At 35.8% G+C, this 72,089-nt stretch overlaps 5 protein-coding genes and 1 pseudogene across 9 annotated transcripts in view; 3 read left to right on the top strand and 3 right to left on the bottom strand.

The window, feature by feature from the left end:
- Positions 1-17,390: 17,390 nt before the first annotated feature.
- LOC143561170 (dehydration-responsive element-binding protein 3 pseudogene) lies at positions 17,391-18,211 on the bottom strand (annotated as a pseudogene).
- Positions 18,212-42,376: 24,165 nt separating this feature from the next.
- Positions 42,377-42,841, top strand: LOC143561187 (uncharacterized). The gene has a single exon (XM_077049312.1). It carries the CDS (start codon positions 42,377-42,379, stop codon positions 42,839-42,841), a length of 465 nt encoding a protein of 154 aa, XP_076905427.1.
- A 2,053-nt stretch (positions 42,842-44,894) lies between these two features.
- Positions 44,895-56,192, top strand: LOC143561182 (putative lactoylglutathione lyase, chloroplastic). Its single transcript, XM_077049307.1, has 9 exons — positions 44,895-45,096; positions 46,920-47,124; positions 47,204-47,328; positions 47,488-47,552; positions 48,326-48,538; positions 48,860-48,907; positions 50,111-50,218; positions 55,616-55,756; positions 55,904-56,192. The coding sequence occupies exons 1-9, from the start codon at positions 44,958-44,960 to the stop codon at positions 55,943-55,945; spliced, it is 1,086 nt and encodes a 361-aa protein (XP_076905422.1). The 5' UTR covers positions 44,895-44,957; the 3' UTR covers positions 55,946-56,192.
- A 1,484-nt stretch (positions 56,193-57,676) lies between these two features.
- LOC143561186 (putative RNA methyltransferase At5g51130) lies at positions 57,677-61,539 on the top strand. Its single transcript, XM_077049311.1, has 7 exons — positions 57,677-57,824; positions 59,226-59,340; positions 59,442-59,489; positions 60,108-60,351; positions 60,460-60,547; positions 61,344-61,409; positions 61,528-61,539. Exons 1-7 carry the CDS (start codon positions 57,759-57,761, stop codon positions 61,537-61,539), a joined length of 639 nt encoding a protein of 212 aa, XP_076905426.1. The 5' UTR covers positions 57,677-57,758.
- Positions 61,540-62,075: 536 nt separating this feature from the next.
- Positions 62,076-64,346, bottom strand: LOC143561169 (putative aldehyde oxidase Art an 7). Its single transcript, XM_077049296.1, has 3 exons — positions 63,607-64,346; positions 63,355-63,518; positions 62,076-63,261 (listed from the first exon to the last, which is right to left on the bottom strand). The coding sequence occupies exons 1-3, from the start codon at positions 64,102-64,104 to the stop codon at positions 62,076-62,078; spliced, it is 1,848 nt and encodes a 615-aa protein (XP_076905411.1). The 5' UTR covers positions 64,105-64,346.
- A 2,942-nt stretch (positions 64,347-67,288) lies between these two features.
- Positions 67,289-72,089, bottom strand: part of LOC143561180 (NADPH:adrenodoxin oxidoreductase, mitochondrial-like) — a 5,922-nt gene continuing 1,121 nt past the window's right edge. Inside the window, exons 2-13 of one of the 5 annotated variants that reach the window (XM_077049302.1) lie at positions 71,409-71,513; positions 71,061-71,180; positions 70,929-70,982; positions 70,597-70,713; positions 69,792-69,901; positions 69,619-69,692; positions 69,467-69,528; positions 69,183-69,381; positions 69,028-69,091; positions 68,710-68,777; positions 68,365-68,504; positions 67,289-67,556 (exon numbers count right to left, since the gene is read on the bottom strand). In XM_077049302.1, the coding sequence (XP_076905417.1) occupies positions 67,332-67,556; positions 68,365-68,504; positions 68,710-68,777; positions 69,028-69,091; positions 69,183-69,381; positions 69,467-69,528; positions 69,619-69,692; positions 69,792-69,901; positions 70,597-70,713; positions 70,929-70,982; positions 71,061-71,180; positions 71,409-71,513 (1,338 nt within the window). In that variant the 3' untranslated portion in view covers positions 67,289-67,331. Of the gene's footprint in view, positions 67,557-68,364; positions 68,505-68,709; positions 68,778-69,027; positions 69,092-69,182; positions 69,382-69,466; positions 69,529-69,618; positions 69,693-69,791; positions 69,902-70,596; positions 70,714-70,928; positions 70,983-71,060; positions 71,195-71,408; positions 72,077-72,089 lie in introns of those variants that run through there. The other 4 variants (XM_077049303.1, XM_077049305.1, XM_077049304.1 and 1 more) reach the window with 4 other exon arrangements.

The raw sequence follows: 72,089 nt of genomic DNA, 5'->3' as shown, positions 1-72,089 counted from the left end.
AACGTTGGATGCACATTACTGAGCGCGGGCGGCAGGTCTAGTCTGTAGGCAACTTTTCCTACACGCGCGAGAATCTTAAATGGTCCAACATATCGAGGAGCAAGCTTACCTTTCTTCCCAAAGTGGACAACACCTTTCCAAGGCGACACTTTGAGGAGAACAAGATCACCAACTTGAAATTCGAGAGGCTTCCGCCTACGATCTGCGTAACTCTTCTGTCGGCTTCTGGCAGTCAGCAGATGATCACGGATCTTGGCGATTTTATCGGTTGTCTCTTGAACAAGTTCGGGTCCTGTGATTTGAGTTTCACCCACTTCGCTCCAACAAATCGGGGAGCGGCACTTACGACCGTAAAGTGCTTCAAATGGGGCCATACCGATACTGGAATGATAGCTGTTATTATAAGAGAACTCGATCAAAGGCAGGTGCGAATCCCAATTACCTCCAAAATCAAGAACACTAGATCGGAGCATATCCTCAAGAGTTTGAATAGTTCGCTCGGACTGACCGTCAGTCTGAGGATGATATGCCGTACTCATGTCCAAGCGAGTTCCTAGCGCAGATTGGAGAGATTTCCAAAAGCGAGATATAAAACGGCCATCGCGATCGGATATGATGCTCAAAGGAGTACCATGGCGGCAGACAATTTCCTTGACATAAAGCTGCGCGAGTTGCTCAACACGGTAGTTTTCACGAATGGGCAGAAAGTGAGCAGACTTAGTCAAACGATCCACTATTACCCAAATGCTATCATGTTTGCTTGCTGTCAAAGGTAACTTGGTAATAAAGTCCATCGCTACACATTCCCATTTCCACGTAGGAATTTCTGGTTGTTCGAGCAAACCAGATGGGCGTTGGTGTTCAGCTTTTACTTTAGAACAAGTCAGACATTTAGCTACGAACACAGCAATATCCTTTTTCATACCGGGCCACCAATAAGTAATGCGCAAATCCTTGTACATCTTATCAGCGCCAGGATGAATAGAATACCGAGATTTATGCGCTTCACTCAGGATATCAGCGCAAAGATTCTCATCAAAGGGAATCCAGATGCGATTAAGATAGCAGAGAATTCCACTCAGATTAGGCACAAAATGCGCTTCCGCTCCACACGCTAACTCGGCGCGAAGGTTACCATTACTGATGGATGCGCGCTGCGCGTCACGAATACGCGATTCAAGGTTGCTTTGAATCGGCGCGAAGTGAAGCTGCGTGCGCGGCAAGATACAGTTAAGCTGGCAGGGTTTTCGGCTGAGCGCATCGGCTACCACATTAGCCTTACCAGGATGATACCGGATCTCACAATCGTAATCGCTGATGAGTTCGTTCCATCGGCGTTGTCTCAAGTTAAGTTCCTTTTGATCAAAAATATGCTGAAGACTTTTATGGTCAGTGTAAAGGATACACTTAGTACCATAAAGGTAGTGTCTCCAGATCTTTAAGGCAAAAACAACTGCACCAAGTTCGAGATCGTGAGTTGTATAATTCTTTTCATGAACCTTGAGTTGCCTTGATGCGTAAGCGATAACCTTGCCTCGTTGCATAAGAACACAACCGAGACCTTGGTTGGATGCATCGCAATACACGACAAAATCTTCATTACCCTCAGGTAGCGCAAGAACAGGAGCTTCACACAACAATTGCTTGAGCGTTAGAAAGGCTTCTTCTTGCTTCGAGCCCCAAATATACGGTTTACCTTTGTGCGTTAGAGCTGTTAAAGGCAAAGCGATCTTCGAGAAGTTCGAAATGAAGCGCCGGTAATAACCAGCTAAGCCCAGAAAGGAACGGATCTCAGAAGGAGAGGATGGCGTAATCCAGTTCTTGATTGCTTCAATTTTGGATGGGTCGACATGAATACCCATCTTGTTAACAACATGGCCAAGAAACTGTACTTCATCCGACCAAAATTCACACTTGGAGAGCTTAGCATAGAGTTGCTCGGTTCGAAGCATTTGCAACACCAACCGAAGATGTTGCTCATGCTCGGCCTTGGTCTTAGAATACACCAGAACATCATCGATAAACACAATCACGAATTTATCCAAGAAAGGCCTACACACCCGATTCATTAGATCCATGAAAACAGCGGGTGCGTTGGTTAAACCGAAGGACATGACCAAGAATTCAAAATGGCCATAACGAGTTCGAAAAGCAGTCTTCGGAACATCTTCATCGCGGATGCGCAACTGGTGATAGCCAGAGCGGAGATCAATCTTCGAGAAACAGGAGGCACCTTGGAGTTGATCAAAGAGGTCGTCAATACGCGGTAAGGGATACCGGTTTTTAATGGTGAGTTTGTTCAACTCGCGGTAATCAATACACATGCGAAACGATCCATCTTTCTTTTTAACGAACAACACCGGAGCACCCCAGGGCGAAGAGCTAGGGCGAATGAATCCTTTAGCTGTCAACTCTTGAAGTTGGCTTGCCAATTCTTGCATCTCAGCGGGCGCAAGACGGTAAGGAGATTTGGCTACGGGGGAAGCACCAGGGACAAGATCAATACGGAACTCGACTTCACGAGCGGGAGGGATACCAGGAAGATCATCAGGAAAAACTTCAGGGAAATCACGCACAACAGGGATATCGCGAAGCTTCTTCTTTTCTTCAGCAGGTTTGACCACATGGGCTAAGAATGCAACACACTTCTTCCGCATAAGCCTTTGGGCTTCGGCGCAAGACATAAGCTTAAGACCGCGGGAGGGTTTTTCGCCGTAGATGTGAAGATCACCGTTTTCTCGAGGAATGCGAATCAACTTCTTGGCGCAAATAACTTCGGCGCGATTCTTCGAAAGCCAGTCCATACCAATAATAACATCAAAGCTTCCAAGAGGCATGGGGATGAGATCGATTAGAAAATCGTTTTCGTTAAGGTTAAGCGTGCAATCTTTAATCACTGAGTTTATTAAAATAATTTCACCATTAGCCAATTCAACTGAAAAATTTTCTTTTAAATCGCTGCGCGGTCGCGCAAGCTTCTGCTCGAAGGCGCGAGAGATAAAATTTCGATCGGCGCCAGTATCAAAAAGTACAGAAGCATAAAATCCGTTAAGCAAAAATGTACCATTAACTACGTCATTATTCGCTTGCGCTTGGTGCGCGGTTATGTTAAAAGCTCGTCCACGCGTTACTTGGTTTGAAATCTGGTTCACCGGATTCGCTTGCGTAATCTGAACTTGTAGTCTTGGGCACGCGTTCCGGAAATGACTGGGATCACCGCAGTTAAAGCACGATCTGGGTCGTGGGTTTTGGTAGGTTGGTTGTGGATTCTGCGGGTAGACTGGTGGTGTTGGCGCAATTGGATTGGCGGGAAGGACTCTACAGTTTTCTGCAAGGTGACCAGCGCGGCCACATCGGGTACAAAGTCGACATGGAACTTGAGGTGGGTGGTGGAGTCTACAGGTTGGGCAAAAGGGATGGTTTCCTATGTAAGGTTTCTTAGTTGGCGGGGCAGGGAGTGCTGGATTGGTTAAGGCATAGTTGTGGACTACAGGAGGTGTTGGGTAGGCTGACAGAGGGTTAGGCGCGTAAACTGGGGGTTGGTAGATAGGTTGCTGGACAATGGGCGGGTTGGTAAGCGCATAGGCTTTGCGCCTGCGCTTGAGGTTGTTACGGTTTGAGGGTTCTGGCTTGGTTTCTGTTGGTTCAGGGGCAGTCTTGGTGGGTTTGGTCTTCTCAGATCCCCGCAGGAACAGGGTTCCTGCTCTGACATGGTTGTCGCTGAGCACAGCGGCCAACTCGATGGCGTCAGAGAGGGTAACTGGGTTTCTAGCCCATACAGAATCTTGAATTTCCATGGGGAGACCCCCAAGGAATTTCTCTATGGCTCGGCGGGAAGGGGTAACAAGGTGAGGGACAAGCAGGCTTAGTTCATGGAAACGCGTCGCGTACTCGCGCGCTTCACCACTGTACTGCTTAAGATTCCAAAATTCCTCCTCCAGGCGCTTAACTTCGTTGGGAGGGCAGAATTCTCGCGTAAGAATTTCCTTGAATTCCTCCCATGTCATGCTAGAAGCAGCCTCTGCGCCACGCGCATGAGCTACTCCATTCCACCATGTAAGCGCTATGGATTCCAGGACACTGGAAGCATATAGGGTTCGTCTGTCTGAGGGGCATTGGGTGTGGAGGAAAGTGTTTTCTATTTTCTCAAGCCACTGGAGCATCACGGTGGCTCCTTCAAGACCTGTGAACTTTGGAGGGTTACCCGCGTTAAAGGACTTAATGTTGTAACCAGAGGTGTTGGTATTGTTTTGGCTCAAAGCTTGGGCTATTGCGGCGGCCATTTCCTGGGAACGTTGCTGTCTACGCATGCGCGAGGCTTCTCTTCTCTGAAATCGGCGAGATAGCGGAGGCATTCTATAAAAATTTTAATTTTAGTTAATATCTTGGTTTTAGCACAAAGTATAACCTCGAAAAGCTTGGTTTCACGGAGTTAGATACTATCAAAAGTTAAAGTAAAATAAATTACCCTAAATGCAGACTTAATAAAGGTAGCAAATTCGAATCAAGAATCGACAATTCATGTATCACCATGACTTTCCGAATTCCCAATTTAAAATATACGAGCAAACGAGTATTGGAGATTGACGATTCATGTATCACCATGACTTTTCAATCTTCAATATAAAACATACAAGAAAATGAGTATTGGAGGTTGACAATTCATGTATCACCATGACTTTTCAAGTCTCCAACCTCAGAACATAATCGTAAATGGAAATTGAAAATCAACTATTCATGTATCACCAACAAACGAATATGCAAGAAAAATCAATAAAAATCGAAATTCAGCAAAAGTCGAAATATTGCGAAATAAATCATAAAATCATATACTGCGCAAGCGCGAGCATATTCATAAACAACGAGTAATTAACAATGAGCGCGCAAACATGAGATTTCTCTCATGCGCGAGAAGGGACTCTTAGGTATTCTAGGCCGTTACGTCTAACCACCTATCTTAAAGTCAACGAGCTCTGATACCAATCTGTAACACCCCGACCAAAGGCGGATTATACATCGGGGCGCCACATATTGTTTCATTACTCGTGACACTATTGGGTGTCAATATTTAATAAATACATTCATTCACGCATGCGCAAGGTAAACAAGATAACATAAATAAACCAACATAAATCAATATATTATAAATTATAATATTCGAACAGCAATAACTTGTCTTGATACATTTTAATCTAGGTCCAAAAGTAAAAACGTCCTACGTGTCCACAAGCTTCAGAACAGCTACAGCAAACTTGAACATGTGTTAAAATAAACGTCAAACACTTGCGTGTTGGTGAGAAATCAAGTTTAATAGTTAATACATAGATAACAATAAATCTGCGCGCAACATGTGTATGTCTGGTTTTCAACAAGGGTGTAATCCGATCGGGACCAACTCTAAGATTCATAGACTGCCAGTGCTCACAATTGAGCTCACAAACAAGACAAACTGTGCATGTGCAAACAAAAGAGAAAATCATAAACGATAGTTCTCCCGTGTTCATCTAATGGTACCATGAGAACTGCGGAATAGACCGACAAGACGGTTAATGATCCACACATACAAATAAACAGCCAAGTCTACGTCCTTAACACATGGGATACTGCGCGACTAAAGTTCATAAACAAGTTTAAAACTCTAAGTTTGTATGAACACATGAACATCCCAAAACATTAAAAATAAAAAGGGATTAGGTACGAGATTACTCACTTGATAAACGATGCGGTGTAAGATAAAGCAAGAACCAACTTTAAACAAGCACGAGTTAACCTATAATTAAAGATTATTGTTTTAACGATCTGTTTTAAGTCTTGATTATAAGTTAGCATAATTAATAAGTAAATTATTATATATAATATATATATTACCGGAAAGCAGGGCAGAATAGAAAGGAAGACGGAGGCAGAGAGGAAGGCGGCAGAGAGAGCAAGGAGAACAGGAGAGATTAAGTGTTTGTGTGTGATGTGTTAGGAAAAATAATATTATTATTTATAGAGAAACCCTAGGAGACATGAATCCAGAAAAAGGGGAAAAGATCTTTAACAGGATCAAGCAAAAGATATCAAAAAGCATAAGAATCCAAAAGCAAAAGATATCAAAAGATATGGCAGCTGCAGGGGGCAAGATAAAGCTGCCAGGGAACAGTAAAAAGCATGGGCGGGTCAGATAAAGGTACTGGTCAAGCATGGAAAAAGCAGATCTCAAAAGATAATGTCAGTCACTTTTTCTGTCAACCAATGGGGTTGGTGCGCATGCTGCGCCGAAAGTAACTTTTCAGACATAAAGCAGATTAGGTCAACGGCTCAAAAGATAAGACATCACAAAAGCAAACGGCTAGATTAAACAGAAGAAAACTCAAAGGGTTTAGCGCAAGAAGGCTCGAGCGCGAAGGCAGACACAGAAGGTCAAGAGAGCGCGAGCGCGAAGGCAGACAGAACTAACCTTAACGCGTCGCGGAAAGAACTACATTTCTAAGCGCGCCGCGGGAAGAATCACATTTCTTAGCGCGCCGCGGGAGGAACTAAAATTCCTAGCGCGCCGCGGGAAGAACTATAATTCTTCGCGCGTCGAGGGATGAACTACGATTCTTAGCGCGCTGCGAGAAGAACTACAAATCCTTAGCGCGTCGCGGGAAGAACTACCGTTCTTAGCGCGCTGCGAGAAGAATTACAATTCTTAGCGCGCTGCGAGAAGAGTTCGTCTCGCGTATCGCTGAAACAGGTGGTCTTCACGCAGGATTCCTTGTAAGGGGTCTGGCGCGTGGAACTGCGCAGACAACCTTAGGCGGGAAGGAACAAAGGACAAGCAAAGAGTTAGAAGAAAAAGAGGGAAACAAGGCTTAAGGGCGGGACGGCGTCAAGAGGGAAAAGAAGGCGGAAAGAGAGAAGGAGAGGGACGGGACGGCGGAAAGAAAGAGAGAGAAAGAGGCGGGAAGGAAAATATATTATTATTATTAAAAGTAAAATATAAGTATAAATAAATACTAAATCATAAAAGAAAGAGATCGGGTCAGAGAAACGGGTACCTGGGTCGGGTCGGATCGGGGCAGATGTCACAATACACAGTTGGTCGATACTAGTTTTCAACACGAGGATGTTGAAGGTGATCAAATGGTTGATCATACACACGTAGCTCGCAGATCTAGTAGGATTAGTTGACCTCCCAAGAAATATGGATTTCTCGTGGATGATTGCTACTTGGTCGATTCGGATGAACCGATCTCCTACAAAGATGCTATGTCACAACCTGATTGTGACAAGTGGCTTGAAGCCATGAGCGCCGAGATGCAATCCATGCAGGATAACCAAGTTTGGGAATTGGTTGATCGTCCACTTAACTCCAAACTGGTTAGATGTAAGTGGGTCTTCAAGAAGAAGACCGATATGCATGGAAATTTAGATACTTACAAAGCACGACTTGTAGCAAAAGGTTTCACGCAAACTCAAGGGATTGATTATGATGAAACCTTCTCGCCGGTCGCGATGCTTATGTCGATCAGGATATTATTTGCCATTGCAGCTCATTTTGATTATGAGATATGGCAGATGGATGTCAAGACCGCTTTTCTTAATGGATATCTTGAGGAAGATGTCCATATGGTTCAGCCTGAAGGTTTTGTCGATCCATCTAATCCTGACAAAGTATGTAAGTTAAAGAAATCAATCTACAGGTTGAAACAAGCATCACGGATGTGGAATCATCGTTTTAATGAAGAAATCAAAGCGTTTGGTTTCGTCCAAAACGGTGATGAGGCGTGTGTGTATAAATGGGCTAGTGGGAGTATAGTCATGTTCCTTATTTTGTATGTCGATGATATACTTTTATTTGGAAATGATATACCAAGTATGGAAAGCGTTAAAGCGTGGTTAAGTAGTCGTTTCTCAATTAAGGATCTTGGAGAAGCGACATATATCTTGGGAATAAAGGTCTATAGGGATAGACAAAGGAAATTGATCGGACTCAATCAAAGTGCATACATTGATAAAATCCTGAAAAGGTTCAGGATGGAAAACTCTAAGAAAGGTTTGGTACCTATTCCTAGAGGAACCGTGTTAAGCTCATCCCAAAGTCCTAGCTCTAAGGAAGAGCAGGATAGGATGAAGCATGTTCCTTATGCTTCGGCAATAGGATCTATTATGTATGCAATGATGTGCACTAGACCGGACGTCTCGTATGCTTTAAGCATAACGAGTATATACCAGCACAACCCAGGTGACAGTCATTGGATGGCTGTCAAGAATATATTAAAATACCTTAGAAGGACTAAGGATATGTTTTTAATATATGGGTCTGGTGAGGAGGAACTCGTCGTAAAGGGTTACGTGGATGCGAGTTTCCAAACTGACCGAGATGATTCTCGGTCACAGTCGGGATATGTCTTCATTTTGAATGGAGGCGCTGTCTCTTGGAAGAGTTCGAAGCAGGATGTTGTCGCGTTATCCACTACAGAATCTGAGTACATCGCCGCTTCAATGGCAGCCCAAGAGGCTGCATGGATGAAAAAGTTCATCATGGATCTAGGGATTATCTCTACCATTCAGGAGCCCCTAGAGATATTCTGTGACAATGAGGGTGCTATTGCACAGATCAAGGAGCCTCGTGCTCATCAGAAAACGAGGCACATTGAGCGCAGATTCAACTACATAAGGGATGAAGTTGAAAAGAGAAAGATATGTATTCATAAAGTTCATACCGATCAAAATATTGCGGACCCACTCACGAAGCTCCTCGATAGGCCAAAGCATGAGGGTCATGTTTGTGCATTAGGACTTCGGTATTCTAGTGAGTGGATTTAATCTGTATTTAGTGTTTGTATAAGAACGAATGTAATGGGTATCTCATGAAAATTAATTATGTTTTAATTTTTCAATGAGTTATGTTCTATATTTGCATGTTTAATCCATGAATGACTTATGTTGTTCTAAAAGTCCGTAGTCGATCATGCTTGTGGGAACAAGGATGAAGGTAAGACTATTATGAACCCGGATTGGTTGATATTCATGTGATGAATATAGGGCATAGGTTTGCCACCAAGGTTCATAGATATTTGTGGGATACAAATATTGGACATGATCCGCTCTCAAGGATCACTGCATGGAGTTAGTGCAACTGATCATAAGTAATCCTTGAGTAAAGGCGAGTATCATTGTGTCCTTTGACCTGAGATGCATATTGGATCTGATTTTTCATCAAATCTGATAACTTGACTCTCTTCTTTGTTATTTCGGTAACACGATGACGTGTAAGAAAGAGCTCAGATATCATATGAGATGTCAACGAGGATGTATGCAGTCAAGATGGGATTTGTTCCTCTTATGTGTTGAGAGTTTAGATGTCTAAGGCCTGTTAAGTTAAATCATTGAGAGAATGATCACTCTGTGTCTCTTCGATTTGACAGGACATCTAGCAACAAAGGGATATAATGATAAGACTTACCTATATCATATCAAGTATGGACTTGAAGGGGATGATGTTATTGAATGGCACTTAGTCAAACACACTAGGGGTGGTGACCTGTTGTTAGGCGGTATTCACCATTAGCATTAACTTCTTATGAGTCACGTGCAAGTGGGAGATTGTTGGAATACCGTATGCCCGAGACACATAATTAGGTTAATGTGGCTAGTTGTGTTTGATCCAAGTAGGGTCATACCCAATAACGAGTTAGACACACACCAATAATGTATTTGTTAAGATAAGATCTATGAGACAAATACAGAACACGATACATTCAGAAAATCGGGTTTCTGAATACCTACTTGAAAGTGTTAAATAAATTAATTGGTTAATTTATTTATTCAAATAATTATTATTGGAATGATTATTTAACTATGTGTTCTTTTATAAAATGGTTTATGAAAGATGGGGTGTTTATATATTTTATAAAGTATAAAATAAATAAATAAAAAAATATATATATATATATTTTTTGGGGCCGGTTTTGGGTGGGCCCCACACCCCAAAGTTTTGGTCAAGTTTTGTCATGGATTTGGTGGAGGTTGAGTGTTTGTTACTTGACTTGAAAACCTAACACCATGATAGGATTTGATTGAAAAAGGTATTGATATCAAGACTTTCAAGTAACAAAAAAACACACAACTCTTTCTTTTTCTTTGTTTTGGTTTTTCGGCCAAGAACAAGAAGAAGAGTCTCGGTTTCTCGTGTTCAAGCTTCCTAACATAGGTCGGTGTGTGTTGGAGGCTCGGGGTATATTCCGTTTGAGGATTTTCCCTTTGAAAGTCTAGCATCAACATCATCATCTTCTTCAACATCAACTACACTCTTAAAAGGTTAAGAATGTAAGTGTTTATAGTTTTGATAGTTTAGTTTTTCCGTATCGTTTGATCCTTGCTTCGGGTTTCTAATAAATAGATTATTGGTAATCTTATGACATGAATAAACTAGGTTGTTCATGAACACATTTCCTATAAACTTGTAATATATACATATATAAACACATGGATACATATGTTTAGTTTGTTTATATCACGCTTCCGCCTTAATTGTGACTAGTTAAATGGTTAACTAAGTTTAAAATATCCATAGAAACCCAACAGAGACCCATCGCGATACGCGATGGGATCCCTTGAAGACCCATAGCGTATCGCTATGGGGTTAAAAATAGAGTTGACTTTCTGGTCCATCGTGATACGGGATGGACCATTGAAGACCCCATCGTGTATCGCGATGGGGTGTGCAGACAGGATTTTTGGTTTATATCGTATTTTTCATCTTGGAAAACCCTAACTCCGTTTTGAGGAACCATAGGTGATTCCAGCAGCTCCAAGAGGCGATTTCCACTATCCTAGCCCGTGTCAAGACCATATCTATGATCTATATCATCCGTATTGAAGATTCGATGATGTCGCGGCTCGGCTAATCTCCTAGAACCGCACCCGGGATGTATAGTTTGTAACCATTTACAGTTTTTCTCATGTGATTAAGAATATTTATGTTTCGATTATTGAAGATTAATATATGATTATTGATGTTTAGTATTTTTGTGTGTTCGGTCGGTTTAGGTTTACGTTGGTCTGAACGATCTGTTACCAGTTGCTAGATAATTAGTCATATAACTGTTTGTTTAGATTGAATACGATAAAACGTACAATTACCATTAACTGAGTCACACTGGCAAGGACTGTTTGATAACCGGTGTCGTGTGTAAAGTAATTGTTGGCGTCTAAGGTTCTGTCTGGTTGATCAGTTTTTAGTTAATCGTTAATAATCAATTTGTTAGGTTGCATGAGATATTGTTTGGTTGCTTACTTGAATTCCCGGGTGTGGTTTGCTTTGTTAACTGCTTAATACTCGTTTACTTGTTTGTTGCTTAGTTCTCTTAATTTAAATTATTGCTTGTGTGATCAGCACTAAAACCGTTTACTTCATAATATTAAACCAGTTACACGAATTACATTAACCACATACTCCTTGTGATACGATACCATACTTGCTATAACTATTTAGAATAATTAGGTTTTTGATTGACTCAAACGACGGTCATCATGACACGTGACAGCAGGCCAGGACACGTGGCAGACGTGTCAGGCCACGTGGCGATGAAGGCAGAAAGGAGCCCATCGCGTACCGCAATGAGACTCCAAGGGGCAGAGCCAAATCAGCTAGGCATCAAGATATGCGATGAAGGCAGAAAGGAGCCCATCGCATACCGCAATGAGACTCCAAATCAGCTATAAATAGGGAGGGGATCGGCTCATTTCACACACACCTCCCATACTCTCTCTCTAGAATTACACTCTCTCTCTACATCGTTTTGCGTGCCGAGTATCGTTTGGCGTGCCGAACCTCGTAATCTGTGCCAAATACCGACGTTTCCTCGAAGTGCGTGCCACCCATATAACCCGATATTCTGTCTCAAAGTATGTGCACGACCCGGCGACCGAACTTTGCCTCGATTTACATGCCAAGGAAGATTGATCAAGAAAGTCTCGATAGACGTGCATAGAGTAGAAGTGCTGCCCGTATAAACTTAGGAATATCTAACTCCGAATACCCGTGCGAGGTAAGGGGTTCTGCCTAAGTTATTATTTTATTATTATGAATGGCTTAGACCATAGTCGGAGTTATAGCCGAACCTTGATTTATGATTAAGAATAATATAACTTTTCTTAAGCAAAGGTTATAGTTAAAATAGTATTTCTTTATTGTTAAGAAATAAAATATTCAAAGAATATAGTTTGATTAATGTTTCTTCTTGAAGAAGAAACTCAGTATAGACTTTCTTCCTGAAGAAGAAACGTAGCCTATAATTGGTAAATAAAGAAAGGGACTAAAGGTCCAAATGTTTTGAATAAACATATGTTTTCATCAAGGTTAAAGCTATATAAAATGGACTAAAAGTCTGAAGCTAGATCGTTGATCTAGTTATTTATACAAAGGTTATTCTCGTACTATAGGTCCGAGGTAACAAAGCAAGAAGAAGGAATCAGAAAACAGGAATTAGTATCAGAAACTGATTATAAATAGAAAAGGTGAATACACCCCCAAACCTTTTATAATGAGTCTGAATGTTTACAAAGGATTTACGAATCCTTAAAACTTTGTGTACAATAATAAGAAACGGACACTCTGATTAAGAGTATACATGTGTCTGGATCCAAACATACATGGTGACTCGGAGTTTCCCGAGGCCATGCATATCATCAACATGCCTCTAAAAGTCTACGGGACTGTTCAGAGAAATGATATTGTGTATATAATTAATTGTACATGGTACTTAGGGTAATTTGATCCCAATTTAGTTGAGTGCCTAATGAGTAGTCACAAATGTATTATTGTTGGTTTCTCAAAGGTATTATTGTTGACGTATTTTCCCACATATGTCACAGGGAAACAAGAAAGGTTAGAACAGAAAAGCAAGAAGGAATAGAAGATTAGAGTTATAGTCATTAGATGCTATCTGATGGCTCAGATATTTTATTTGAAAATATTATAAAAGGAGTTATGTTTTATGAAGAAGTGTATTTAAATTATCAAACGGGTATTATAGCCCGAGAGTTTAATAAGTTTTCAAAGTAAAAATATTTTATTAAAGACTTCCGCTAAAATAAAACCCGCAACTCTGATGTATTTACAAAACAGGTACCAACTTGTGGTCACACGCCTAGACCCTAAAATGGGGTGTGACATTGGGTCATGTGGTGGTTTAGGCATGAAGTTGTGTTTCACACCAACAAGAAAATGATAGCAAACGGTTCTAGTTCGATTCTATTTCTATTTTTCTTATTTATGGTTTGGGAATGGGAATAGTAAAAATATACTTTTACTTGGGTGGAGTGATCAAAAACCCCACTCTTTATTACGTAATTGTTCTTTTTACCCATATAATTTGTGGTTAGTCGGGGGTTCTATATGATATACCGCTAGAAAGTATACACGTCTACCCAGAAAAAACAAGGAAGAAATCACATGTTGCAATATGAATCATTGGTATGTTTCGCATGAAAAATCACATTTTACGTAATTGTTCTTTTTACCCATATAATCTGTGGTTAGTCAGGGTTCTATATATTATACCGCTAGAAAGAATACACGTCTACCCATAAAAACAAGGAAAAAAATCACGTGCTGCTATATGAATCATTGGTATGTTTCGTATGAAAATCACATTTTATCTTACCGTATTAATTAGAACTGATTTTGAGTGTGGTGGAACATGGGAATGAATGAGGGCTGTCAATTCAGACACATCATTCGAAAATTTTGCCACGTAATATGTTGTTGGTCTTTAATGACATGTGCATGTAGGGTTCTTATATTTCACATCCAATAAAATTTTAGTACACAAAAATAGCCTTTCAAAGCAATATACCAACGTGTTAATTTTTGATCGTGGTGAAGGCTATGTTGGATGTGTGGGCACACAAGGTTAGACCGAATAAGAAACGGTGTGTTTCGGGGGAGATTAGGGTTAACTAACATATCTGACAAGATAAGAGAGTGGAGATTGAGATGGTTTGAACATGTGAAAAGAAGATAGACGACGAATCTTGTTAGATCCGTAGAAAACAGTACCATACAGAGGAGGAGGGGTAGATCGAGGCCGACTTAAATTGATTTTGAATGAGAGGATTAGACATGATTTGCAAGACCTAAACATCTCCGAGGACATGGTTTAGAATATGAATTCTTGGAGACGTAGAATTAAAGTTAAGGATTTTTAGGGAGAAAAAAATACCTAAGGGCTTCACTTTACCTTATTTTTGGTCACACACCATTATGTTATTTTCTTTTCATATATTAAATATTTTTAGGTATTTATGTATTAGTATTATTACTTTTACTACGTGCTATTATTAATTATAATACTGTTAAACTTTGATTTCCTCTTATATTCTCTCATACGTATGTTTTTTAGAGCAGATAGTCTCTCTAGATGCCACCTCTCTATCTCATTGGATAGAGGTACGGTGTGCCTACATCTCACCCTCCTCATGCCCTACTTATATCTTTGTTATAGGTGAGATTCCACCAGGTATAATTGATTGATTGGTTGATCAGTGGTGAAGCTTAGACGAAAACGCGATGAGGTGGATGAATGGGGGGGTATATTTTTTGGACGAAAATAGTTAAATTTGTACGACATATAAAAATTTTCGAATGAAAATACGTAAATTTACAATAATGAGTAAAAAAAAGGAATGAGTAAAAAAAGGAGAGGGGGCGACGCATACCTAACCTTTGCACCTTGATCAACTGACACAACATATTAGCTAGATTTCTAAGATCATATTAATTAGGTTATGAAATTAAACAAATGAGCATAAATGACACAATCCAGCAAAACAAAAAGAATATGTAAAAATTTAAACCAAACAATTACCAACTGTACCATAAACCCGAAAAGAACAACATAGAAGAGCGGATACCAAAGATAATTCATTGAAAATCGTATTTGTCACACCCTCTGATTTCTGGCGAAGTATCATGGATTCTATTGTTAGTGAAAGTCATTCTTTGTGTAATGAAAATATCGTGATTCATTATTTTCCTCATATGATGGTAACGTTTTACACGAAAATATGTTGTTGGGTTCGTATTTTATAACATATTCAAAGATTTAGCAACCAAATAACATATCATACCTTTAAACAAACACGTACCAACATGGCCAAAAGAAAAGATTGTTTTTTGACGATTTATAACAATTATATAACACATACTTTTGGAACCATGATAGGAGGGTAATCAACGTGGCTTTTCAAATGAACCTGTACACAATCTTGATTTTGTTTTTATATATTAGAATTAGGTGGTCATAATTAAAAAAAGCATGTGCATATTGTATGCAAAAATGTTTATAATTTAATTAGTATCAAATGAAATGCAACAATGATCATGCATATTAAAGCAAAATCGTTAATACATTAGTGTAATCGTCAAAACACACAAATGTAGAGTTTGCAATAATGATTACAACGAAATATCATTGGTATAATATGTGGTATATGAAACAATAATTACGTCAAAGAACTTTTTAGAGTTGATCTATCTAAAAGAGATGAAAATGACGACGTTGGCGTTCCATTAAATTTGGTGGTGGCGGTGGTTGTAGGCCACCGATGTCGAATGCGTGAGTGGCTGGAGATTGGTTATTGATGAAGAATGATTGTTGGTTGGCGGACTTGAGATTGAGGAAGAGGGTAACTTTGGGGAAGAGAGGCGAGTGGTCGGGAATGGAGGAGGGTTCGCAACAATTTTTTTTTCTTCATATAAAAGTATATTGATTTTTTTAATATTAGCTTAAAAGACAAACTGACGTCCAATTCAAAAACAATGCGTGTTATATGGACTCATGGACCATCGTGTAATTAACTCTAAATTTTAGTATTACATTTACATTTTATCGTAATAAACTCTTATTTATTATTATTCTAACATAACTAGTAACCTATCTTGGTTTTTTTCTTGTTTTAAACCCTAACTATGCATTGCGACTTGTCTTTTTTAAAAAACAAAAATAAAAATCAATTTGAAAATTCAAATAAATTGAGAATATCTATAAAAGTTATATCATACAAAGTAGACTCGTTATAGTGTTACACATTTTGAACTCTCTCTTTATATGAACTTTAATATGCTTTACTAAGTTAATATAATGATAATATTCCTTAAGAATATTGCTTCCAAAAAAAAATGAAACCCATAAAGCATGACTTTTAAGCTGCTTTAATCATTTATATAATTCTTAAATTCTTTTTCAAAGTATCGCAATTTAAATCATGAACCAAAGATTTATATTTAGTAGAATAGGCTTTGTGATTTAAAAGGGGATAACGGCGCGGCTTGTTGCTTGCTTACCCATTATCCAGATGTAGTTCGGTTTGTGTTATTTATATATAAAAGGATCAATATTTTCTCTAAAAAAAAAATCATGAAGCTCTAATGACCACATATTTAAATTGACGTGACTACTTTGTTACATTATTTTAGACATATATGGGATTGTCATTTTCCATTTAGTTAATTCATTAATTGTTCTATTAAATGTTTTGTGCCCCCAAATAGTAATGGTGACAAACTTATAACACGTTGCTTAATTAAATGATATTGCACACCCAAAGGTTACTTATACTTTATTATTATATATTCATTAACAAAGATAGCGAAATTAAAATAAGACAGTAAACATGTCACGGTAAACCACACAAAATATACTCTTTTTATATAATTTTTTTAACTGTCATTTGAATCATTGACTCACCCAATTCTATATATTCAAACTTAAGATGAAAACCCACCATAAGTGAGTAAAGAATGTATTATCGGAACCGGTAGTGAGAGAACATTAGTAAGAAATATATATAATTTCTTTTTCAACCTTGATTAGCTCTCTCTAGGTAATTAGATCTCTCTCCTTTTTTTGCAGGGCTGGTAAATTAAATGAGTGACTCTTATGTGAATAGTTGGGAATGTGGTAGAATGGTGAAAAAAGTTATCCATGGATTAAAAAGAAATAATCATATTAAATAATTTAGTTCTATTTATTGAAGTGTTAAAATATATATAATACAAAATGATTTCACCTATCCACATTTAATGAAACTAATTCAATAATTAGTTAATAATAATACCAAGTTTAGCAATTGTTTAACAATCTTGTATTAAATTAATAAGATGTCTGGCTGATTAACATAAAATTTTTGAATTATACAATGCATGTATATTTGAAACTTTACAATTAAAAGACTCAAATCAATTATTAAAAGATGTTATTTTAATGAGCCAAACGCATTTTATCTTTGACCGATTCAAAATTAATCTCTTAATGAAACTGTTAAAAGGCTACCAAATATCTCGAGAAGAAAAATCACATAGCTTGAATTTACATGAGTAATATCCAACTAATATTATATATCCAACTGCTTTAACCCTTCCAAAATATTGAAATAAATATGTTCCAATAATGTACAAGGGCCACAACCAAATTTCTTTATAAAAAATCTAGAACATACAAATACTTATTCATTAACTCTTTCTTTCAATAATGTCGCCATGAATACGCGTCGGAAAAAAATGTGTCACTCTCTCCGGCGAAACAACCACCGTCAATATCCACCGTCCACGGCGTCGACAACGAGTAACAATCCCACCCTGAATCCACAAACACGTAATCGTTTCTCGACTCAGCCGAGTCATAACTTGCTCCTAAACTCGGTAATTCCAATATCTCGTCCAACGCCTCATCCGAAGTGAATGTTAACGTGGACGAAGATGATGACGTGGAGGGTGTGTGTTGGTTATTAGGGTTAAGGTGATTCATAGCAGCAGCTTTAGTAGCTGCTGCTTGAATGTCACGTGGGGAGCACGTGTCAGGACGTGGCAGCACACTTGCCAGTTCTGGGAAGTTAAGGATTGCTGAGGATCCTTTTATGGCAAGTGCTGCCACGTCATGTGCACGTGCTGCCATTTCTGGGTCAGCAAATGTACCCAACCAAATTCGAGACTTCTTTTTCGGTTCTCGGATCTCGGATACCCATTTACCCCATGACCGCATTCGAACGCCTCTATAAACCGGATGCTTAGTGTTGTTTTTGTTGTCTTGGTCTCTCCTTCGTTTGCCCGTTTTCGTATTCGGGTCGTTGGATAACATGTTTGAGTCTTGAAATGGATAGTCCGACCCGAATGAGAAAGAAGTTTAGAGAGAGAGAGAGAAGTGAACTAGAGGAGTTTACAAGTGGAGGCTAAATGCACCCACAAATGTTGGTGTGAATCCCATATATATATACACGTATATATATATAAATTAATATAGTGAGAGAAAAATCTAGAGAGAGAAAAATAAGGAAATTTCATACCATCTACGAAGGGACAGGATATGTGACATTTATTATTTTATATATTTAATTAGGGTATGCACCAAAATGATAAAGACAATGGATACAATAGGGGGGTGCCACTACCATATAGGTTAAAAGCTATAAAAGTTATAAAATTCCACCATATTTGATATCATGTTAATAAAATATAGGGTTATGTTTCATATACATGTTTATTAAGGGTTTAGGATATCTCTTGTCAAAGCTTTTTAGACATGCTAAGAACAAAGAGCGTCGTTAGCCTTATCGTAGAAAAGAATCTCCTGCGATCAGACTCCGACATGAGAGTAAGATATTGAATTGAGAGGCGATAATAGGAGAGATGATTAAGTGTTATAAAGTATATAGAGAGTGAGAGATACAGATCAAAATGGATCGGGCGATGTTACCAAATAGGTGGGACACCTTTTATATGCAAGCCAAGAGCTTCACCGGGTTAGCCTGGCTTCTATATGTGGTAAAGCGTCATCTCCACGCCTTAACTTTTGTAGGTGAGTTATCTCACTTTTAGTGAAAGGTGTAGTCTGCTTTTTATGAGTATGCACATGCGAGTCCCCACACTTGTCATATATAGTTAACGTCTTGTCATATATAGTTAACGTCATAGACTTACTCTTGTAGCAATATGCTACTAAGCTTGTGAGCTCATAAGCCGTCGTGATGAAGCTTCTAGCCTATCAGCTTCTTTACTCGGTAGCTAATGCTTGTAACTTTTTAGCTTTTAAGCTCTTTGTGCATTTTTGTGGTTATGAGTGTATAAGGGTACCATGTCGTCATACACCATGTATATATATGCTTTGTAAACACATTGCAAGTTTATATCCGTCTTGTTAATCGTATTGATGAATGAGGTTTGCTTGAATACACATGTATGTGTAGTTTTAATATTGGAAAAACTATTAAACTGCTAATTAATGTGTAACAAAAAAGTATGTAGGTAGTTGTGTAATTTTTATTTAGAGAGCATCTCCAAAGCTGTTATTTACAAACTTCCGTCTCAGCATTTTACATCAGATTGAAAACTTTTTTTTCAAATACGTTTAATTTCTTCAACAATAAAAACTACACACACTGCTAGAAAATACACCTTTAATTACGCGTAAATATGACATGTAAAAGTGTGAGTCATAAAAACAATGTCATCTTTTATAAAATTTAAAGCAAAAATTACACAGATTTTTGTGTCATTGTTTTAACGCCATAAAGAAAGAGAGAAAAAAGCCCGGATAATACACATATTTTGTGTTTCATCTTTGGATGTCGTGTTATAACTTTTAAACAATGCGCGATCTGCCAATAAGACCTAGGGCAAAGTTTCAGTAGATTTCTTCTTTAGATCCATCCCGAGTCGTAGAAAAAACAAAGGCGATTCCTTCAATCAGATCGATTATCAATCGTCTTCAAGTGAATTATCGATTTCTTCGTCATGGAAGGTAATTAGTTCGTCAACTTTTTCAACTGAATCATCAATTTCTTACATATCTATATCCCCTAGATTGTTCGCTGAAGTGTTAGTTGCTCTAGATTTTGCTAATTTGTTGAGATTACTGTTAGGGTTAAAAGTCGTTGTAAGATCGTCGAAAATTGAAACCCTAGGTTTTTCGATCTACTGTTAATTGCCATATATATTGCTAATTTGTTAATCGTATTTAAAGTTGATTTGATTTTTAACTTTTTTTTTTTGTAGATATCACTTTCAGTTAATTTTAACCTAATTTGCTTCTATAAATCTATTATAATAGTAGTGATAGCAACCATTTTGTTGCTTCAAGGTCACTATGATCTGAAAACAATCTGTTATATATAGTTTTGTGATTTTTCATCCCTTATTTTGCTATAATGTGTTACATATAGTTTTGTGATGATTTATTATGTTGACAAATGAATATTTATGTAGACGTTTGGCAGTAGCATGTGCATGTGAAGATCGCTGATTACATATGGTGATGGCAAAGTTTCAAAAGCTTGTGAGACATTTGCTTACCGTCATATTTAATTAGAATTTCTGGATAACAGATGGATCTAAGCTAGTGGGATTGAACATGCCAGTCCCTTCTAGCATTACACTTTTGTGAGTAGTATCTTAAATATCACATTAGTTAATTTGCTTAAAATTATGATTAGTTGTGGTAATTGATAATTAGTGACTTGTAAGGAGCAGACTCAGTTTGTCCGCCTTTTGGTAACACATCTTTTAAAACACTGTGAGTACTTGAATTTTTCATAATAATGAAGTATTGCCACTTTATTCTTTTTATTTATTTTAAATTTTATACTGTTAGGATCTTAAAGCGTATAGGGACCATAAGAATAAGGCTTCTAGGCCTGGACTTCAGCCCCCTACAACCGACTTAGCACACTGCACACCACAGTTCCGTTGTTTTACCAGTTGAAAAATGACCATGAGATGATCATTTTGTTATGTTATTTTTCATGTAAGGACACTCTAAACCTGCATTTTGATCTATGTGTTGAAGCATATGATACATTCGTTACTTAATGTTAGTTTATTTTCTTGAAATCAGACATTTATTTGTCATCCATTAGAAAATAAGATTTTCTTGATGAGGATAGTGTTAACAAATGTTATGTTTGGCACTCAATAAAGACTTCATTTTCAAGCCTTGTTAAATACATGACAAGGTACTTTTATATTTCTCTTAATATCATTTCATCTCTAAACAAACTGTTCTTATTTTTGGAGTTTATAAATTCACCGCAACACAAGTTTTTGCTGCTTAGCAATACCTATTTGTTCATTACTAATAAGATTCATAGTCAAGGTGGAAACAGACGCATTGTATGGTGTTTATCACCAAATAGAATTTCAAGTCAAATAATTCAAGTATTTAACTACCGATTTTCCATTATATATCATTTGAAATCTTTTGACTGGTATGTAAATTTACTTTTTATCTGCAGTTGCTTGTAAGGGAAGAAGCTTTTGCTCAGTTTATGTGACCTTGTTGTCGCTGAACTTGAGATCCAGGTTAGCTTCACAATTGTCACTTTAATTATACGTTTTCTTTTCATGCTCAAATTTATTTTTTAAACTTTTTTCTTCAAGCGTTGTTAAATATTGCAAAAGAAATGCTTGTTATGGCATTCTTGCTGGTTCAAGAAAAATAAATGGGGAACACATCTGATCTCTTCTTTTACAGGTAATTATTACGGCGTTTTAACTACCAATGTGGATAATCTGTTAATGTTTGGTAGTATTAGTACATATCTACTTTCTTTTGGATGAATGTTGGCACATTCTATATCATGTTGCAGATAACTTTCTGTTACCAAGGATGTAATAAAAATATATGATTTTGGATTTGCACGAGAAATCGTCCATTACCACCTTACACCGAGTATGTTTCAACATGTTGGTGAGTTATCAATCATCCTTTTTAATAAATTTTACATGAAAACAACTTGTTACCATGTTATCTTTGTGCTAGTTAGTGAAATATATTTTGTTATCAGAATTAATAAGAATTATCTTTCTGCTAGTTACTTGGTGAAACAACTTGTTACCATAATTAATAAGACAGATGCATCGATGTTGATATTGATGAAATTTGTAAAGAACTATCGACTTTTGTGGCAAACTTCATATTCCGGTGAAATTTTGTATTGACATTGATGTTGTTAATTTTGAGATGTTTGTAATTTGTATTTTATGAAATATTGTATGACATGTATTATAATGTTCAATGTATTTGTTTTATTATATATTTTGAGATGTTAATTGTCATTTAATTTTAAAATTAGTAATTCATCAAAAAAACTTATTATAAAACACCTAAAAACATGACACGCAAATGCTTGTCAAAAATTGCATGTAAAAGACTTGTCATAAATGCGTGTCTAAAACAGATGACACACCAATGCATGTCAACTTTTCTTTATGACATGATCTTCCTTGACACGATTTTACGTGTGATATACCCCTTTAATGACGCGCAATACGCGTCATTAAAGGTATATTTTCTAGTAGTGACAAACCCAATTGAAAGTATTAAAACCATATGTATACAATGTGTGTGGATTAAAATTATGTGTTTGTGGCGGCAAACTTCCAAGCAGGACGGCGACTCCACAATGCTGGAGGTCCGGTTGCGCACCTAGTGTACGTCCGCCTTGCTCCCCCTGGTTACGGACTTTGGGTTGGAGCTGCTCTTATACAAATGAAGAGATTAGATCACTATTTTAATTTTATCTGTTTATAAGATTTATTAATTGCTTTCCATATACTAGTTCTAATGCATGTGTTACTCTACATATTTACCTGTCATCAACATAAAGTAAACAAACTCCAAACTCTTTTATCTATTTAAACAACTTGTATGTGTGATCTTATATATATGAGTATATGATATGATGAGTTGTATATGTTGATTAGATTTTATTTTAATTTAATATCCTGACCAATATCTTGGATGTGTAAGCTGTTTTTACTGATTTTGTGACCTCTGTTAATTAATTTTTATGTGAAACCGTCTTAAGACCATAAACTACTAACGGAAGATAGTTAAGATTTATTTTTTCCGAAAGGAGAACTTTATTAAGAACGCCCAAACAGACCATTAAAAACTAAGAGCTTTAATATCTTCCAAAATCTTCCTTGGGTTTGCATACACATTTGAGAAACGAGTCTCGTTCCAGGTCTTCCAAATGCACCAACACACGATAACCAAAATGCCATGAATGATTTCCTTTGAAACTTCCTTCGAGGCATGTAATTATAGGTGAAAATTATCTACGGCCGTGAAAGCAAAAATAGGATTGAGCTTGCATCAAATGCTAACAAAATGCCAAATAACCGACGAAACTGAACAAGAGAAGATATGGTTCAAGGTCTCCCTAGCATTAGTGCAAATTAAGAGGGCGCGAAAGAGAACTTGATTGAATGTTTCTAATTACAGCTAGAGCTGTCAGAGTAGGAATTCTATCCATCTCCGCCCTCCAACCGAAGAAATTACATTTACTAGGAACCTAGTTGCACCATTTGAACTATTAGAATTAATTTGGATGAAAGTTTAAGGATTAATCTCCAAAACTATTTCATGATATATATAAATCACACTAGGTTATAATTAGATTATATTTGGGTTAATATTGGAGAAAGTCACTTATATTGTGATGCTAAACATAGTTTTCTCTAAGTAAAGTCAATAATCTGAAATCTTAAATTAAGTTGCACATCTATACAATGAATCTCCATCTAGTTGTGCATACGGTCTATCCGATTAAAGGTTGTACGTGGATGGCTCGACTATCTACAGTTACATGCTATAGCCGCATCCTTTGGTCAATCCAGTCAACGGATCTAAACGAAAAGTGTATTCACGGGTTGATACGAACAAGATAAGCTTTGTTTTATACCAATATACCGTGTTTTATCACACTTTGTATCCCATATTATAAGATTTTCGATAATTATTCGATCACACCTTTAGAATCAATTAAAGGATTTCAGAAACGATTACGATGTTGCAATCAATCTAATAAATAATATTATCTAACTTAATATACATATAATCCTTTATTTTTAAACACTTTATAAATGTGAGATCTTAACAATAATTTGTCTAATTAATAATTCACTCATGATTCATGGAGGATATATCATAATCACTCATGATACTTGTTAAATATATGTTTGTTTGTGATTCTTCAGGAATATGCGTCGAAGCTTCTTGCTTCGGTCGGTACATAATAAGGTTTAGACATTCATTTCATTCTTTAGAGCCTATATATCTGTGTACTGTGTACTGCAAATGAGAGGACTTTGATCACTAATGGATTACATCTAAATAAACTTTCATTTTCTCAAACAAGTCGGCTTGCTTTTCTAAAACTACAGATCAAAAACAGTTCTACCTTCAAAAATCTTGTGTGGAAAGATTGGTATATATGTCTTGTTGTAATTCTCGTGTTATGTGTGGTTTCTAGCTCTTTGTTGGTTTGTTTTAATTAACTTTTAATGAAATTTGTCGTTTCATAAAAACGTTATACGGATGATAAGGTAAAAATATATGGCTATAATTGGCCCCTTAGTTATTTGATGGTTCCTATGTACCGAACTACCGATTGCATACGGAAATGAAATCAAATGATCAACTTGATTATTAATCAAAACCTTAATAATTTATTTCTATGCGCATTATTTTGATTCTCTAAATTGTAAGATATTGATCAAAGAATCAATCATTCTTGGATGAATGTTTAGACAATAATATTCAAAAGAAAAGCCACACCAACGAAATCCCTAACAACCAAATATACTTATAAATGTATTTAGTTAAGATAAATCAAATGAAAAACCCGATCCAATTATTCTCCAGAGCCGAAAAGTGTGCAATGTGCGTCAAGCACACGCTCTTTGATCCTCTCTCCTCTGCTCCTTTACTACCCATGTCATCCAGGTCCATTATTAAACCCGATACTTTTGCATCAGAACCTACCTATACACAAGTATATATGAATAAACACACATATAAAACGTTTCCACATAACGAAGTCTGGAGGTTCCATCAACAATAACTAATGGCTCATGGTTGAGATCAACGTTTTGATAAAAAGATTGTTTTTTTCAATCCACGAGAAAACATTAATGCGATAGTTGATGTGCCAATCTTCCAAAGAAAACATGTAATAAACTGAACTATATCTCACACAAATGCTTGTATGAAAAACTGAATAGTGTTTTTTTTTTTATAAATTATCATGTGATTTACCATTGATCAACATTTTATGTAAATTAAGTAATTAACTATTGCTTTTAAGTACATTGAATTGATCATATTGTATTCAAATACTTTCAATAGTCCTTTCAGTTTATGTAAATTGGCTTGATGTTTCCAACAACACATGTGCTTGTTTGTACTCCGGCATGTACTTTTATAAACTCTGAACTAGTACTTTTATCTACATTTAATTGTGCAATTATGAAATATACCATGTTCATACATATAAATTGACCTGATCTTATAAATTAGACATGTGATTTTATTAAGGTTTGTAATACACTTTTGTATATATAATGAATTGTACAATAAAATATATACATACACTTATGTCTTGTTACTTTTCATGTAGAACAAACATCATGAAACAACAGTGGCGGCCCAAGGTTTTCGGAGGCCTTAAGCTAACTAAAATGTTTGGGGCCTTTTCAAAATCTTTTTAATATAAACCCTTATTCTTTACTAGGGTTTGAGACCGACAATAATAAATTTAAAAGTTTTTTTTCCAACGGAGTTAAAAATATTTACTTCCGGCAAATCAATTAAAGCCTCCATTTTTATTTTTATTTTCTTGCCTTTTTTCATAATCAGGTATGTAAGTTCGGTGTCGATTTGAGATTTAAACATGTACCGAATAACAATGTATTCCAGTAGCAAAATATAGCATAGTTAGATTTACATATTCTAAAAGATTAAAAATTGAATAAGAAACTAACAAAAGTTAACCGAGATTGTAAATTGCCATACAATTATGAACACAAGTATTTAAAGTGTAACTAAACTAACCTCAATAGGTTGATAGCAAATCCAAAATCACTTGACCTGCAAAACCATAATCAATTGACAATAGTCAAATCCAATCCAAACATCCAAATCGAAAGTAAAAATTATATTGGGTGATTTAAATGCATAACACACCAATTTAGTACATCATAATACTCATATCAAAAATCGTGTCAAATAAACAGAGACATGAGACTTACACCATGAAAATTGGCAATAGAAATTTTAAATTCTAGAGTGGTTAGCCATTAATGATGATTTATTGATTTCCCTTTCCATTCCATCAATATCATTAAATCGTGTGTGGAATGTTTCCAAGATTGCCGCTTCAGTATTTTCCATGTGTAAAAACTAAAACATAATATATATATATATATATATATATATATATATATTAAAAATAAAAATTTGAGGTCTTTATATTATTGAGACCTAAAGCCCTAGCTTGGCCCAACAAAACTATTGGGCTGGCCCTGTGAAACAAATATATATAGATAGATCATATACCACATACTAGTAAAAATGATTTTCAAACTCCCATGTAAAAACCAAAAAAGATTAATTTAACAAATTAGAATACCCCGTGCATTTGAACATGTTTTAAATGTGAAACATAACACGTTTTTTTAACAACTTTATATGTGATTATCTTTCACTAAATACATACTATTACTTATAAATTTTTCGATCACAGTTCTTATTTAAAGTTTTTATTTCATCTGAGTATAAAATCTAGGGGTGGCAATTTTGACCCATGTGTTAAATGGGTTGTATCAAAATGTATAAGATGAGTCAGAATAGGTCAAACTAAAAAAAAGAAAATGATTGAAACGGGTCCAAACGGGTTGACATTTCACGTTTTTTTTTATGGAACGAGAAAAACGGAGGAAACTTTTTGGCATTTTTAGTTTTTAAGTTTTTTATTTGTATTTCGAGTTATAGTTATTTAATTTTTTTTTGAATTTTTTGGTGAGAGATTTTTGAAATGGGTCAAAATGGGTTGAGATTTCAAAACCCATTTCAAAACCCCTCACCAAAAATTCAAAAAAAATAATTAAAAAATTATAACTCGAAATATAAATCAAAAACTTAAAAGGTAAAAATGCCAAAAAGTTTCTTCCGTTTTTCTCGTTAAAAAAAAACCCCGAGAGATGTCAACCCGTTTTGACTCGTTTCAATCATTTTCTTTTTTTAGTTTGACCCATTCTGACCCATCTTATACATTTTGATACAACCCATTCAACCCATGGATCAAGATTGCCACCCCTAACAAAATCCAATAGATTCTATCAATTTTTATTGCCATAATTCAAACCAACAATAATCATAGTGAAGATAGCTTAATGTTCTAGAAAACAAGGGAGACAAATATTAACATTTATTTGATTTGTGTTCACCAAAACATTTTCGCAACTATAACCCAATTCTTAGGATAAGTGTTGTTGGGAGAACCCTTCATCAGCGTTAACATCCTATATGACATCATTCTTGCATGTTGGTTGGACGGTGTTATGGCCGGTAGACATTAAAAGGTTAATGAATAAAGTGTCGGTAGGGGGGGGGGATGAGGCCATGGTCGCGGCTTCTGACGTGGAGGGGTTGTTGGAAGTAATTTCAGACTTCAAGTCACAAGTCGGTTAACTTGAGGGAATTGACAAGTAGGTCATAGTGGTTATGTTTCCTAATTGTATTGTAATTATAATATGAATGTCTTGGCTAGCAAGTTAGGTTAGCTTATATAAACAATGCATGGTTAGACATTAGAGATGTGTGTGGTGTGAGGTGCAACCGAGTTAGGGTTCATCTAGATACACACGAGATGTAACCGAGTTAAGGTTCATCTAGGGTGAAGTTGGTGTAACCGAGTTAGGGTTCATCAAGAGTCAAATCGAGTTAGGGTTTGAGGTTTGTAATCAGTTTTTAGAGTTATATTTTCTGATTAATATAAACGAGAGTTATTCGTTTAATTCGTGTGTTGATTATCGATCTGAGACTTGAGGGGTTATACCACAACCACCGGACCGGCCTTATTAACGGACCTACTTATCTTGTTAAGTTTTTACCATCATGTCAATACCTACTCCTTCATGATCATAAATTATTCATGATTGATGGAATATATATTAAAAAGCAATGTAATCATTACATCATATTTACACAAATTTCACACCGTTGATATTATAGTATATATGAATCATAAAAGGTTGGTATTTTGACCAGGTTATTAGTAGAATATAATATTTCAATTTTGTCTTGTTTTTTTTTTTCATGTTAGTGGAATTTTAAATTAATAAAATGGTGAATAATTTTTTAATATGACCACAAAGAACATCGACTTTGTTATTTGCTATCTAAAATCTAAATATAGCATCCAAGGTGAATTAACTCAGACTAAGAACACAAAACATTAGCTAATCGAAGTGCTATAACACGAGCATGTTTACTATAAACGTACTTAATTCCCACCAGCATATGTTATAACACGGGCATGTTTACTATGAACATACCTCCCACTTAAGTTATACGTTGTGGCAAGTTGAGAGGAAGCTAAATTCTGTCACCTTGGGGCAAAGGACACGAAAGAGGGGCCGTGGCCTTTGTTGGGTCACATTTAATTTCTTTAGTTAAATTTTTTATAAATGTATTAACTAACAACATACACTAATTATTTCATTCTTCCCTCGTAACCGCATTTCACATATATTTCACCCACCATAACAAATATAACTTGGTGTGAGATATGAAAGCCCTCATTCATGACTACATGGCAAACTCACATTTCACATTAGTAAAACCATGTCCTTTATGAAATTGGCCAACGTCATTATATAAATACTTGTTTTTGTCTCATTTATACATTCTGTATTGACAACAATCTAGAAACATTTGTTCCAAGTTGACTAAGATTCGAAATGACTAGTAAAAATTAGGGGCCCTAGAGAAAGTAAACCATGTGCGGTTTGCTCATCCCGCACAGCGTCTGGATGCATAAACCTATGTGTATTGATATATCGTCAGTTCGTAACATCTAAATAAACATAAATACAAATTTTGTCCTTTAAACAAACCTTATTTACAAATCTGGTCCTTTAAAATGTTTACTTTTAGACGGTGCCCTTTACATGCTATGTTTATTTGATTTTCATTTTTTAAACTAACTATCATCCAATTCCTCCGTTAAGTTGATGCATGTGAGTAATATGTGACGGCTTTTTGGTCTTTTAACATGTCAATTATCCCTCATCTCTCTCTTAAACTACGACAGAACACCAGATCAATCACACCCATTTATATATATATACGAGATAAAATATTCAATAAAAAGTGGGTTATGATTGACCAATGATGACCACTTTCAACGTCGACAACCATTTTGCCCATATCATGCATGCATTTATTTATTAAATTATTTTTCTCGTATCTCATATGAAACACGCTATCTAGATGTAGCTAATATCACATGCTACCAAACTTCTGAAGCATTGAAATTATAATTTAACTTAAAAACAATCAATGGTTTGAATGATAAAAGGTTTTAAAAAGTGTATGAAATTTTGAATGAAATACTGCCCAAAAATGTGTTACATGTTTCATTGTAATTTATACCAAGAAAAAGACTTGATGTGTCCAATGAGATTAGAATTCTTAATTTGAATATTTTTCTCTTTAGGGTCATAAACATATTACTTGATGGTGTTTTATGGATTTTTTTTCTACTGGATTAGGTGATTTTATGAAAAAAGAAATTGATTTTTGGTGGCTTACTAAATTTTAAGTACTTTTAGATAACTTGTTATCTCATATAGCGAACTACGTGGATACATCAGCTAACTTTTCAAGTGGCAGTTCAAGTTATCATCCAAAAATGGTGGTTTGCGTTTCACTATTTGATATAGCGGATTATACATGTTACAATTGAATGACTTTGATTGCCAATTGAAAATGTGTTACATGTTTCATTATATCAAGAAAAACACTTGATGTGTCTAATGAGATTAGAATCCTTAATTTGAATATTTTTCTCTTTAGGGTCAGAAACATAACTTGATGGTATTTTATGGATTTTTTTTTTTACTGGATAAGGTGATTTTATGAAAATAAATAAATAAATAAAGTAACTGATTTCGGTGACTTACTAAATTTTAAGTACTTTTAGATAACTTGTTATCTCAGATAGCGGACTATATGGACACATCAAACTTTTCAAGTGGCAGTTCAAGTCATCATCCAAAAATGGTGGTTTGCGTTCCGCTATTTGATATAGCGGATTATACATGTTACAATTGGATGACTTTGATTACCAATTGAAAAGTTAGCTGATGTATGTGTTATCATAATCCACTGTCTAAGATAACAAATTACTTAAAAGTACTTAAAATTTAGTCAGCCACTAAAAACCACGTTTTCTTTTATTATAAAACCCCCTAATCCAACAAAAAAATCATGTTTTATGGATCTTTTGGGGTATGTGTTATAAACGGTGATGGTGAGAGGCGGGGGAGTTCGCCACGCAGCACTCAAACTCACTAGCAATTAGTCGGGTGTGATTAATTAGCTTTGAGTGAGCATCACGTCAGTGTGCTCACGGAAGTAGGGATGTTTGATAAACTAGCTAACCAATTACATGGAGACGCCTAGTTTTTGTATATATTATTTTACTGAAATATTTTATTACACATTAAAAAAAAATTACCACTCACAAGTTATAACACAACGAGTGTCTTTCCCGTTTACGTGACACCTGCATGGCTTTATTCACCACTCACTACATATAAGATCGACTAACAAAGAAACTAAGAGTTTCATTATCATAACATGCATGTTTGCAAATATAAAAAAGATTTTAAGGAAATAAACTGTACCTGTTATTGTTTTGTAGCCCTTGTTTGTAATAATTAAATATCATTATATATAGAGACAAGGCTAAAATAACTTTATAGTGGGTGCAACTTCAGTAGTTTAGTGTCTTATTACCTTTGTTCTCTTTTAAAAACCTAATAATTGTCACACCCCAACCTACGGCGGAAATGTCGGGGCACGAACTGATTGTCACAGCTCTCATGATACTATCATGCAATATTTATATGACAATATCTATTAATTTTATTCAATTTCCAAATAAATCAAGTACAAAATACAACTCATTAAACAAACAATAAACACAAATTTAATTCTTGATTTTATCTTTTCTAACATAATTCTTCACTAAACCTTCACAAAGTCTTGAAACTAATTCAAGCGATAACCTGCATATGCGTATAAAATAGAATTTTGTCAACAACACATGTTGAGTAAGCAACACGCCAGTTTAGTTGTACATATAGTATATATAACAAAAATATGTAGTTGCAATAAGTAATATGAGAATAACAAAATAACCAAATGAGCAAGTATAACTGAGATGTTGAGAAGCACAAGGTTATAACGACTGGCGTATGATCATACTAGACTGAGATTATGTTGGACCTCTCCGAATGCGAAAGCATACAAAGCAAATAAGCACATAAACAAGTAAGGTATAAGTTGTTAACACGTAAGACAAAGTTGCAGTTTTTGAGTATAAGTATATATGAGAAAGTATATTTACGCATATGTCTCCAAAACATTGAAAGCGGTAAAATAGGGGAATGTGGTACTCACATCGATAGACGAACAAGGGTGATTGAGATAATTAGAATGCGGAAAAATCACACGTTGACGATAAAGCCTATAAAGGAAAAAGGAAGTACGGACATGCTAAGTTAATGTAAAAGATCGATTATGAAAACTCGATAATTATGATTATTATTAAATTAATATTATAAACTTTTTTATTCATAATATAATAATATATATATAAAGATATTATATGAAAAATTATTATTTGTTAATTATATATAAAGTATATAAAAATACAATACATCCTCTAAAGTTTGCTTGTAATATATATTAAAACATAATTATTAATTTCCATGTTATTATATACACGAACGGAAAACGTGAGACAAGTACTTATAAAGTCGGTTTTCAAGAAACTAGTTTTAATTAATTATTGTTATTAATAGTATATTTATTAAATGGTTTAAAAGAAAATAATATGAAAAATAACCAAAAATAAGGGGAGGCAGGGGGTCAAACCCGCGACCTCCGCCCCATAACTGAGACATGATAACCAGCTGGGCTACAACTACATTCGTTTAAAATTCAGTTTAAATTAATTAAATACATAACCAGAATAAAGAACAAACCCTAAGAATTACAATTGATCAATCCCGTCGCTGATAATCAAATCAATGATGGGGCTTATGATCTTTGCTTAATCGCGATCTAGAAACATCAAACAATTACCTCGTTTATCGAATTGAGATAGGTTAATTGTTTCACCCAGTAGCCGGCCAAATATGATTACGAACGAGCTAGTAAACGGCTAAGATAATACGATTAAGGATAGGGATATAGTTGGCGATGGTGAGAGGAAGGTTGGTGCGAATTTAATTGCGTTTATGATATAGTTTATATAGAAAACGATATTAGGGTTCCATGTGTGAGTAATAAGCTAGGGCCCAAGTTCTGGATCCTTCTAAACGTAATTGAATGAGGGGTTAGGGTCGGCTAGATGCGAATTAAGGTTTAGGAACGCCTAATTAGACTTTGGTTGATGGATTTGGGCTCAAGAACAAGTTAGGGTTTATAATTAAACAAAACAGGCCGGGTTCTAGTTCGTAAATCAAAAACGAGAAAAATTGAATTATTACAATAATTGACTTAAGTGACAACTTTCATGATGTTTTGTCTCTTGCATATCAACAAAAAACTTTACTAAACCAACTTTTTGAGGCCAAGCTTTGTTTGTATACAAACATGTAATCAAAGACTTTCTGTAATTCCAAGAGAAATAATAATTAGATTTGCCTTTTACTATAAAACGATTACAATAAAGTGGCAGGCAAACGGGCAACAAGCTGCGCCGCAACCCCCTTTTGAATAGCAAAACCAATCCTGCTAAAAACGAAGCTTTGGGACCTAGAAGCTGAAGAGGTTCCGTGTACGACGCGCTGAACCCTACTCAAAAATTTCAAAGCCTCTGGAGCCAGAAAACCAAATGTATCAAAGGCAAATGGTAGAAAGACATGTTGATTATCTAAACAAGCTTTCTCGTGTTTAACAACTTTGCCCGATTCAGCCTTCAACGCAGCCTGACCCACAACAAACCCACGGTCCCTGAGCCCAACAAGAGGAGACACTCCTGTAAGATCCACACAGGCGTGTTTCCCCCCTGCCCACCCGAACACAAGAATATCAGCTGGTCGTAAAGTAGACCTCCCTTCAAGAGGATCCGTGAGAAAGTTAACAGGGGCCTCCTTTTTAGCAGAAATCCCTGCCCGTTTAAGAACATCACACAAAACATCCCTAACCAGATCATGTCTGTATTTAAAGCCAGACAATTCTTTGCAATGCACCGCATGGTCACCAAAAGAATCCAAACAGACCTTGCGACAAATTGGGCAAGGTTCATCCGTAGGGAACATAGGGATCATTAACCGGTACTTAAGGATAGCCCGATACTCCAAACCTGACATACGTTGGCCTAATCCTTCAATGGGGATGGCCGTTAGAAAATCCTGAGCCCGAGGAGCCCGAAGGCATTCAAACACCGCCTTTTGGCAAGGGGATAGATCAAACTTCACTTCTAAACTCTTGACGATTCCAATAAATAAGGCACTCGCCACAACATGTTGGGTTTTAGGGGGCGACGTCCTTATTAGAGAACCCGCTAAGATCAAAATCTGGAAGTGAAATACGTAAACGATCCATCGCGCACCCATAATCAGAGTCCAACCCATAAATATCACAACCCCGAAGAATATGGTCTTGCAAACACCACAACTGTGCTCTCGATGCCACAAAAGCATATGTAGATACATCCTCGGCCGAACAGAGACCCAACCCCTCATAACGGGTAGGAAGTGATGCCAACCTCCATTGGAGATCCCCAAAGAACGGACCTCCACAAACCACGATGTCCTCAATCGCCCTTCGAAGACCATTGTCAAATATAGAAACAGCTTCCCCCACATACATAGGTTGGCACGTTCTCAAACCGAACAAAAGCTTGGCGACTCCCATACATGAGCAAAGCAAAAGAAGCTCGCATTGAGGATCCCGAAGTCTTGGGAGACAGCTCATCAGTTCCACAGCGCTAGATGCCCTTTTCATAGCCAAACTGCTGATAAACCCCGCATCCTGGCTTACAGCACCACCAAGGAATTTCACGCCAAGCACCGACCTTCCAATCCCGCAAGGGAACAACCCCTCCTGTGCCTTCACCCCATTGCATGTTGGCCAAAATAACTCTGTTTTCTTAACGTTTAATTCCAATAATCAAACAAAAACCAAATTAATATAGGTTATAAGATTTGAAGACAAATGGGATGAAATCCTAAGTATAACAAAGAATTTTAGAGAATACATTGTTGGTGTCCCTCGGTTTCTTCCTTTGATACGGAAAGCACAACCTTTATAGCCACAAAATCATTCCTAAGTGACCTTAGAGAAAAGAGAATTTACGAAGAAGAAATCCTTTTGAGAGATTGAGAGATTCGTTCTTGTTTATTCGTTATTGTTCTTTTGACAATAGGAAGTCAAACAATATATCTAAGATAAGCACATTAAGGCTTCCAAGTTTCAACGTTAGCATAACGAGTCTCTCAACTTTATAAGACTTGTAAATCTAGTCAAACGTTAACTCCTTGGTCTTGACTGCTTCTGGCTTCATGCCGAACAACATAACTCCTTTCACGATCTTAATGGCAGACCATCATTCCATCATCATGTAATAAAACAATGCAAAGAATAAAAGAACAGCTGTATGAATTAGATACTTGGCATTAAAACTATGCATGTATTTCAACAAGCTTAAGTAGTTATTTATAATTAAAAATAACATATAAACAAACATGTTCGGGTCTCACACTTGTCAAAACAATTCTTTAATTAATTTGTTTTGTTTATCTTCTGTTTAACATTAAATTTAAAAACTTTTGTAAACAGTAAAAAAAATTTGATAAGACAGTTGATAACTGAATATCATCTTTAAACATTATTAGTAAAATAACGTACGTCCAAGTGTCCAACATTTACACCTAAATGGTGATGTGAAATGACACATACTTGATGGCAAAAAAAAAATTTGAAAATTTGTTTTGAATATATGATCAACTTTTCCTATTTGAAATTGAATAGGTGGACTTATTGAAACTAAATTAGTTTTTTTTATTACACTAAAGAGTGGTTAAACTATATATTACATAGGCATGGTGACATAATTGAAAATTTGGAATATCAATGACTTGATAATAGATAAGGGTGTTTGTGGTGCGGTTTGATGCAGTTTTTGACTAAAATCAAATCAAAAACCAAACTTTTGGTTTTTTGATTTAAAAACCGTTTGGTTAAAGTTTTTTTCGTTTTCGGTTTCTGATTTTTGGGTGCGGTTCGGTTTTGGATGCGATTTTTCCGGTTTTGCTAATTGAGCCGAAACTTTTTGGGCAAAATAAAAATTTGAACCAAGATATTGAAATTAAGCATGATATATTTTTTAATTTAAACTAATAAGTAATAATATATTGAATATTTGGACCTCAAATATAAAAAGTTAATAAAAGAGATTATATATCAAAATCAAATCTAAAAGTACCAAATATATTTTTTATTAATCATATGTTTAAACTAAACAACTAGTCATCTGTAAATTTTGTTTTAATGATTACGGTTGAGATGTTATTGTTATTCGGTTCGGTTTGTTTTTTTCGGTTCTTAGCAAAATACAAAACCAAACCAAAACCAATATTTCAGTTTTTGCTAAAGTTCAAAACCAAACCGCCGGTTTCTAATTTGGTATAATTTTTTGGTTCCGTTTTTTTTATTTTATCGGTTTCAGTTTGGTTTTTTTGTTTTTTTTTTTGGTTTTATGTTCACCCCTAATAATAGAGTAGTTTTTGTTGGTAATTTTGGACCGTGTTCACAAGTTGGTGAATATAAAAGGTTCTTATAAGTTGGTCAAGTTGGTTTAGATTTCTAATTGTAATTATATGATTATTTATTATAGTAATATCTTGGTAACCAAGTTAGGGTTAGATTATATGTATAGGGCTTGGTTAGCTTTTGATGTGCGATCAATAGAGAATTAGTGTAACGAGTTTTTGAGTCGGTTTTCTCTTACAATAATAAGCGTTTGATTGATCATGTGCCTTGAGTTTTATGTATAACTAGATTAATTATTCATTGCTCTTCTATCAAAAGGTGGCATCGATTCTCTAGAATGGTAGAGAGAACTGACTTGCAAATCGTTAAGTCAGAGAATCTACTAAAATAGATCCGACCAAGACTAAAAATACACTAAGTCTCACTTAACCGTTTGAGACTAAGTTTGTTAATAACTTGACCCATTTCAACCCCACTCATGAAAACTCATAATTCAACGCTCTTTATACACAACAATTTTAAGGCATGTTTATATTTAAATAATTAGTAATTAATATTTGATAACGAAGTTTCTTACGCACTTTTCATCAAAATTACCAATTATTGGAATAGAAAACGTGAACACTTGTCTATAAACTATCCATGAATGTCTTAGAATTATTACATAAACTTTAGATAATCACTTATTATCAGTTTTGGGTTATTATATATATTTTAAAATTTCTTATTATCTAATTTGTGACTATGGTCAATAATAATCAATACTACTAGTTCTTGATGTGGCTCCACTTGTCCTTTTACTTCTTTCTAAACCTCAAGTTTTAAATCAATGGGAATCGTTATGTTTATAGAGTTGTTTTTTTTGGTTGGTTTTAGAGGTGCACAACTCGGGTTTTTCAAATACCCTGTTTCGGATATGGAACCGGGTTCGGGATGACCGGGTATTAAAAAATCGGGTATTGGTAATACCCGGGTTGGGTTCAGGTCCGGGTATTGTCTCTAAAAATCATACCCTATGCATCGGGTTCGGGATGTCCGGGTATTGAAAAATCGGGTATTGGTAATACTCGGGTTGGGTTCAGGTCCGAGTATTGTCTCTAAAAGCCATACCTTATGCATCGGGTTCGGGTCAGGTATATAACAGGGTATTTGAACACCCTATTTTCGGATATTGAAAAAACCCTGTTTTCCGGTTTTTTTAGCCTTTTTTCGGGGTATTTTCGGGTATAGATTGGATTTTTAAAAGATTGCCCGTTTTATGGGTATTTTTAAGGTATTTTCGGGTATTTAAAATACCCGGTTTCGGGTATTGGAAAAACCCGGTTCTGGGTATGGAACCGGTTCGGGTTTACGGGTATTACCGAGTACAAATCGGGTCCGGTTCGGGTTCGGATTTTAATACCGAAATACATACCCTATCCGTACTCTACAGGTAGGGTCGGATACGGGTTCGGGTATAAAATTACCGGTTCCGGGTTCGAGTTTTTGTTTCACCTCTAGTTGGTTTATTAAATAAGTATATGGGCATTTAATGGAATTTTAATGGGTTGGGCCGGTTGGGCCTACTTTCAAGACTTACCATTTGGATTTTGGACTGTACCAATGAAGAAATTAATGATTTATAAGAAATAAAAGAACACACTAATTTTCTTACCAGCAAGATAAATTAAAAAAAAATCAAAATAATTTATGTACAACTTATGATTATAAGATTGTAATGTGTTTGATGATTTTAACCCTGTAAAAGTAATTTTACTTTGTTTGGTGCTGTGAGACTCTGATAAAAATCAAGTGGACATGACATTTAAGGTTAATCACCGTTAAAATAGTATAACTGTGAAATTAACGTTATTATTCTGGAAAAATGTAACTAACTTTTGGTTTAATCTTGACCCTTTAAAGCATCTATCATAAAATCTCAGCCATATAAAGTTCATGAAAAGTTTCTAGAAACAACAGTTCATGGCAATTCTACAGTCTCTCTCATAAACTTATTGGCTACCTATAGCTTTTGTTTTCTCTGCTGGATTCCTTCAATGACTTCTTGAATAGGTGAACCCAGACATAAACCATATATTTATTCGTTTTAAAGGTATTAATGCGAACACATCTAAAATCGTGTGTGTTTCATGTCAACCTGTCTCAAATGTTTCAGGTTTATTTGGTGGGCATGGGTATGGTTTGGTTCAACTTCGTTTGTCATTCCTTTATAAATCTTTGAATTGGATTTCAGGTGTATAAACCTTACCCACGTAATTCTTATGGTAAATTTAAAAAGAATTTGATTCTTGTAGAACAAATAATGTGTAGTTTTACTAGTTTCCAAGAAAAATATAACAAATAACAAAACTAAAATGACCGTGACTATAAATACAAACATTAAGGGTATGTTTGGCAAAATAGCTACTAGCTGTAGCTGGAAGCTGGTGCCTGGTTGCTTGAAGCTGGTAGCTGTAGCTTTTTAGATATATTTAGATGTTTGCCAGAGTTAGCTAGCTGGAGCTTTTAATAAAACGTATAAAATTATTAAAATGGGCATAACTAAAAACAATACTAGTAAATGTATTTATTTTGGAAGGTTATTCAAGTAAATTAAAATACTAAAAGCTTGTAGCTTTTTCTAAACGCTACTAGTAGAAGCTTTAAACTTTAAGTTTTTTCTCCAGACCTAAACGTTTTGAGTAGGAGTTTTTTCTTAAAAGCTTGAAACTATAAGCTCCTAAAAGCTTCCTGCCAAGCATACCCTATATATATCATCGTCTTCTCTTATTTAAGTTTAGGATGGTTATATTTTTCCATAATACCCATCTTATTTAGATGTAATGACCGTGTACATGGGCGAAGCTAGGGACTCGGGCCCCACATTTGTTTTGTCTAAGTGGTATAAATTTGTGCGTTTTTATTTCGAACATATCTACACGAATAAACGTCACGTAAATTTATCTATTTTCGTCAGCTCTGGCCGTGTTTTCTTCCATGATAAATGACGGTTACTTTTTTTATCTCTACTTCATAATCTACAGTCACTTTGTTTATGGACTGCTTTTAGTCTTTCGTGTTTTTTTTTTTTGATAAATGTAATTAATTTTTATGTAGGTGAACTGAAATATTAAAATTATTATTATTTTCGGGGTATAAGGATGGAGGAAGATAAAGGGCTCGATCTCAGCTTATCACTACCATGTGGCAAGCCATCGGGCGCCTCAAAGGGTAAAACCGTCTAATATGGAGGTCGGTAACAAACATAAAAGCACATTTGATGGTTATCTTAGTTCAAACATTTGTAAGGGTTGGACGTTTAGGGTTAAGCGAGGGTATTTTTGTCATTTTACATTTTTTCTTTCATTTATTTGTTTAAAGCATAATATTTAAAGATTGGGATTGTTGAACTTGTTGATGACATTACTTATCCGTTAAAACTAATTGGGATTAACGATGTGGACTAAACGTGCAACCCTCTCACAAATGTTTGGACTTAGTTTGCAATATCTAAAACTGGGGGACCACAAGGATCATTTGTGCAATTTTCTTTCAAATAAATGAATATTCACCGTTATTTATATCTGATTTTTAATTTTTTTTCCTTTTTTTATTTATTATTACAGCGGTGACACCTGTAAATGGGCCGCACTCGTTTGATAGAACAAAAGGTGACGGTAAAAAGACCAATAAAGACATGCCATTTATGCATACAGAAGCTGAAACAAAGGGTATAAATGTAATTGACCAGTCAAAGCCCGATGGGCTTTCTTTTGAGTACCCGGCTATAAGGCCCAGTATAGATGCAGAATTAAAAATTGGAGGTACCGGGTCGACCCCAAATCTACCATGAGTTTCAACAACGGGCCCGGGCCCAAACGGGAAAACAATATCTGGTGTTACATATAAATACAGTGCGAGTCAAATTTGTATTGTATGTGCTTGTCACGGGTCCCACATGTCACCAGAAGAATTTGTTCGGCATGCTACCGAAGAACAACCGAGTCTAAATGGTGTGGGTGCGAGTTTATGGTCATTTTTAAATGGTAACCCGACTGCGTCGGCTCAAAATTGATTGAAATCGGTAATGTTATGTAATTTTTTTTTATTATTTAAAAGTTTAGATTGATGATAATAGTGTCATTTGATGCAAATACAACTGCTTATGAAGTTATGATTTTGTCACTAATTGTGTGATAGATATAATTATATATATATATAGGGGATGGATCTTGCGAGAAGTTATATTACAGCGAGAACTGAAGGTATAACTCCATTAATCCCTAATTTCACTCTCTTTCATATGATGTTACATACATATATGTAGGTTGGTTGTATTTATGTCTTAATTACACATTCAAACCTACCTCCAAACATATAAATGTACCGAGCTACATTCAAACCTATGTACCTACACATATACATACACATATACAAACATACGTACATACACACATACATATGCACCTACACATAAGAAAGGGAGTGAAATTAGGGATTCATGGAGTTACACCTTTACTTCTCGCACTTCTCGCTGTAAAAAAACTTCTGAAATAATTCAATACCTATATATGTTTGTGTGTGTGTGTGTGTATGTGTGTGTGTTACATACATATGGGTTATCTATCTATAGGCAGTGGCGGATCCAGGAATTTTTCCTAGGGTGGGCACAACCTGGATTGGGTAAAAAATGGGTCGGGTTAAGAGAACAGGGCCGTCCAACCAGTTTGCCCAAAGCGGAATGAACTTTCGAGGCATATGTGAGGATAAACTGGTCTTTTTACACACCACCTTTTAAAAGTTAAAATATTAAGTTGTGTTTTGAACCCACCTTTAACTATTATACTAAATCACCAAGCACCAGTGTCATTACTGCGACATTCAGTGACGGAACTAGAAGCTTTTAATCGAAGTATCACAATATACTTTTTGTTTGTATATGTTTCATGAATTGATAGTGGTTGATAATAATCGGAATATCACAAATTATCATTCCAAAAAGACTTTTTTATATATAATGATAATAATATCTTTTTTGAAAAACTAAAATTACATATCTAATCAAATAATAAACTGTTATAAAATTATAACGTAAAATATAAAAAAGAAATAGTTCATACCCAAATGCTAATAGTAATATGGAATTCCTTAAATTAATAAAGTTTAGATAAGAAAAAACAATATTAGAAAATAATAGTGAATCTTTTAATTAAATAATTCAGAAATTGACAAAAGGTGAAGACCTCTGTAATTAATAAATAACAATAGTGGTGGGCCTTTTTCATCTTCTCCAATCAGTCTCTCTCTATCTTTCTTTCTTTCAAAGTAATTCAGCAGCGTCGTTGTCATCGAAGGTTAATACATACATGTAATCCTCCGATGATATTAACCGACGGTGGGCACAGACTGATTGTTGAGTCATAATATATTGAAGCGTAACTGTAAACACGGCTTTCCGGCAGCCGACCGTGGCTATGCCTTGGATCCGCCCCTGTCCATAGGTATATTATAAGTTGTATGTGTAATGCATTGGTATTACCGTATTAGCGTGAACAGTGCATGTTCGTGTTTCTTTGTTTAAGTTAAACAGAATGAACACGAACAAGTAAATGGATGGAGTATCTTATTTACGTTCATTTTGATTAAGAAAATAAACACGTTCATGTTTGTCTCTTTCAAATAAATGAACACAACAAAAATTATGGTTCAAAAAATGAATCCATAAATAAACTAACATGACCCTCGGGTAATGGACAACATAGTCCGAATTATACAAGCCGCATCTATAGACGGTTTATAGAAGTATTTTAGATGTAAAATAATTTACTATTCAAAAATAAATAAACTGACATAAATGAACGGAGAATGCTTGTATGCACCAAAATTTAAATAGATATTTTTATATAACCTAAGTTTTAATACTTATAAATTCTATAGATTATAAATTATCTATGTGAATGCCAGGAATATTATTTTTTGCTTTTATAGATATTAATGTGTAAAAGTATAAAATTTGTATTTTTTTTTTCGAAAAATAAATGACTGGCTCAAATTTTTACGACAAGCTCTACATTTAAGCTAGTTAAAATAAACGAATTGAACATAGCTGGTTCATTTAATTTCGAGTCCAAGCCCAAGATTGTTCACCTCCTTCCGCTCTATTTACTACTTATAAATAACCTAATGGTCAAGATTCTGCACCAATCTTTCGTCCGTAAATTTTGGCAAATGAGAAAAGAGGCACAAACAAAAACGACCAAAACAATATCTATTATTATAATTCACCAAATAAAGTTTATGAATCTTGAAAGTCAAGTAAATACGGAGGAAACTCTTATGAATCAAAATGATGAAAGAGGAAGCAACATCATGTAACACTTCATCATGAAGCTTTAAAAAAGTTTCAAATGACACCACTTTTTCCACTATATTTTAGTGCCAAATTTCAATCTATTCTATCCTTTAATGCTTCTTGAACCCTACCACTTCCCATGCCAAAATCTTCAAACTTATCTTTGATGTATCAAAGATCATCCCATGACCCTAAAAACAAACACTTTCATAGAGCCAAAATGCAAACTTGTTTGTCGGTCACGAAGTGTTTTAATGGATGTCGGGATCATGCACAGGTTTCAGGGATTGGGACGAGGATTTGGAACATGAGTGACAGGGCTATTGAGTTGCAGATAAGAGTGGGGTCGATATTAAAGAAGGTTCATACGCTTAAGCCTGGTTCGTCAAAGAGGTTGAAAAGCAAGAAAATTTACAAGGCGTATGTTCCTAGTGGCGGAAATGGTGGTGATGGCGCCAAAGGTGGTGATCATGGTGGTAGAGCGAGGAGCTTCTTGTATTACTATGATGAAACATGTCATCCTTATATTTGGGTAAATGATACTGCGGGAGATTTTTCCAGAATGGTAAGACAACAGTATATTAGTCTTGAAGATCTAAGAGATTGTTCTGAGATCAAGATCTTTAGGGATCATATAAAAGGCTCAATATCCATTAGGAAGAAACCAAGACTCGATTCTTGTTGATTTTGCTTTGTTTGCATGATTTTTTATAAGCTAAGAGTGGATATTCTTATTGTCCCTTCATCCTTTAGTTTTTCTCATCTTGCATCAAAGTTGTACCTTATGCATTAATCATTGTATGATACTTAAAAACGACCATGAATGTACTTTTCATGGGCCAGCTTCTTTTGTGTTTTTCTTATATGTGCGAGTACATTTTTTTTCTTGTAAGTGAAATATAAAAGAAAAATATTAGTTATGATTTTATTGTATATTGTCAATTCTTTTTAACAATAAACACTTCTAATCCTGAAAGGTATACGAACGAAATTTCCGTTTTCAGGACTCGAAACCCTGACCTCCCCAGGAAGGAGACCCTTAAAGAAGACCTCCCAGACCACCCTCATCAAAGTGCCAATCGCAAATTATCAATATGCACGTCTGTTGCGAAAATCAAGCGGTTTTCCGGCTGATAAGCCACAGACCAAGCCCAAATATACTTTAATGAGCTAAGCCTACATTTTATGAGACAGTGGCACGGATATTCCTTATCCGATTTCAAATAGACTTAGTACCCTCATTTTCATGTCTTCAAGCTATTTTACCATCTACTTTTATTTCACGTTTCAGTAAGTAAAATATATACACAAATACTAATAATCAAATTAAATCATGACCAATTAAAACCGAAGCGAATTACGTTTCTACCTTTTGATTTGGTTATAATTAAAAACCAAGTTGGGTTTTTGGTTTAAAAAGGAGAATTAAGTATATGGTTTAAGTTTTTACTCATTCAACTCAATTCATTAACAATTAACAAATAATCGTAATAAAAGATAAAAAGGTTAACACTTAACAATAAAAAGTTTATTCGGTTTATTTAGTTGAACCGAATACCAAACATGATTCAAATTCGATTTTAGATTTCAACTATGAATGTGAACAAAACTAGGTATTGACTACTAAATACCGTGCCATATGTATTAATTCGATACCGGTAACTGTTGTGATATTACGACATGATATACGCTTTAATACTGCTTTTTCTTTTTCCTAACCTCCATTGACCGTATAAATTTACTTGTAATCATTGGTAATCAATACACTAAAAAGCATATCAAATGCTTTCTTCAAAGAAACAATCATAGTACCAAAATCAAAGCATACATAATATTCTAAAAATCTTTTCAATTTTTGTTGAAAAAACAAGCAAGAAAGATACGGTTACCAGTACTGAATACAAAAGAAAAACACTACATATTCCCATTGGTACCAAATATCAAAATACATCATCATCGTACACATATATCCCACCAATAGCAAGGTTATGGTAGGGTCTGAGGAGGGTAAGATGTAGACAGCCTTACCTCTACCCCGTAGGATTAGAGAGGCTGTTTCCGACGAGACATCCGATTCGATATTAGTTTTCCATCAAGCCTTGGACATAAGTCACATAACACTCAACCATCGGGACACCGCCGATTGGTACGTGTACCATTGTCTTTCGGCTATCAACGCCACCACATGATGCCTGATTAACCATCCGTCACTTTTAACGTTATTTTCACGAGATTAATAAAATAACGTCAAAATTAATGCAATTTCACTTTTGCCCACCCGAGGGTTCACACATATATACATTATATGCACGCACCGCAAGTAGAGCGATCAAAATACATATATACCAAAAAAATACCAATATTGATATCATTTACACCCAATACTTAAATCAATAAATCTTAATATCGGTACTGAAGAGTCTAAATTGATACAAAAACGGTTAAAAAATTTCTTACCCCTAATATCAATCAAAAAAACATTAAATTAAACAAACCCAAAAACCGAATAAAACATGTACCCGCTAAACCTTAATTCAACGAGTCGATACAAAATGGGGCCAATACCTATAAAAACTCCATATCCACAACGACGTTCAAGAACACGATGTTATCCCAGCTAAAAATAGAGCGTTAAATCCGCAACCAAACACACCCTAAACAACGACCTTCAATAACACACATACACAATATTATCCCAGCTAAAAATAGCTCTAACCCCGCAACCAAACACCCCCTAAAAACAACGATAACACCAAACTATCTTTCTCACACACACACGCTTCTCGAACTGATTACTCGCTATGGTGCAGATTCTACCGATGACGTCATCGATTCATCCGTCGATCTCATCATCGTTCGGTTCAGCTCGATTTGGCGGGAGAGTCTCCACGTGCAATTCGACGTCTACGCGGTTCAATTCGCTTCGGTTTGCTTCCAGTGGTACGGAATTGATGTGATGAATAGGTTTTGATTTGTTATCGTTGATGTTTATGAAATTTGAGCGGTTATTGTGAGTGTATATGGATTGGAAGTGTTTGTTTGGTTGATATATGGATTTAGTTTGTGGAATTTAGGTTTAGAATTAATTAGTTTTGATGTGTTTATGTAATTTAGGTGTTGTTTGGTTGATATTTGGCTTGAATTTGCAAAATTAGGTTTAGAATCGATTAGTTTTGCCGCGTTTGTGTAATTTAGGTGTTGTTTGGTTGATATTTGGCTTTAATTTGAAAATTTAGGTTTAGAATCGATTAGTTTTGCCGCGTTTGTGTAATTTATGTGTTGTTTGGTTGATATTTGGCTTTAGTTTTGAAAATTAGGTTTAGAATCGATTAGTTTTGCCGCGTTTGTGTAATTTAGGTGTTGTTTAGTTGATATTTGGCTTTAATTTGAAAATTTAGGTTTAGAATCGATTAGTTTTGCCGCGTTTATGTAATTTAGGTGTTGTTTGGTTGATATTTGGCTTGAATTTGAAAAATTAGGTTTAGTCTTACCGTTTCTATGTAATTTAGGTGTTAATGTTTGATATTTGACTTTGCAAAATTAGGTTTAGTCGGCTTAAGAATCCATTAATTTTACAGCATTTATGTAATTTATGTGTTATTGTTAGATTGATATTTGGCTTGATTTTGCAAAATTAAGTTTATTTTCTGCTTACGAATTGATTAGTTTTACTGCATTTATGTAATTTAGGTGTTTTTGTTTGATATTTGGCTTGAATTTGCTTCCAGTGGCATGAAAATGAAATTATGAATATATTTTGTTTTACATTGTTGATTTGAGCGTTTAATGTGTGTGTATGTGGTTAGAAAGTGTTGTTTGATTGATATTTGGCTTGATTTTGCAAAATTAGGTTTAGTTTTGGTTAAGAATCAATGAGTTTTACCGCATTTATGCAATTTAGGTATTTTTGTTTGATTTGTTATGATTTATGAATATGGCTGTAAAAGAACCATTCAGTGGGAAGTTCGTTACATGAAAAATAATTTCGGTTCGATTAATTAAATTAACTAACATGAACAAAGGTCGAGTTCGTTCATTGATGTTCGTTTGTTGAAGTTCCTTCATTAAAGGCTTTTTATATTTTGTAGTTTATTATCCAAACATTCAATCTTTGGGAGCTTTTTAATACTATGTTAAGTACTTTTGGATGGTTATTTCTAATGTTTGGGATTAACAATGTTGTTTTATATTTCAAGTTAATATATTTTTGTGTTTGTTTGCATTCATTTAGAAAGTTAACGAACGAACATGAACAACTTCATTCTCTTAACGAACAAACACGAACACTAAATTTCGTTCGGTTATGTGTTCGTAAACTGTCTGTTTGTCCAATAAAAGCTTAACGAGCGTATATGAACAAAGCTTCGTTCGGTTCGTTTACAGCCCTAGTTATGAACATGTAGGAAGTTAGGAACATTGTAACAAATGTATTTCAGCAATGTTTATTGCTTGATATTGAAAGTTTTGATTAGCTCAAGCAGTCAAGCTTAAATTAGACCTTGTTTCAGAATCTTCTGATTATTTCTAAAATAATGTTTTAATTGACACAGAAACCGAGAGATACAAAAAGTCATTACGCTATGTGTGATATATATTATTATATGTATGTATTCTGATGTAATGCAGTATCAGTATAACAATATGCTGAATGTGTGTATTAAATTTAGAAAAATTAGGACTGCATATATGAACTTCTTTCTCATGTTTAGTCATTTCATTCTTTAATAATATTCTCTTCTTTTTTATTTTGTATATTTTTTCAGTGGGACCACAATCGCAATGTTTTGGTCTAAAATCTTGCAAGATATTCAGACAAGAACGAAACATTAACTCAGCTAAAACAATTGTAAGCATGGCTCAAGAAAGCACAACAATCACCCAGGAAAATGCATTGGAATGGGTAAAAAGAGACAAAAGAAGATTGCTTCATGTTGTTTACCGTGTTGGTGACTTAGACAGAACAATAAAGTAACATTTTAAATTAAACAACATTTTATTTTTAAAGTTTATAATTGATATATGAATGTTGATTGAATTATGCGTGCAGGTTTTATACCGAGTGTTTAGGAATGAAACTGTTGAGAAAACGAGACATACCTGAGGAGAGATACACTAATGCGTTTCTTGGATACGGACCAGAAGATTCTCACTTTGTGATTGAACTCACTTATAGTAAACCATCTTTCAACTATTGTTTGTAATGCACAAAAAAATTATGAATATCATAAATGTTGACACCAAATCTCCACAATTCATATATGTATAAAAACATGTGATTTGATACATATTCTCTTTCCTTCGCTTATTAGTAATGTGCACTTTTGCTTGCAGATTATGGAGTTGACAAATATGACATTGGAACTGCATTTGGTCATTTTGGCATTGCGGTTGATGACGTGAGTTAAACTTAGACCATTTGAGTTCTCTAGGTTTCTTGCATATTATTGGATCTGCATTAGGGGTGTAAACGAACCGAGCTCGACTAGGCTTAAGATTCGCTAGTTTAACTTACAGAGAGCTCAAGCTCAACTCGTTTTGGCTCTAATTTTAAGGCTTGAGCTCCCTAATGAGTAGTTATTAAGCTTGAGCTTTGCTCGTTTGTTATTTATTAATTCATTTATTTGTATTTTTAATTGTTTAAATATGTGTGTGTGTAATTATAATCATATATATGACATTGATGCATTTTAGGGTCTATACATGAAACGTGAACTATTCGTGAACCGCTCAGCTGGAAGATCATTTACGTTTGATTATTTAATAAACGAACGAACATGAACATAAAAAAATGTTCATTGAGTTAAACGAACAAACAGGAACACATATCTCGTTCGTTTAATTATGAACCGAAACTCGCTCGTTTAAATTTGTCTTTGTTCATTCATTTACTTCATTTATGTTTTTTAGTTTACGTTTGTATAAGTTCGTTCATTAATATATTCATCTACAGTTTTTTTTGTCCATTATAAATTAGTCTAGTTTTAATAACTTTTTAGGCCTCATTTGTTCATCTGTGTTCAGTTACAACCGTTCGTTTATATCGTTAATGAACGAACATGGACATTTTTATTTTTTTAACAGACGAATACGAACACGAAAACCTCTTTCGTTTAACTGTTCGTATTCGATCGTTTGTTCGGCTTAAGTTAAACGAAAGAACATGATGCAGGTTGCTAAGACGGTCGATCTCATAAAGGCAAAGGGTGGCACTGTAACCCGTGAAGCGGGTCCCGTTAAAGGTGGAAAAACTGTTATTGCATTTATTGAAGATCCTGATGGTTATAAATTTGAGCTTATAGAAAGGAGCCCCACTCCCGAACCCCTTTGTCAAGTAATGCTTCGTGTTGGAGATCTTGATCGTTCCATAGCCTTTCATGAAAAGGTTAGTTCTTCAGTTTTTTCTCAATAAAAATGTTTTTATTAATTATTATCACATTCTACTCGTTTTGGTGGTATATATTAAGGGCATGTTTGGGATTGTGTTTGAAAAGTGCTTATGGCTTTGCAAAAAGCCATTTTAAAAAGCCAGGATTTGGGGCTTTTGGAAAACTGCTTTTTAACCCTTTCAAAAAGCTAAAATAAAAGGTTTTTTTGTGATTGCCAAACACCATTTAACTAATTGGCTTTTTGAAAAAGCCAATAAGGTGTTTTCAAATTCAATCCCAAACATGCCGAATTTCCTTTAACCCTGTCTGTACTTTAGGCTTTTGGTATGGAGCTCCTTCGCCGAAGAGATAACCCTGAATACAAGGTAAGTTGATAAAAGTAGGAATGTAAACGAACCAAACCGTTTGTTTATGTTTGTTTATTTAATAAACGAACTAACATGAACGCATTTCCAGTTCGTTCATTTATGTTCGTTTACGTTTGCCCATTTAAATTCATTTATATTTGTTCGTTAGTTTACATTTGTTTAAATTTGTGCGTTTGTGTTTGTTAATATATTCATCCTGAATTTTAAAGCACATTACAATTTAGTCTAGTTTTAATGCCCTTTTAGGCCCAAAATTGTTGTTCACATTTACTTAAATTGGTTTAGCTCAGTTATGTTAATATATGTTCAGTTATGCTAATATGTTAGTTTATTTGTGTTCCTCAACTGTGTGTTTAATTACGTTTGTTAACCATTCATTTATACTGTTAACGAACGAACATAAGCGAACACGCTCTATTTCTTAACTTGTGAACATGAATTTTATATTTACTTCAAACAATCTTGTAAATTGGTTTTTTAAACTAATTAGGAAAATTATGGGATAATATTGTTTTTAATCATGTTTAGTGCTTATTTATCCACTAAAAAGGTAAAACAAGGACATAAATTGTAGGTTTTTCATTTGCAGTTATAGTTTTCTTTTTTATACGTAGTATGTTAGTGGTCGTTTGTTTAACTTTAACCGAACAAACGATCCAACACGGACAATTAAACGAACGGGGTTTTCTTGTCCGTGCGCGTTTGTTGAGATGATGAACATGTTTGTGTATGTTCATGTTCGTTTGTTAACAGTATAAACAAACGGTCCACGAATGAACGTAACTGAACATGATGAAAGAACATAACTGAGCTAAAACCAATTAAAAATAAATGTGAACAACAATGTGTTAGGCTAGGCTTAAAAAGCTATTAAAAGTAGACTATATTGTAATGGACCTAAAAGTTTAAATGAATATATCAACGAACGTGAACTAACTAACTTAAGCAAACGTAAACTAATGAACAATACATGTGTTTTCGCTTGTTTAACTAAATGAACAAAAGAATTTGTTGGTGTTTGTTTATTAAATAAACGAACTTCCCTCCGAAGGTTCAGTTCATTTATAGCGTAAATTGAGGTGGTATTTTACTATTTTCCATATTTTTCAAAATGTTTATATTTTACAAATATCATCTTCATTAATAAGCTCTTATTATTTGTTATTTTGATTCAAACTAAGCAATTGGTTGATTGTGCAGTACACCATTGCAATGATGGGTTATGGACCAGAGGATAAAAATGCTGTACTGGAGTTGACTTATAATTATGGGGTCACAGAATATGACAAAGGAAACGCGTATGCTCAGGTTAACCAAGATTATTATTATTATAATAATAATTAATAATAATAATTGTTATTATTATTATTATTACTATTGTTTTTTTTTTATTATTATTATTATTGTTATTATTAAACGCCTAGCTTGCGGTGCGCGCATATAATGTATATATGTGTGAACCCTCGGGTGGGCAAAAGTAAAATTGCACTAATTTTAACGTTAATTTACTAATCTCGTGAAAATAACGTTAAAAGTGGCGGAAGGTTAATCAGGCATCATGTGGTATTAGTCAATATGTTTAGTATAGTTGCCCGACCCTAATTAACATTAGCCGGCCCTAATTAGGGTTTTGTATTCTCTATATATATCTGCTATTGTACAACATTAGTACATACAATAATACAAATCATTCTTTACCAAACTTAACTTGGTATCAAAGCCACATCTTTTTTTTTTCCTGCCGATATCCTTCCTCGCAGATCCACAGATCTGTTTTTCTACCGACAGCAAACCCTAAACAGATTTTGTTTCTGCCTTTATCACAACTATGGCAGATCTGACTCCTTTCTCCACAACCGACAAAACAACCCATAATTCCCACAAGTTTGGGCTTACTTTATCCCCTACAAATTATGGCTATTGAAAGGCTATGGTTGAACCCTTTCTTATTACAAACGGCCTCATCGGATATGCTGATGGTAGCATCCCTTGTCCCCCATCAACAGTTACAACTCAACAGTCTTCTTTTGGTAAAGAAAGTGCTGCTCCTTCTGCTGTCATTACACCCAATCCGAACTACACCGTCTGGCAAGCCAATGATGCACACGTTCGTATGCTGATTATGTCCACCATCTCTGAGGCATCTTTCCAACACGTTCAAGGTACTACATCACGTGATTTATGGCTTTCTCTTCAACGTGCTTATGCCCCTCACACTGCTTCAAGGGAATTTACCCTCAAAACACAATTGTTGAAGATACAAATGAAAGGAGACGAAACTGCTCCTGCCTATCTTGCGAGGGCTCAAGAATATGCGAATGCCCTCGCTAACATCGGTGCACCTATGACGGAAAAAGAGATTGTGATGTTGGTTGTTGGTCTTCGTGAAGAATACAATCCTGTTAAACAAGGTCTTCTCACCAGAGATTTCCAAGCTGTCTTTTCTGAACTCCCTGCTCTTCTTGCGGATTATGATTTTATGATCAAGAAACCAGTTCCGGAGATGCCATCGGCCCAGGCATACACGACTGCTACAGCAGCCGGTTCTCTCTTGGTCCCTAATGATACGGTTCAGGCTCTCCAACAACTTGTTGCTCGTCTTGGTTTCCAGTTACAACCTATCTCTGGCGCACCTCCACCCTCGCCTTCTCAAGCCTTTTACACAAACAGGGCTGGTCCGAATAATAACACTCGAGGTAGAGGTGGTTATCGTGGCCGTGGAGGTCGCAACAACAACTACAACCGCAACTAGGGAGGCAGTCGAAACCCGGGTCAGTTCAGTTGGGCTTCTAATCAGAACATGGTATATGGTTCTTGTAACAGGTGCGGAATCGGTCACCTGTCTTCTCAATGCCCAAATCGGAACCCGTCTACCATTCAGACACGTCAGCCGTCTGCCAACTATGCTGATTATCGCTCTCAAGCATCCACTTCTTGGCTGCCAGACACCGGCTCAAACAGTCACGTTGCTCCAAACATGTCGGGCTTTGACTCCACCGAGCCTTACTACGATGAGGACAATCTGCACGTTGGTAATGGTAAAGCTCTTCCTATACTACACATTGGTTCCTCAAAAATTCACTCACCTAACAAAACCTTTTACCTTAAAAATGTTCTTCATGTTCCCGAAATCAAGAAACACCTTCTGTCTGTTCAAAAATTCTATCACGATAATCAAGTTTTCTTTGAATTTCACTCTACTTATTTTGTTGTGAAGGACAAGTCTACACGCATTACCCTCCTCACGCGTCCAAGTGACGGTGGCCTTTACAAAATCAACCTTCCAGTCAATCAACCAATTCCAAAAGTTGCTTTTCAACCACTCGAGCTTCAACAACCACATGGCATCAACGACTAGCAAATCCACACTCCCAGCTTTTTCAGACTATGCTTTCTAAATATTGTTTACCTATTTCTAGCAAAGACTTTGATTTTCGTTGTAATTCTTGTTCTATTGGCAAATCATCGAAACTTCATTTACCATCTTCTGATTATGAAAGTAGTCATGTTCTGGATTTACTCTTTTGTGATGTGTGGGGGCCCGCACCGGTCACCTCCTTTGATGGACATACTTACTTTCTTTTGTGTGTTGATCATTTTTCAAAATTCATGTGGTTGTTTCCTTTAAAACGTAAATCAGATGTCTTTGACGTATTTAAACATTTTGTTACCATGGCCGAACGACAATTTTCGACTAAAATCAAATCAGTACAAACCGATTGGGGAGGAGAATTCCGAAGTCTCTCACCCTTCTTTGCCTCTCTTGGCATTATACACCGACTCTCTTGTCCTCACACCAGTGAACAAAACCGTGTGGTTGAACGTCGTCACCGTCATGTTGTGGAAACCGGCCTAACATTAATGGCTCAAGCCCATGTTCCACAACGCTTTTGGCATTACGCCTTTGAAACCGCGGTCTACTTAATCAACCGCATGCCATCTCGTACCAACTCCACTACCTCCCTGTTCGAGCATCTCTTTCATCATAAACCCGATTTCTCCTTCCTCATAATTTTTGGATGCCAATGCCACCCTTATCTTCGCCCTTATAATCCACACAAAATGGATCTTCGATCCACTTCGTGTATCTTCCTCGGGTATTGCACCTCTCATCATGGATATCGGTGTTTTGATCCGGTTTCTGAACGTATCTACATTGCCCATCACGCTCGATTTAACGAGTTCCTTTTTCCATTCTCTATCACCGAAACTACACCCTCTTCTCCTACACCACCTACTGCTCATACATCTAACCCTTATGTCTCATCTTATCCTACACCACCCATTGCTGGTGCCCAATCCCACATTCGATCCTATACCTTCCACACCCTCATCTTCTATACCTGAACCACTTATTCCACAAACTCGTCCTACTCAGCAACCTGCTTCCTCACCTACCTTATTACCAACCCACACAAACTCGCAAACACCTCACACTGAAATTCCAACTCACACCTATTCTCGCCGAACCACCGACGCCCCACCCTCCTCCGCTTTTGACCAGTTCACCAAAAATGTTGCTCCCAATCCCACCACACCTCCCACTCAAACCGCAAATCCCTCCCAAACACCACATCCTCGTCAACGCCCACCTAACCTTCGCCAAAATCCTAAACAAACCAAATCCTTCAAACCCGCATCCTTTCACACCTCCACACCTCTCGCTAAGTCTGAACCGACCTCCTTTAACAATGCCAACGCGGACCCTCACTGGCGTAGGGCTATGGCCGATGAATACTCGGCGCTCTTACGAAACGGAACTTGGTCATTAGTTCCACGGGTACCAAACACAAATGTGGTTGATTGCAAATGGGTCTATAAAATTAAACGTGATCAACATGGGGCCATTCAGCGTTATAAAGCGCGTCTTGTTGCTAAAGGGTTTCGCCAACAATAAGGTATTGATTACACAGAGACCTTCAGTCCAGTGGTTAAAGCCACCACTATTCGAGTAGTTCTCTCCATTGCTGTTTCAAAACAATGGTCTCTACGCCAGCTGGATGTTCAAAATGCCTTCTTGCATGGCGACTTAAAAGAAACAGTTTATCTACAACAACCACAAGGATTTGTTGATTCTCATAGACCGAATCATGTCTGCTTGCTCCACAAATCCCTATACGGATTGAAGCAGGCACCGAGAGCCTGGTTTCAGCGCCTGTCAGCAGCCCTTGTGTCTCTCGGTTTTCGGGGGTCTAAAACTGACCCCTCTTTATTCATCTATTCGGCTAATGGGACAGTGATGTATATGCTTATTTATGTTGACGACATCGTCTTGACAGGTAACAACAACAAGGCTATTGATCAGGTTGTTAACAGCCTCAGTCACACCTTTGCCATCCAGGACATGGGATCTTTGTCTTACTTCCTTGGTATTGAGGTCGCCCGGTACAGCTCAGACATCGTTCTCTCACAAAAGAAGTATATCAACGACTTACTTGCTCGTGCCAACCTCTCGCGGGCCAAACCCGTCCCATCACCATGCACTACTAGTGCCCCATTATCTCTTGGTGACAGTGAACCATTTGACGATCCAGTAAAATATCGCCAAATGGTGGGTGCCCTTCAATACGTCACTCTCTCCACTCTCTCACCAGATATCACCTTTGCTGTCAATAAGGTTTGCCAATTCATGCAGTCGCCAACCGTGAATCACTGGTCTGCTGTTAAGCGTATTCTACGCTACCTCCAAGGAACCGCCGATCATGGGTTGTTACTCTCAAAATCCTCCTCTTGTGTGCTTCATGCATATACGGACACGGCTTTCAATGCCTTGAGTGCCTTCTCTGATGCAGACTGGGCTGGATGCCCTGTTGACCGTCGATCCACGGGAGGGTATGCTATCTATCTTGGATCGAACCTCGTCTCATGGTCTGCACGAAAACAAAAGACAGTCTCTCGTTCATCTACAGAATCAGAATATAAGGCACTCGCTGATACGGTAGCGGAAGTGACCTGGCTTGAAACACTTCTCCGTGAACTCCATGTTCCGATTCGCTCAGCCCCAAACTTATGGTGTGACAACCTAGGGGCTACTTACTTATCATCTAATCCGGTCTTTCATGCGCGGACAAAGCACATAGAGGTTGACTTTCACTTTGTAAGAGAAAAGGTTGCTCAGGGGGCCCTATCAGTTCAGTTTATTTCAACAAACGATCAGATTGCCGATGTCTTCACAAAACTGCTCTCATCTGAACGATTTCTCTTCTTGAAGTCCAAGCTAAGGGTCGTTCCTCGGCCTTACCTTGAGGGGGAATATTAGTCAATATGTTTAGTATAGTGGCCCGGCCCTAATTAACATTAGCCGTCCCTAATTAGGGTTTTGTATTCTCTATATATATCTGCTATTGTACAACATTAGTACTTACAATAATACAAATCATTCTTTACCAAACTTAACTTGTGGTGACGTTGATAGCCGAAAGACAATGTGGTACATGCACCAATCAGCCGGTGTCCCGATGATTGAGTGCTATGTGCCTTATGTCCAAGGCTTGATGCAAAACTACTATCGAGCCGGGGTCTCATCGGAAACAGCCTCTCTATCCCTATGGGTAGAGGTAAGGTTGTCTACATCTTACCCTCCTTAGACCCTACCATAGCTTTGCTATTGGTGGGATATACTGTGTACGATGATGATGATTAATTATTAATTATTAATTATTAATCAATTAAATTTGGTGACCTTTTTGTTTTGGTTAATAACAGATAGCAATAGGAACAGATGATGTTTATAAAACTGCAGACGCGATTAAACTTTTTGGCGGGAAAGTTACCCGAGAACCCGGGCCCCTACCTGGTATCAACACCAAAATTACAGCATGTTTGGACCCTGATGGTTGGAAAACGGTAAGCTCACTTTCAAACGGGTTAGGTTGAAACGGGTTGGGCAAGGTCGGGTTGACCCACAAACACCTTTTGGGCCAACTCGACCCATTTTACCATCTATTTGAATAACATAGTCGGTTGTGTAACGTTTTTGTTGATATTTTGTAGGTTTTCGTTGATAATGTCGATTTTCTGAAAGAACTAGAATGATGATAAATTTACTCGATCGGGGATGAAACTCGCTTATCAAATTGTAGCAATCGTCGGGCTCAATTCACGCGCGCCATTCTGTAGATAGTTGAGCTGTGGTTGCTACTTGTCACAAATTGAAATCTTGGTAGAGTGGCTAATTAATAATGTGTATTTATTTTTTGTGAAATTAATTAAGGAAAAAAAAGAGAAAAATAGCATTGTAGAATTGGTGAAATCATTACTTTATGTGTCATTTGTTCCATAATTTGTCATTTGTCAATTAGCACAACAAATGTTGTCAAAATTAGTTTTGTTTATACGTATTTCGGTCTGGTTTTTTCGATTTTGTATTTGCTGGGTGGGTTGGTTTTAGTGGTTTGTTGATAGGCGTTTTAAGTCGATCTTTTAAATGTTGAATTGTATATGTATTAGTTTATCAAATAAAGTTACATAAACAATTAGTTCGCGTTCAATTCTAGATTTATAAATGAATCTTGGGTTTGGATCACTTATTAAATAAACTTATTTTCAGGTCCATGACTCGATTCAGCTTGATCATGAGTTCTCACCGCCTAGTTTAGAGGGGTGCATGAGTCGGTTTGATTTGGTTTATCTAGCACTACAGATTTTGTCAAAAATTAGTTTTGTTTATACGTATTTCAGTTTGTTTTTTTGGTTTCGGTTTTTTTTTTTTTTTTTGGGTTTTGTATTTGTTGGGTGAGTTGGTTTTAGTGGTTTGTTGGTAGGCGTTTCTGAGTCTATTCTTTTAAATGTAGATCCCTTTATGAATTGTATATGTATTAGATTATCGAATAAAGTTACATAAAACATTTAGCTCGCGTTCAATTCTAGATCGATAAATGAAGCTTGGGTTCAGATCACTTAATAAACTTATTTTCAACCCACGACTCGATTCGAACTTAATCACGAGTTCTCACCACCTAGTTTGGGGTGTGCATGAGTCGGTCTAATTCGATTTTGGGTTGAAACAATATCAAAAACGGACATTTTGTTTTTAATAACAATAAAGACCGGTGAAACCCTAAATGATGCAATAGCTTTGTGCCGATCTCTCTCGAGTAAAGTGGTAGTTATGAGTGAGAAACAGAAACACGGAATCTGATCTATAGCAAAGTGTATTACACTTTGGAAGGAAATTAGTGCAGTCTCTACTACACGTGTGTGGCTAAGAAATGATAATTTCATAAATGGTGAAAACTACGAGTGACAAAATATGGTTTTTAATATTTATATAATTTCAGTTTTCAATTTGTGTTCGGTATGGTTTAGGTTTTTACCATTTGGACTTGAAATTTTTGAATTGAAAAATTTTGGCTCAAAAAAGGAATTTGGGCGTAAATCGTTTTGATCATTATACATATGTGATAAAATTCACAAACTTGGATTGGTCCTAATTACATGCAAAATTGAAATTGAACCGAAATCACAATTTTTATGATTATCAAAAACCAAACCGTCAGTTTTTGTTTGAATTCAGTTATATTCCATTATTCAAGTTCGGTTTTTCCGGCTAAGAATCAATTTCAGTTTAAAACCTAAAGGTGTACAAACAAGTTTAAAACTTAAAACCGATTTGGGTTGAAACCAGTTCAGTTTGATAACAAAAGTCAAAACCGGTTTATGATCGGTTACTTTTACCATGTTCTTTTGGCCACCTCTAATAATAACTACTTTTTCCCCTTCTATTAACCACCAGCTTCCATTTCATTACTACAAAACCCTCCGTGTATAAACCCTAGAACATGAAAGACGATGAAACCCCCAAATTGACACTGTAAAACCAATCGGCGACAACCGCCAACATTCCGGTATGAAGCGGAAGAAGCAGAAAGAAGTTGCCGTGTTCGGAAACTACAGAAACTACTACGGTTATCGCGTAAACCCTAATTTCTCAATATTAATATTATTAGTTGTTCATCTTAAAATCACGTGTGTGTGTGTGTATAGTTGAATGTATTATTCATTAATGCAAGGTAAGGAATTTAGGGGTAAGCAATAACCGAACCTTTAACAGACAATCGACAGTTATCAGTTATTTTTGTTCCATCAGTTAACCAGAATTAACCGAACTAACATAACCATTCACATTTTCATATATTTCTAGCTTTTGTACCTCCATTTCATGTATTTATACCTTAAATTTGGTTTTGGTTATTAACAGAGCCGAACTGTAAACCAAAATACTAACCGAATTAACCAGAATAAAATCGATTAACCGATGGCTTTGGTTTTGGCTAATAACCTAACCGAGCACACTCCTATCATGTCTTTAAATTTTGTTATTTGAAGCCTTAAGTTTATGAACTAAGGTTAGTTGAATGATAATTGTGTGATGAGTATTGTTTTGATCATGGATGATCAGTGTGTAGAAGTGTATAATCAATGCATGCATCTATAGTTGCTAGTTGAAATTAGGGGTGTAAATGAGCCGAACTGACTCCGAGCTCGGCTGTGAGTATGTTTCAAACTCGGGCTCAGCTCGTTTTGACTTAGACTTAAGAGACCTAGAGTTTGGCTAATTTTGACATTACAAGAGCTCGAGCTTGGCTCGTTTTGGCTTACAAGAGCTCGAGCTCGGCCATTTCGAGCTCTTTTTCTAAAGATTTAACTCAAATCGTGAGTCGTTTTTTCAAGCTCGGGCTCAGCTCGTTTATTATTTGTTCATTTTTGTACGCTTTAAATTATTTATATATATTGAGTAAAAACCTTAAACGAGCCTAAAGCTCGGCTAAAGATCATGTAGTACCTTACACAAGCCACAGCTCGGCTCAAGCTTGGCTGTGCAATGTGAAATTAATACGTAGAAGTCCAAAAGAGTTTACACTTAAAAATACAAAAGGCTTGATAAGCCTAAATGAGCCTAAACAAGCTTCCTATACAAGGCTCGAGCTCGGGCTTGATAACTGAGCGAGCTTTACTTGAGGCTCAGGCTCGGCTCGAGCTAGAAAAACTTTTTATTAATCAATGCCTGCATCTATAATTTGGTAGGATCGGGTTGCAAACACACACAAACAAACAAATTGTAGAAAGATAAGAACACGAGAATTTACGTGGTTTGTTCTAAGCTGACCTACGTCCACATGTTGTCCACATGCTGCAACCAGGATATATTATTATTGATCTATGCTCTCGTGTTCTAGCGTAGAGAACAAGTAAACTAGAACAGGCTTAGATAATAGAGAATGGGCCTCCAAAACCAAACAGAATGGCTAGTTAAAATTCTCAAATTGTTACTAATTATTTTAAATTATGTGTTTCTTTTAATTTAATGTTTCAGATTGATCAAGGTTTGGAAGAAGATCCAAGAATAAAGGTTATGAGGAAAGAATGGTTTGAAGGGAAAAACTGTCTTGATATTGGTTGCAATAGTGGATTAATAACCATTGCTATTGGTAATCATAAAATTATTATTAAACAGTTAATTGCATTTATCCTATTCAATAACACTGTTTTTTTTAATTAATGGCATTAATGAAATCTTTTGTGATTGTAGCAAAAAAGTTTGGTTGCCAAAAGATCCTTGGGATTGACATAGATTCAGGTTAGTTGTTTTGTGCCATTAATGATTAGTTCAGTTATTATGTAATTGTAAATTAGCAACACTTACAGTAAGTGGCGTGCATGGTTCGGTTCGGTATGGTTTGGGGCCAAAACCAAACCGAAACGTCGAAAACCAGAACTTCGGTTTTTGGAATTTTAAAACCGTTCGGTTTCAGATTTTTCGATTTCGGTTTTTTGGTTTTTGTTTTTGTTTCGGTTTCGGTTTCGGTTTTTTCGGTCATTGCCATTTGAGCTTGAAAGTTTTAGGTCGAAACGAAAGTTTGATGAAAATAATGAATTTAGATAGAAATAATTTTGTTAATTGTTAACTAATAGACTATTATACATTTGGCCAAAAGTATTTGAGTTACCTATTTATTAAATTTTTATAAATTACTTAAAATAAAACTAACAAAATAAAAATCTAGAAATTCTCTTCGGTTAGGTTTTTTCAGTTTTGTTACATGCAAAACCAAAACTGAACCATTAGTTCGGTTTTTACAAAAACATAAATCCAAACCGTCGGTTTTTGTTTCGGTTCGGTTTTTTCGGTTTGGATTTTTCGGTTTCGGATCAGTTTTTTCGGTTTTTTGCACGCCAGTTACAGTTCATTTTCTAGCTCGAATTGAGGACGCGCGTTGGAACCTTAGAAGAATTGTGAGAATGAGTGAAAGCAAGAAGCGTCCGAAAGTTGACAAGTCAAACGATGATGAAACGAATAATATTATAACCGGCCTGGAAGATAAAACGGGCCAAATATCAGGGGACTGTTCTGCTTCATATCTGTTTGACCGAGTTTCTTTCTGTAAAGAGAATTTCATTTTTGGTTCATCAGGGGATAAGGTGTATGATACTATTCTTTGGTAAGTTTATTCTTTTGCTGTAAGTTAATTAAATACCAAAACTACCCTTTATTAGCAAATTTTGACTCGTTTTTTTAACATTGGTTGCATTTGTTTTCCACCATGCAGCTTAAGTGTTACAAAATGGATTCATTTGAATTGGGGTGATGAGGGTTTAATAATATTATTCTCAAAGGTTTGGCAGCTTCTTAAACCTGTAAGTGTTCAATTAAGTACATGATTATATTAGTAGGCCTGTAAACAAGCACGGACGGAGCACGGATGTTCGTTTGTTTAACTCTAACCGAAGAAACGATTGAACAAGAATAATTAAACGAACAGGGTTTTCTTTTTCATGTTCGTTCATTAATAAAATGAACGTTTTCGTGCTTTTTTTGTTCGTTTGTTAACAACATAAACGAACGTAAATGAACAAGCATAGTTGTACATAGATGAACGAACATGAGGGAGCTAAAACCGATTAAAAGTATATGGGCCTAAAAGTTATTAAAGTTAGACTAAATTGTAATGGGCAAAAAAAAAATAAATCTAAATGAATATATTAACAAACGTAAACGGGCCAACTTAATCAAACATAAACTAGCAAACCTAAATGAACAGGAATGGTTGAATATAAACGAAATTTAAATGCACGAATGTAATGTAAACAAAAGTTCATGAACATAAATGAACGAACGAGATGTGTTCATGTTCGTTCGTTTAACTAAATTAATTTTTGTTCATTTAACTAAGATTAGAGGTCGAAATATGGGCGGGTTTTAACTCTTTTTTCATTTAGTTTAGTAATATATTGAAACTACTTTATAGGCCACACGATTACGTATCTGGTTTCATTTAATACTGGTTCTAGCTGTAGCAAAAACATGTTGAATGACGAAAATGCCCTTAAAATTTTGAATATGCAAAAATACCTTTGGTGAGGTGTCAAAATTTTGTCTTTTTTTGAAAATTTAAAGAACATTTTCATCATCTAATGTATAATTTTCAAACAGGATGGAGTTTTTATTTTGGAACCGCAGCCATGGAAATCATATATTAGTAACCGTCAAGTGTCCGAGGTATATTTATTTAGGACTTGTTAACACAAATTGTAACTCACTTTAACTTCTTTTTTTTTGTCATCGTGTCGATTGTATGTTTCATAATTTCATCTTTGCAACTAACTTTCTATAGCAGGTAAAGCAATGACATGCCATGCCATCAAAAATGGTGTTGCGGTACCATTTTACCTGCTATAATACTAGTTATGCTTTTGTAAAAACCGAACCGAATTACCTGCTTTTGTAATTTTTTTAATTAATATATAACTAAAATATTCTTGGCCAAATGAATACTAGTCAATTAATTAATAAATAACAACATTATTTATACCTAGATTCATTATTTTCGGCCGAATTTTTTTTTCAGCCTAAAATTTTCAAGCTCAAACGACAAAACCTAAAATACCGAAACCGAAAACTGAAACTGAATGGTTTCAAAAATTCAAAAACCGAAGTTTTGGTGTTTTGGTTTGGTTTTACTCAAATGCAGTCCAAAAATGGCTTTTCTAACATGTCATGAGTAAAATCAACTGAAGGCTTTGATAATATTAATAATAATATCACATCTCATAATTGCATAAAACATAGAAAACATCTTTTTTTTACATTTGTAAATCCTACTTTTTTACTCTATACATAAATTAACAAAGTCAAACATTTGACTTAATTGGTCAACCACTCATTTTAGTCAACATGAACCCAAATACCCTTTGCAGGAATCCCCCTGAAATTCACAAACAAAATATAATACCCCGGCGGCGCAATCTTTCCGGACGGCGGTGCCGTGGCGGTGATCAACCCGTGCGCCAACGTCTTCACCGGTAGAATAATAAGTCTTTGGTTCATCGAAAAGCCATGCGTTGTAAATGGTGGATAGAATAATGTCACCTTAACTTCATGAGGATTTACTGCACCTTGAAACTTCACATTGATTTTAAAATCTTTATTATACTTCAACACCTTATCCGACGACGGGTTGATCACCGGTCGTTGGGCCGCCAACGCGGGATCAAGATAATGTGGTGAAAACTTCTCAACCCGAAGCTCGGTCGGATACTCCGCGGTGAGATCATATTTTGCATGCGGGTTACTTCCCGCAACTAAAATTTTCCCATCGGGTATTAATGCTGCGACCGAATGGTACATTCGGGCGAGCTTGGTGGGGGCCATTTCCTTAAACCTTTGGCCCATGGGCTTGTTTGGTGAGTATAAAACGGGTACTAAATTCGGGTCCATTGCGTTTTCCCACCCCGCGACGCCTTTTCGGGCCCCGTTGAGCATTAAAAGGTGGTCGCCTGTGGGTAGGTGGACGAGGTCGCCCATGCATCGGCCCGAGGGCATGTCTTGGTCGTTCACCCATGTTGCTGCGTGGTCAGATACCGCTAGTCTATGACAGTCTCGTAATGCGGGTGTGAAGACGCGATTTTTGGTGTGTTTGCTATCAACTGACGGGTACGCGTCTTCGGAGTTTCCGCCGCATATCACGACCTCCGCGTGGATGTCGCCCGGGGTGACGGTTAGTGGGAGGAGCGCGGCCATTCCAGAAGCTGGGTAGTTCCGGGCCCCGCCCGGTAGTTTTGGGAACTGGCGGACGATGGTCCCCGTGTGCGGGTGGAATATTATGCCGCGGTTGTTGGCGAAGAGGAAAACGTTACCGTCGGGAATGAGGAATAGGAACGGGTAGAGGTTGTTTTCGATGTACATACCGGGGCCTGGTTTCTTCGGGACCGTGGTTTCTTGGAGGAACGGAAGAGCGAATCGTCTCGGGTGGAAATCCATTGTCATCGGAGGAACGATTTCGTAGCTAAATGAGTTTCGGCCGCCGACAATTACCGCACTTCCGTCTTCTAAAACTTGGTTAGCTGAATACCTGCGTGACAAACCGAATCAAACCGAAACAATCTATAACCGAAACCGACCAGTTATAAAAAATTTAAAAATACTTTTTTTTATCAAAATGTACCATCTTTTATCCGCAAGAACATTTTTCTTCTCAACGAAATTGGCATTTGGGTTAGTCATCGACAACACTCGTACGGACCTAACACCGCCTCTAGTACCACCGGTTGCCACCAAGTCTCCGTTCGGCCACAAATGCCCCGACGAGCACCATGGTTCACCATCCAACTGCACACAATACATAATATATGTTGCATAACATATGTTGCATATTACATATATTTCTAAATAACATTTTTGGTTTAAGGAAACTTACATAAATGGTCCGACTTTGTCCGTTTTCAACATCATATGCAATGGCATGTGCGAAACAATCGGGCTTAAAGTTCATCTCGGGGCTTTTCGGGCAATTGCCCGGTGGGCCCAGTTCTCTGGCAGAAGGGCCAAGCGACGTGGTATCAAACCACACCGCTTTATTATTTGGCATTAATTGAAATTGCATTGCGGCGACACCCACATTTGGGTTATCGATGGCCCACGAGCCCTTATAGTTTGTCTCTATATCGGCCCCGGCTATTGGAATGGGTATCGCATTTTTTAACTTGTTAGGGTTAGCTTTTTTTGGGTTAGCGTTTTTCGGGGTAGTGTTTTTTGGGGGAGCGTTTTTTGGGGTGGTGTTTTTTAGGGGAGCGTTTTTAGGGTTAGCGCTTTTTCTAGCACCTGCGCCGTGGGTGGGACCCGCAGCAATGGCTAGAAGTACGAGGAATAACGAGAGGCGGAGGCGGCGGAAGGAGGTGGAGGATGGTGGAGCCATTTTTTCAGAAGATGGTAATAAAATTGTGGTGTTTTTATTAGGTGAAATATTTGTCCAAAAATAAAGGAAATCCGTACACAAATTTGTTGGTTTGTTAGATTTTATGGTTGATGATTACAATTTACAAATCTAGTTTTGATTTGATTTTCTGATTTTTTTTTTGTTTTTAGTTGGTTGTAATTATATAACTAAGTTGCCTTATATGTACATTTAATTTATCATACCAAAATATTGTTAGATTTTAATGAATTTTTATTATAGCACTAGTCGGGCCGAGCACAACTCGTTTCGGCTTTTATTTATAAAACTCGAGCTTGATTGTGTTAGCTCGACCCGCTTATTATTTGTAAGTTAACTTATATACATTAATAGTCCTTAATATATATACATATATACACACACTTTAACCTATAATTTTTATATATAATAATAATAATATGTAATATTTATATAAACAGTTTGCTAATTTAGTCTTACGAGCTAGCTTAAGTTCGATAGTGGAAGCCCAGGCTTGTGCTCGTATATTAAACAAACTTAGTGAGGTTCGAGCTCAATAAATTTTGATTTGATTTTCTTATACTATTAATTTTGGGTTTTAATAATAAAAATATAAAACAAGTTATTATTTAGGTGAATTTACTCACGCAATGTAAGTTTCAAGGTGGGTTCACCACTTCACTATGATTTTCACTTTTGTAAATAGATAATATCCAAATAAGTTATCTCATAAAAATGACAACCCAAAAAGAAACAACATAAAGAGCTAAAAGTAAGTACTACCATAAGTTCATGATCACCAACAAAAAAATGATCATGATATGGCCAAAAGCTAAACATAAACAGAAACCTATTAAAATTATTAATCCACTGTTTAAATCATAATTTTCTCTAATCATATAGTATATACAATTGAAAGGTTTGGTGCCGTAAGGACCCTATTGGCCATTTGGCGGCACCTAATTGGTGCAAGGTTTTTTTTTTTACTTTTGTTTCGCAGCGAACGTAGTGAACACCGACCGGATGACAATTTAACTTTTTTATTTTTTAGTTCCCGTATCGTAATGAGCGTGACGGAAATCAACCTAATACGCTAAACTCACCGCGTTTTCTTTTAGTACTGTAACGAATGTAACAAAACGTCCGAATGCCAAAAAAAATTAGTTCTAGTGTCGTAGTGAACGTGAAGGAAACTGACCGAAATTGCGTAGGCTCGCCACCTCAACACCCCGGATCGAGAACGGTTGAGTTTACCAACGCTTGAGTTTGACCGACCGACGCTACCCATTGATAGCGTGCATAACCGAAACCGGCCGAATTCAGATTGACTTACCGTCTCAGCGCTTGGGTTTTACCACCGTCTATCTGGGTTTTACCGATTTGTCCGGACGCAACGCACCGGGTAAATCAGCTATAGTATAAAACCACCACAACTTAAAGCATGCTTACATAACATTACATAATTTTAATAGTACACAAATCAAATAAATAAACTCTCACATGACATGTGTAATAATTATTGAAAATAAAGTAAGATGCACAACATTTAGATTTTAGATTATGGATGTCATAATCTTAACAAAGACTTTTGATTAGCAAACATTTTGGGAGACAACTTGAATCTTGTAACAGTATAAACTGACCCCATGAAAATATTTGGATTTCATGGGGATGTGAATAAATAAAAAGTGATCAAAATATGTGGATGTGAATTGACCAAACTACCCTATGCATAAATTATTAATACCAACTAAAAAAGGTTAAGAGTGAACTAGATGGGCCCCAACTAAATCAGTGTAGGTTCAGACTGTTTGCTTCAATTGTATATTTGTATTTATAAGTTTTGGCGTCGAGACGACTTTTTTTACTTATTAATTAAATGTGGTAAATCTTAGCCAGAATCAGATCTAGTCGGTTAAATTGGGCCCATTTTGACTTCAAAAGATAAAACATAATTCGTATTTTTATACTATAAAAAAACAAATATCATTTTTTTAATTAATGATTAGCAACTTTAAGAATAGTTTAGTATTTAAAAATGTATTTTTCTTAATTATATTGATATTTAGCTATTTTGTTATAAATATTAAGTAAACTTATGATATTTGACATATATATAATATAAAAAAAAATCAATTTTGTTTATATTTACTTTGTCCGAGAACTCTCAAAATACTCCCCGACTACTCTGTATATACCCAACTCTATAATCGGTCACCTAGGGACCATTTTAAGACTTTTGCAACCTTTAAATGTATATTTAAAATGATATTTTTTATATATAAATTGGGTTGGTTTGGAACTAGAAGACTAAAATTTGAGAACTATTTAAGAAAATAGAACAATACTACATGTTGAAAAATGAATAAAGGTGAAATCAGAAAAGTGACCATCAATACTACATGTATTTCAAGATGCCAAAATTTTTTTTCTTATTAATTAACCTTAAAAAATCATGTGATAGGTGGAGCAATTATGCAAAAAACCTAGCCATTTCAAAATTAGTGGTAACTCGATCAAATAACATTGTGAGTTTAAATTAAAGATTCACTAAAACTAATAAAAAAATTGTAAGCTTAAATTAATAATTTACTAAAATTCATGGAAAAATAAAATTGTGATATTTAGAATTTAAACTTGTATTTAAATAAAAGTTATTATAACATAAAATAGTATGCCTTTAATAACTAGATTTATATGAGATATGTCATATAATATATGACATAATTAACATGTGATTAACATTTGTACATTGTATGACATATATTATTGTACATTTATATAAATAATTATAAATGTTAACAAGTCAGGTTTGTTTATTTAACAAGCTTCATATACGTTGGACACATCATTTAAGCTTGGCTTGATTCAAACCTTTAGCAAACCAATCTCGATTCTCGAGTAGCTCGCATCAATACGTTTACACACGTTAGAATGTTCACGAGCCAGACTTGTTTATTTCACAAGCTTCATAAATAACTAGTGTTTCATGTGTATAATTTATATTATATTATGAAACTTATTTCATTAAAAAACTAAACAATATAGTTAAAAACATGATTTAAGCAGGCATTGCTGTTAAAAATGTTTGAATATTACAATGTCTAAGAATTGTATTTTACAACAATCATTTCATGACTTGTAATTTTGATTTTGCCAGGTTTAATAACTTCAATACTTCATAGTTCATACCTGTGCTGAGAAAAAAGTCAAAACGTTTCGGGTCAAAACTATTTGCTTGCTATTGCGAGTAAATCGTTCCAATTGGTCAGCTTTTCTCGGGGCTTTCCTATTAAACTCCCGAGTCGTTTCTCTTCAGAATCTATTTTTCCCCAATCACTAAATGTAACAGCTTGAATCTTTCTATTTTCTAGTAACTGAAGAAGCCCTTCTCTACCCGATGCAAATTCGGGTGTCGGGTCCTTTTTCGTTAAGTCTTCGGAAATACTTGCCACCTGTAAATTATTTAACCGATCGGTTCATAAATTATCACAAAAATATTTTGTTTAAAGCAGCTGCTGAAAAGCTCCCTATTTTGATGCATTTGCAAATAAGCCCTTAGAGTTTATGTTTATTGACAATTCAATCCCTATAGTTTTCTTTTTTAAGTTGTGTTTTGAAGACTTTGACACCGTTTACTGTTTGACGCTTTTCTTCTAAAAATGTGTATTTGGTTGTAGGCTTGTAAACGAAACAAAAAACTGTTCACTAACGAATCGAACGTTCAGTGAATCGCTCGGTTGGAAGTTCGTTTATTTAATAAACGACCGAACATGAACAAAAAAGTTTATTCAGTTAGGTAAACGAGCAAACATGAACATATGTCTTGCTCGTCCGTTTATGTTTGTGAGCGTGCGTATATATTCGTTCATTTAAATTCATTTATGTTTGTCCATTTATGTTTGTTGGCTTACGTTTGTTAAAATTTGTTCGTTTATGTTCGTTAATATATTCATTTAAACCTTTTTCATCACACTACAATTTAGTTTAGCTTTACTCATGCTTGTTCGAGTATGATTCACTTATGTTTGTCCGTTTACGTTAGTGAATTGTCCGTTTATTAACAAACACGAACAAGAACAAGAAAACCGCTGTTCGAGTTAAACGAACGAACACAAGCTTGCTTCCTTCATTTTCATTTGGTTCGTGTACAAGCCTACCTGTTTGGCCTGAATCGATCCGTTATATGTAAACGGGTCATAATTGATACCTCTAGCTAATGACATCAAAATGCACAAAAACATTCTTTAATAATTTGCTTACAGTTTCTTCTGCATCATAAAGATTTGTAGCAACAATTCCAGTGGGCCCTCTTTTTAACCACCCGCATACATACAATCCATCTTCAGTTAGATTAATATCAGAAGAAGACAAAACCCGTCCTTTAATATTCGGGACCACACCTATAATTAAAAATTAAAAATTACTATTAAAAATTAGTTTTCTAAAATATTTTCATGAAGTCGTTTAAAAAATGTTATGCATTATAAACACGCTGTGAATAACGTGCGACCGGTCTGACTGTCTGGCCCATTAGACCCGTTTCTGCATTTAGCTAGAGCTTTTTATTTTGATCTGTTTGACCCGTTAAAGATATAAAAGACATACCTTTGGAATGATCAAAAGGTAAACCATCAACCGGTATAGATTTGTAACCTATGCTCTTTAGCACCAATCTGTAAACAAGAAAATTTATGACACAAAAGATTAGACGAATGAGGTTCACATAATTACACGGTGTTTCTTTTTATTTTATTTCAGATATTAATTTGCAAACCATACAGAAATTATATACACAAATGTTTGTACTTTGTACCAAGTTTTCACTTTTAAAACCACAGAGACCATTTGTGCAAATTCTCTTATATTAAACTGTGACCATTTCTACAATAAATATAAATACTAGAAAATAAACTAATAATTTACCCGCATTTCAAATCCTCATACTGCCCTGTACCAACTGCAATCTGACTTCCAGATCCAGCACTTCCTGTCATATTACCAGTTTAGTAAGAACGATATAACAACCAAAAGTCAACATATTCATCAAATTAGTAACACAAAAGTCAACATATGAATACCTTTAAGTGTTGTTTTTTCAAAATTTACACAACCGACATGGCCAGTTTTGTCATTTGATTCAAGAAACTTCTCGGGTTTCCAGAAGAACGTGAAGTGCAATTCTGGTTGACCAGATGTTGGACGGGTTTGACTTGATGAAGATGCCTTGGTCAACAAGTCAAATACCCTTTTCCGTATACGATTGTTCTTCATTTCTTCCTTTACAAAACAAACTACCTCAGTTGAAACAAAAAACTTAACAATTGCGTTGACTAGTCAAACCAAAGCTGAAAAATGGGTTAACCTCGTCTGCAGCGGTTATTTGGAGATCGTCTTGTTTGATGTTAACATACAAATCCTTGAGAGCTGCAACGAAAAATCAAAAGTTTTTTACAAGAAGAAAATGATATATTGATTTATTACTTTTCGAGCATTTAATAAAACCACAAAAATTACCAAGAATTTCTCGTAGCTCTTTTGCGGTACAAGCTGCTTGTACGGGCCCACGCCTACCGACAAGATAAACTTTCCTGAAAAGTTAAAAAAAAATACATACACCAGACATCAAAATAAAAAGAGTAGAATTACTTTATATTTATTTATTTATTGATGAAGTAGTGATTTTTAACCTTATGGAGCTTTCCTTAAGTGCAGCCAAAGCATGGCTGGCAATATCAGTTGTCGCCAACTCAGCAGGTTGTTTTAAAAGAACACGTGCAACATCAAGAGCCACATTACCCTAAAAACAAATGAAAACGATAATTTCATTACAGGCGTTTGCTTAAAATACAAAAATCTATGCAAAAAAAAAAAAAACAGGTAACCTTTTGTAACTAACTATAGTATCATCACGAGATAAACCAACTGATATTGTTTATTCACTAAGAAAATGATTTTGTTTAGTTTCATTAACGAACACACATGGATATAAATGAACATATATCAATCCGAAAAACAAAAATCAACATTCCTATAATCAAGAATTAGACATAATCACCCATAACAAATATAAAAAGTACTTACATAATTATCTGAAAATACTTGACATAATAAGCTAAAAAATAAAAATAAAGAAAACCTTTGATGACCAGAGATAAAACAAATAAACATTAGCGAGCGCAAACAAACGAACGTAAACAAATGAACATAAACGAACACATACACGAACGTTGACGAATGACGAACACAATTGAACGAGCATGACTTCTGTTCATGTTCGTTCAACTAATTAATCAAATGGAGTACGTTTAATTCGTTATTAAACGAACGAATGTAAATGAACTTCCCACCGAATGCTTCACAAATGATTCACTAAATGTTCGGTTCGTTTACAGCCCTAACTACAAGCCCAATTGACCCGTTCTGATATAAGGTAATTTAAATAATCACCTCTAATCTAGCTTATGCACAAATATTTACATACATGTCTAGTACCTGGCCCAAAACAACGGCCGTGTCTGTGCTCTTTAAGTCTGGTGCCAGATGGCAAAAATCCGGGTGTCCATTATACCACCAAACAAACTCTCTAGCTGAGTGCACACCTCTCAAATCCTGCAATAGTTACAAAAAATTATATTATTGCAATCATAAGCTACTTCTTTTATAAAACAATTAAAGAGTTTAACAGATTAAATATACACTTTTGGCAAATTCTCGACCCGTTTGATAAAGTTTGACCCCTTTGACCCCTTCCTTCTAAGCTACTTTATTTTACTTGGCCCATTTAACCCGTTCAAGATACGTTAAAAAAACATAAAGTAACATACCTCTCCAGGTATGCCAAGATTCCTATCACTTTCAGCACCATAAGCAAGCACAACCTAATTCAACGGCATATGATTTTAATTAATTAAATATTGTTAAAGATAAAATAAACTAAACTCAAAAGACTGTTCCACCCTTACCACATGATACATTTGGCAAAGCTCAGATAAAGAAATCGAAGATCCCAGAGTCACATTCCCAAAAAACGAACACCGTTCATTACGCGCAACACGAGTAAACTGGTTGGTGACAATCTGTTGCAAGTTTTCTGGTCAACTAGATCCATTAACATGGTTTTTTTCAGAATAAACAAACAAATATAAAATGATACATTTCAGTTTGACCCGTTATCGTTTCATTTCACTTTTTAGTTGTTTTTAACAAAAAACCGCTGATTTGGCATTGTATCTGTCATTTTAATGCGCACGCATATATTCTGTGGCAACTGATATGGCATTTAACGATTTATTTTAAATACGTACCTTCGTTTCAGGGTGATCGGGAGCTACGCCAGAACGAACCAATCCAAATGGTGTCGGCAGTCTATCAATAATGTCAACTTGTGCATCTTCATGTGCTTTCAACATCTATTAACATTAATGTGAATAAAACTCCCATCAAAAGCATATTTCATAGCCACTAATAAATATATCAAGCTCATTATTATTATCAATGACAACAGCTGTAATATTAATCCTCTTACTAATATTCACAGAACATATTATGAATTATTTTAGCAGCTCAAACTGAAATGTCTCATCAAATTGAATTGCAATTCATGACCAATAATCTATAATAAACATAAAATCTAGGGGTGCAAACGAGCCAAGCAGCTCGCAAGCTACTATAGATCGAATCAATAAAAATCTCAAAACAAGCCGAGCAGCTCGGGAGCTACTAAAGATTGGATCGATAAAAGGCTTGAAACGAGCCGAGCAGCTCATGAGCTAGTGGAGATTGGATCGATAAAAATCTCAAAACGAGCCGAGCAGCTCACGAGCTACTAGAGATTGGAACGATAAAAAGCTCGAAACGAGACAAGCCTGATCCTCAAATAAAGCTCGTTTAGTTATCGAGCCCGGGACCGATCCTTGTATGAGAAGCTTGTTGCGTACTTTTAAGTTTTACCTCCTTTGAACTTCTATCTATTCATTTCAAATTTT

Source organism: Bidens hawaiensis, unplaced genomic scaffold (assembly GCF_021521415.1).
Source record: "Bidens hawaiensis isolate Kalapana, Puna unplaced genomic scaffold, B.hawaiensis_p1.1 tig00020589_1, whole genome shotgun sequence".
Lineage (NCBI taxonomy): Eukaryota > Viridiplantae > Streptophyta > Magnoliopsida > Asterales > Asteraceae > Bidens > Bidens hawaiensis.
Note: the sequence above shows the minus strand (reverse complement) of the source record. Positions and strands in the feature narration are given on the sequence as shown.

Bases quoted from the DNA above. Each gene is read 5' to 3' on its own strand.
- LOC143561187 (XM_077049312.1), top strand. From the start codon at position 42,377: ATGCAAACTTGTTTGTCGGTCACGAAGTGTTTTAATGGATGTCGGGAT.
- LOC143561182 (XM_077049307.1), top strand. From the start codon at position 44,958: ATGGTGCAGATTCTACCGATGACGTCATCGATTCATCCGTCGATCTCA. The intron at 47,125-47,203 runs GTAACATTTTAA...TTATGCGTGCAG, and splicing joins GACTTAGACAGAACAATAAA to GTTTTATACCGAGTGTTTAG. The intron at 47,329-47,487 runs GTAAACCATCTT...TTTTGCTTGCAG, and splicing joins TGTGATTGAACTCACTTATA to ATTATGGAGTTGACAAATAT.
- LOC143561169 (XM_077049296.1), bottom strand. From the start codon at position 64,104: ATGGCTCCACCATCCTCCACCTCCTTCCGCCGCCTCCGCCTCTCGTTA. The intron at 63,519-63,606 runs GTAAGTTTCCTT...TATTGTGTGCAG, and splicing joins GACAAAGTCGGACCATTTAT to TTGGATGGTGAACCATGGTG. The intron at 63,262-63,354 runs GTACATTTTGAT...TTTGTCACGCAG, and splicing joins GTTCTTGCGGATAAAAGATG to GTATTCAGCTAACCAAGTTT.
- LOC143561186 (XM_077049311.1), top strand. From the start codon at position 57,759: ATGAAGCGGAAGAAGCAGAAAGAAGTTGCCGTGTTCGGAAACTACAGA. The intron at 57,825-59,225 runs GTAAACCCTAAT...TTAATGTTTCAG, and splicing joins GAAACTACTACGGTTATCGC to ATTGATCAAGGTTTGGAAGA. The intron at 59,341-59,441 runs GTAATCATAAAA...TTGTGATTGTAG, and splicing joins ATTAATAACCATTGCTATTG to CAAAAAAGTTTGGTTGCCAA.